General features: G+C 34.5%; 7 protein-coding genes across 10 annotated transcripts; 4 read left to right on the forward strand and 3 right to left on the reverse strand.

The window, feature by feature from the left end:
- The first annotated feature begins 5,552 nt into the window (after positions 1 to 5,552).
- Positions 5,553 to 9,057, forward strand: LOC129307112 (serine/arginine-rich splicing factor RS2Z33-like). Of its 2 annotated transcripts, none has more exons than XM_054947982.1 (7): positions 5,553 to 5,709; positions 6,260 to 6,371; positions 6,946 to 6,985; positions 7,157 to 7,252; positions 7,853 to 8,040; positions 8,179 to 8,277; positions 8,418 to 9,057. In XM_054947982.1, exons 2-7 carry the CDS (start codon positions 6,265 to 6,267, stop codon positions 8,782 to 8,784), a joined length of 897 nt encoding a protein of 298 aa, XP_054803957.1. In that variant the 5' UTR covers positions 5,553 to 5,709; positions 6,260 to 6,264; the 3' UTR covers positions 8,785 to 9,057. The 2 variants fall into 2 exon arrangements, with proteins under 2 accessions (XP_054803957.1, XP_054803967.1); XM_054947992.1 differs by having other exon boundaries at positions 5,695 to 5,709; positions 6,705 to 6,985.
- Positions 9,058 to 9,499: 442 nt separating this feature from the next.
- Positions 9,500 to 13,359, reverse strand: LOC129302061 (uncharacterized; the record flags this gene model as incomplete). Its single annotated transcript, XM_054940732.1, has 4 exons — positions 9,500 to 9,923; positions 10,434 to 10,632; positions 12,648 to 12,823; positions 13,200 to 13,359. Coding segments are annotated over 4 exons (756 nt in total), but the record flags the coding sequence as incomplete, so codon positions are not given.
- Positions 13,360 to 18,866: 5,507 nt separating this feature from the next.
- Positions 18,867 to 20,091, reverse strand: LOC129287281 (dirigent protein 17-like). Its single transcript, XM_054923499.1, has one exon. The coding sequence runs from the start codon at positions 19,655 to 19,657 to the stop codon at positions 19,163 to 19,165; it is 495 nt and encodes a 164-aa protein (XP_054779474.1). The 5' UTR covers positions 19,658 to 20,091; the 3' UTR covers positions 18,867 to 19,162.
- Positions 19,763 to 22,433, reverse strand: LOC129287275 (pentatricopeptide repeat-containing protein At2g37320). Its single transcript, XM_054923488.1, has 2 exons — positions 22,272 to 22,433; positions 19,763 to 22,159 (listed from the first exon to the last, which is right to left on the reverse strand). The coding sequence occupies exon 2, from the start codon at positions 21,681 to 21,683 to the stop codon at positions 20,118 to 20,120; it is 1,566 nt and encodes a 521-aa protein (XP_054779463.1). The 5' UTR covers positions 21,684 to 22,159; positions 22,272 to 22,433; the 3' UTR covers positions 19,763 to 20,117.
- Positions 22,434 to 26,664: 4,231 nt separating this feature from the next.
- On the forward strand, positions 26,665 to 28,082 carry LOC129290197 (E3 ubiquitin-protein ligase SGR9, amyloplastic-like). The gene has a single exon (XM_054926911.1). It carries the CDS (start codon positions 26,774 to 26,776, stop codon positions 27,590 to 27,592), a length of 819 nt encoding a protein of 272 aa, XP_054782886.1. The 5' UTR covers positions 26,665 to 26,773; the 3' UTR covers positions 27,593 to 28,082.
- A 4,542-nt stretch (positions 28,083 to 32,624) lies between these two features.
- Positions 32,625 to 34,291, forward strand: LOC129309084 (uncharacterized). Of its 2 annotated transcripts, none has more exons than XM_054950451.1 (4): positions 32,625 to 32,879; positions 32,969 to 33,089; positions 33,160 to 33,518; positions 33,620 to 34,291. In XM_054950451.1, the coding sequence occupies exons 1-4, from the start codon at positions 32,836 to 32,838 to the stop codon at positions 33,795 to 33,797; spliced, it is 702 nt and encodes a 233-aa protein (XP_054806426.1). In that variant the 5' UTR covers positions 32,625 to 32,835; the 3' UTR covers positions 33,798 to 34,291. The 2 variants fall into 2 exon arrangements, with proteins under 2 accessions (XP_054806426.1, XP_054806433.1); XM_054950458.1 differs by having other exon boundaries at positions 33,172 to 33,518.
- A 6,043-nt stretch (positions 34,292 to 40,334) lies between these two features.
- Positions 40,335 to 42,748, forward strand: LOC129309075 (probable protein phosphatase 2C 48). 2 transcript variants are annotated; one of them, XM_054950437.1, is made up of 6 exons: positions 40,335 to 40,739; positions 40,835 to 40,906; positions 40,978 to 41,268; positions 41,425 to 41,792; positions 41,929 to 42,165; positions 42,262 to 42,748. In XM_054950437.1, the coding sequence occupies exons 3-6, from the start codon at positions 40,980 to 40,982 to the stop codon at positions 42,490 to 42,492; spliced, it is 1,125 nt and encodes a 374-aa protein (XP_054806412.1). In that variant the 5' UTR covers positions 40,335 to 40,739; positions 40,835 to 40,906; positions 40,978 to 40,979; the 3' UTR covers positions 42,493 to 42,748. The 2 variants fall into 2 exon arrangements, with proteins under 2 accessions (XP_054806412.1, XP_054806403.1); XM_054950428.1 differs by having other exon boundaries at positions 40,335 to 40,667; positions 40,835 to 41,268.
- Positions 42,749 to 55,643: the final 12,895 nt, after the last annotated feature.

Genomic DNA, 55,643 nt, shown 5'->3' on the forward strand with positions numbered 1-55,643 from the left:
AGTCCCCACATGTCCGTTTAACAATCATCAAACCATTAATTATTTTTACTTATTTTCCAATTGACCGAACGTAGTTTGTGTTCAGCCACGCTTGACTGTAAGATTGAAATTTGATGTAACCAACAAATGAGAGACCCTTCTGATATATTTTAATAATTTCGTTTGATCATCCCCTCTATCTGCAGTTTTCTCCTTGGTTTAAACTTTCATTTCATTGCTTCACGCCTTTAGAACCAAAACATGCTGTATCCAATTAGCGATTTTGGTGACACCCACAAGAAATGTGTCACCTTATACCAAGCTGCCTCAAAATACTCACTGTTACTAAATCATACGGAGGAACAACGTTAATGAAAATTCATGTAAAAATCGCCGTAATATGAATACTTCTGTAATTTTGTCTTTGTTTAATTAAAACTGGTGAACTCATCTCGCGGGATGAAAGAAACTCATGGCTTTGTCGGATATTAATATTGTGGATATATAAGAACTAGATGATGAAAACATTTAGGAGGAAGGATCATGTCTTGAAGATCTTTAAGAGTTTATTGCATATTTCCAATTGAGCTATAAATATCATCATTAATACAAATTCTTAAAGATATGTTGAAACTCAACTGCAAGTTGTGACATCTTCATTAGTTTTTAAATCTTGGTCCTTACGCACAAATTTTCATAAATACTAGCTACTATCTATACTATTGATACCCTTAATGTTTTCTTAAAAAAATCATGTGTCATTACACTTTGTAAACTGTACAGGCCTACAGGGCAATAAAATGCAGTTTTCCAATTAAAGTGTACAAATGGGCAGGTTTGTAAACAGGTGTCTAACTTTTAATTGAAATATGATTTTAAAAAGAAACTAGTGCCATTAGCTAAAATTTTGAAAGAGATTTCTATGAACATTTAGTTCACTTCAATTGAATGTCGGATGAAGTTTTGGAACACATCAGAAATCCACCCCAAATGCTATCATATTGATAGCATTTGTGCTATCATTTTGAGCAATGCGTCATGGCGTATAGTACAGGCACAAAGAAGAGGAGTCATAACACATGTGCACATGCCGTGATACACTCTCTTGATTTTTGAAAATTGATGTTTTTCAACTGGTTTTCAAGAGTTTTAACCCTAAGATGGTATCCCATGCTTCTATACTTATTCGTGCTTCGATTTGAACTTGTTAGAATCATATTAAAGTGTTTCAAAGTTCTAAAACTTGGGATCTCATATATTGAAATAAGTTATATGTTGATTTTTGAATGTTCCATATCATTTTCAAATATGTGTCAACCAGGGTTAAGTAATCCTTTTGGGTTAATCTTGTAATTACCATAGAGATCATGGTTAAGTGTGATTTAGTAAGGGTGAACTTACAATTTGACTTTGTGATCTCAAGCGATTGTATCAATTTTTTGGTCAAGGCAAGTATGAGAAGTAAGGTTTAGGTATAATCTTTGCTGAACACACCATGAAAGGATATGATGTGGGTTGGGTGTTGGATCTTAGAGCTAAGGTTATGGCAGAGGGCACACCACGTGGGGTCGTAGATATAAATCTATACTACTTATTAACCCATATTGACACACAAATCCATGGTCATTAAGAATGGCCAGGGATAAAAGAGTCAAACTAAATTTAAATAAATACTTTTTGAAAATAGGATCCCAATGAAAATCAATTTTCAAAAACATTAAGTTCAAAACAATGCATTATATAAGAGTTATTGGCAAACGAAAGAAAAATATAACTTACTAGTGAGGATTACACTCCTTTCACAGAATCTAAATACTTACGTTACAATTGAAATCTCAACTCAACAATTCAATCAATAAGTTATTGGAAGTCAAATGGCATATTTTTAGACCATAGTTTAATCATGAATATCATCGTTAAAATCATACAAAGGTGTCAATCACAATTTTGCTAGCCCAATCACAAGTCCATAAGAAACAGATTAATAAAAATGGCTAGACATCCCATATTCAATAATATATCAACACAATAATATTACTAGTCCAAATATAGACTCTCATGAGTTTGGTTCACAAAAAGGTTAAGCAAATAACAAACCATAATCACAAATTCAATTATAATAATAGATGCATAATATGTCCCTAAGTTGGCAATAAATATATATTCTATTACATAAAGATAAAGGAGGCTATAAAAGGTGCAATCTAACTCTAGGTCTCCAGGTCCTTTCCTTTACCACTACCCTAAGCGTTATTTATAAATATTAATCGTAGGGTGAGACAAATATATCAAATATCAAGGAATCCTAACTTCTAACATATATAGGCATAGCATTAAGGGCATGTAAAACCAACAAAATACAATATTAAATCATAATAAAATATCTAAATATGCATGATCAATTAATTTTTCTTTATATCCTTCTTATTTCTTTTGACTGAGTCCATTAACAATAATTTATAATAGGACCAATCTGTGTGACTGAATTAGCTCAAGTTTTCTATTTTTAGAGGGGTAACTCTATCAAAGGTTATCACTTCCTAACTTGAACCATGGACTCTCCCTACTAATCGAATTCCAATAGGTGTCATAATCATTGTCAATAACACATACCTACTCTTATAGTGAGTATCACCAGCTAAGCTAAAGCCATACCAAACTCTCATCAAATAGACACCACAACTATCTAACATTAAGAGCTACCTAAGTGTTATCTATGCCACATGAACTGATAATATTATAATATAATCTCCTAATTAAGTAAACTCCCACCCATTTCATTTCTCAATTATGCCATCAATATGCTTAATTTACGTGCATAATGTTACATTATCTATTGCCAACAAATTCATGCCTCGATCATCATACTCTAGTTCATAAACATATATGCATATTTCTCATAAAATCTCACATCATGCTTGTAAAGATCAAGATATAAAGTTTACACAATTAACTAAAACTTTCCATAATTAAATTCACACTCACTTTACATATTGTCTAAAATATTCAAAGAGCATTCTCTCTTTTTCTCTCACACACATACACATCACAATTTCTAAATACCATAAAAGTACTTAAACAAGCATATGAGAGAATTTATGTTTATGGTTACCTCTATCGCCTAAGTCTCTCAAAAGAGACATCTATAGATTCAATTCAATTACAAGCTTTCAAATGCTTTAAGAGCTTAAAAGAGTTTAGTCTACAATTAGATTAATAAAAACATAAATACAATAATAATTTCACCATTTTTATAAAGGTTAATATACAATTTGAACCCTGAACTATAGGTTCAGGAGTTATTTGAACCTTAAACTTTTAAAAGGTTCTTTTTGAACCTTAAATAATTAAAGCTAGAATAATTTCACCCCACCATTAAATTTAAACAAATGTCCATCAGTTTTTTTAAAAAATAGGGCATAATGTGTAATTTTTCTCAAATAGAGTAGGGGAGAGAGGGACAATGAAATTTGATAAAAATTGTACATTATGTCTTAATTTTTAAAAGACTAGCAGATGTTTGTTTAAATTTAATGGTGGGGTGAAACTACCTTAACCTTAATTGTTTAGAATTTAGAATGTACCTTTTAAAAGTTTAAAGTTCAAATTATCTTTGAACCTATAGTTCAAAAATTAAATTGCATTTTAACCCTTTTTCTAACTATCCATTTTTACTCAAAAATTTCATTTTTTTTAGATAACCTTGCTATCCAATAATTCCATTAGCTTTATTAGATGCTAATAAGTTTAACAAAACCGATTAATCGCTAACATAACCCTCACCTTACTCGTTTCCAACTTAAGGTTTACTCAAATTAACAAAAAATTTGGATAAAATACCTAAATAAATCATATACATTGTTCTAACAATTCTATTTCATCCATTTATACCAGCCAAAACTTCTCCCATAGTTAAAAATACAAGAAATTTGAAATTATAGGAAATCCCAAATCTCACACTATCAAAAATTTGAAAATAAAGAGAAGAAATGTGCTAAAAAAATATTTAAGAAATTTATATATTCTTAAAAAAATTCAAATCACACTAAAAATATCACATAATGGAACCTAATTACAAAACTTACTACCTCTCAACGATACTGTGTGTGACACGTGTTCTCCCGTCTCTTCGTTGTTGTGAAACGAAATGGAACAAGGAAGTAAAAGAACCCATCTCTTCTTTGTCCCGTTTGAAAAAAAATGTTTGATTTCCCTCAAATTAGGGTATAATTTTGCTCCTAAACTATTATCAAAAGGACAATGTTACTCATAAACTACTCATCACAGCAATGTTATCCTTAAACTAATTAAATCAGACTAATATTGCCCCTATTGTTTAAAACTCATAAACATTCGTTAATTGTAATTAGTGAGACCAACTTTTTATAATTTCTCTCTAATTAACAGATGTTTATGTTTCTTAAATGGCAGGAACAACATTACTCTAATCTAATTATTTTAGGGGCAACATTGTTATTATAAATAATTTAAGAGTAAAATTATACCTTAACCCTTCCTTCTTTTTACTTTTCATTCCTCTCTCATTTTATACACACATATCTAACTCATTTAATTATTTGCTTTTTCTTATATGTATATATATATATATATTCCTAAACTCTCCAAAATTTAAAAGATTGAGTTGAGTTTAGGTGTTTTATTGAAATAAATTTTTATAATATTAAGATAATTATGATATGTTAAGTTAGAAATATATCTTTAATAATTTAATTTAATTTCATCTAACCTTATTCATTTATAAAGATGACTTAAAATTAAAGTTTTCATAATTTAACCCCACAATAATCCCAATAAATTATTGGTTTATTTTAATTTCTTAGTTTACATTTTAGGAATGTTACAGTAGCTAAAGGAGCTGAACTTATGAACACGAAATTCATGGCCATTAGGAGCCCTATTTCGCTCGATGACGTCGATAAAACACTTGAACTCTTCCCACCATTTTGGAGCTCAATTTTGGACCCATTGTCGGTGGGTTATTGATCATGTTGAGCAGTTTGAAGGTTGTGGTGGAGTTGATTGGCAGCTAAATGACGACGACAGAGGAGGAATCGTGGCCGTTGAGGATGTTGTGCTAGAAAAATTGGAAATGGCTAAGCTTTTGTTTTGTGATCAAGGAGCTTCCGATCAATTGAATGAATGAAGTCACGCAAAGAAGAGGGTAAAGGAGAGTAGAAAGAAGATGGAGATGAAGGATCAATGTTTTTTTCGCGAGAAAAAAAGATAAAAATGCTTGTCGAAAGAGGAAGATGGAGCAGAGCAGCAGGAGGATATTTGCATATGCTTTTTTCTTAATTTTCTTTAAAAATAGCATGTGGTTGTCACGTAACAATTAAAGTCAAATGCACGATCAATTTTGATGACAGGATAAAATTACTTTTTCTAAAAAAAAATTTTAGAATAAAAATCTTACAAATAAAAGTTTAGAATATTAAATGTTTTTGAAAAAAAAAATGACAACTGTTTTGCCTTTATTTTTTTAAACATCTCATCCGAAAAAATCTGTATATGCAAATTAAAAAAGACGCGGAATATGCGGGGATGCTTAGATCAAGCCTAGTCGTATCGTGGCCGTCAAAGGTTTTCGGGGCTCCGAAAACAGACAAGATATCGCGAAGGACAGAATCATTGCATCGGCGTTCGATAGGGTTACGATACGGACAGAGAGCAGACTACAGAGCAATCCCTTCTGTCAACGACAACCTCTAGGTGCGTCCTCTTTCAACCTCTTCCATTTTCCCTTGGATCTGCCATCTAATTAGCAATTTCATGACTTCGTCTACTTCATCACTTTTCGATTGATTTTCGGATTTTGCAATCTAGGTCTTATTTTATAGCTCCATTTCAATTTAAAATCGCACAAGCTTTTCTCGATGCTAACTTTGGGTTTAAAATTGGTTTAGGGGGTGTTTCTGGATTTAGGTGGAAAGCTGGTTGTTTTCGTTTATTCTCTCTTGAAATTGAATGCAGGATGACGATCATGGCAATACTACCTAGGAGTTTAGGCGTTAACTGAATTGCTTCTTTTCATACTAGACCTTTTTTTTTTTAAATCAATTGTATGATAGAGGGCTGGATTAATCTTTTGTGTACATATCCCATCATTTGTTCTTTACTTTCGTACTGACAGTGGAATAGAGTATGTGTTTCCTTTCCTCCTCCCGCTTTTATTCAATCGTTTTCAGCCAAAGAAACGGGTCAATTTTATGGTGTCTTTCTTACTGTTGTTCTCGGGTCTCTAACATGGTTCTTTTCTCAGCAAAAATGCCTCGTTATGACGATAAATACGGTAATACCCGTTTGTATGTGGGACGTTTGTCCTCAAGGACGCGTTCACGTGACCTGGACAGGCTCTTTGGCAGATATGGGAGGTAATGTCATTGTTTAATTTAATCGTAATCAATCATTTAATTATTCATTGCTATCTCTGTTTTTGCTCTCCACAAAAATGCATTTTGTCATCAGTTTTCATTGAAAGTAGCATGGATTCAAAGTTCCTCTTCGGCGTTCTGTTCTGGATCAGCAAGGGACCTATATTAGTGTTTCACTTGTCTGGGGTGTTATGTCATTAGGATAAGTGGATAACATTCAGGTTTTTGGCTAAGCATATTTTGCGCTTGGATTTATATTGGTTACTCGTCATATTATGCGTGGGAATGATATTCCCTAGGTGTCATGTTTTAACTTGAATGATCTTGTTGAAGGTTTCTGGGGTTTTGCCTAAACCTGGAAGGTCTGTGGTAGGAGGGTGGCCTTGGTGGAATTCGTGGAAATTCCTTCCGAGTGTTGACTTTGGCGATTCTTTCTCTAATGTTATTGCGTGTTTTTATGGAAATGGCAACAATCACAAACTGGTGTTTAGTTCGTCTTTGAGGGGTGAAGTACATTACACTTGCAGTACTTGTCTACTGATGGCCTTACTGTTTCTGGAAACCATTTCCGCAGAATTCGAGGTGTGGATATGAAGCATGATTACGCCTTTGTTGTAAGTTGTTGCTCTTGCCTTTTCCTCACTCATTTATTTGTTTTCAAGTTGATTTCTTCTTGTGCCTTGACTCAAGGTTGTCTCCCAGTGTCTGCTTGAGGGGGTTCAATTATAAGCAATGGCGAGAATGTCTATTGGTTTTCTGCTTTGTTTCTCACAATTTTTGGACAGGAATTTAGTGATCCCCGAGATGCAGATGATGCAAGATATAACTTAGATGGCCGTGAGGTGGAGGGGAGTCGCATCATTGTCGAATTTGCAAAAGGGGTATGGGTTAATTCTGCAATTCTTATAATGTAAAATCTCTTTTTTATACTTATATGTAGGGTGTTTTATTTTTATTAAAGCAATTATAGTCATTTATCTGCAAAAAAATAATTCTTTCCTCAAATATGTGCCTTTGGCTTTGCTTTCTTAGTGGATAACATTGTTGCATAGTGATTGGCATTTGAGAATGTAAGTAATTGTCATTTTATTATTCCCTTTAGTAGTCCTATTTAAACATTCACTGTTCATATTGTGTCAGTTATTACATCTCTTTCTTTTACACCGTGTTCACTTTTTGGAGCTGTTATCTTTAGATGGCACTCCAAATTGAAATAATTTCTTGTGCACTTATTGAATACATGCTGTGATATTGGATCTGTAGCGTCCTCTTTTGTTGCCAGTGACTTGCGTGTAAAACCCATGCACTTAATGTAATATCAAAACATTTTTATTCATATTATCTATTATAAATGCCCGTTCCCTAATTTTTTTTAAACTTGTTTGACTTTCATCTTACTCTATGCCTTGTTTGCTTGAATACCTTTGGCATCCATAAATATTTATTGCTTAAATACCTTTGCCGGCTTTGTAACTATTTAGGGTCCTCGTGGTTCTCGAGAATACTTGGGTAGAGGTCCTCCTCCGGGATCTGGGCGCTGCTTTAACTGTGGTATTGATGGCCACTGGGCTCGGGATTGCAAAGCTGGAGACTGGAAGAATAAGTGTTACCGCTGTGGGGAAAGAGGTCATATAGAACGAAACTGCAAGAACAGTCCCAAGAAAATGAGGTAGAAACGTGTTGTGGGAATTCTGAGCAATTGTTGCTTTCTTTTATGTTCATGTTTTCAACATTATTCCTACTGTTCTACTGATGTTCCTGTGGTTTCTATTATTGAAAGAAATATCAATTTGACTTGTTTGTGCAGTGGTCATGGTCGAAGTTATTCTCGTTCGCCTGTCAGGTCACGTTCTCCTCGTCGTGGCAGAAGCCGGGATCGTAGTTACAGCCGAGACCGCAGCTACAGGTAGAACTCTCTAATACTGAAGTTTAATCAATACGGTGGCATTGCTGAGACTCTGAATCGATAGGCTTATGTTACAGTATAGATTTGTTTTGAAAAACATTGGCTTATCCCACATGTTTGGTTGCTTCTGACCATGCCAGCCAATCAAGATCCCCTGTCCGCAGAGAACGCAGCCCTGTTCGTGAAGATAGATCAGAGTCTCCCCGCTACAGAAGTCCAGAACCCAAGAATAGTCCTCCATCTGCCAAGACAAGGAACGATAGCCCTACTTTAGATGAAGGCAATCAACAGGAGAGAGAGGACATGTCTCCTGGGAATGGTGGGCTGACCACCCGGCAAGATGGATCTGACTATAGTGATGGTCCTAGAAGAAGGAGCAGAAGTAGAAGCCCTGTTAGCCCAAAAACTAATGGTGGTGGCCGCAGTGCTAGCCCTAGGGATGATAGGAGCCCCATTGACGATGACGACGACACCCGCCATTCTCCAAGGGGCAGCGAGTCACCTTGAAGCGCCATTCTGGGAATGATTTATGTGCTTCCTTTTTGAAATTATCCGTCTATGTGCTTGGAGGAGACAATTGGTTTCGAGGCATTTTGGCAATAATGTGTCTCTGCCATTTGCGACATTTTTTTTCTTTGGTTTTTGTCCCTTTTGTTTTCGTTTTTTTTTTAAACGTGCCAACCATTATTGATACTAGATTTATCTGTTGTAAAATGATTCTAAGAATGAAATATTAGAACTGATCAAATTATATATATGTTTGAAAATTACTTGTTCGAACATCTGTTGACGAAGATATTTTTGGCAAATTGATTTTAGAGCTACAGAATTATACTTGGGTTGTGGCTTTATTATTAGTCGACTAGTCGATGGAATCTTTGTGGCTCTTGTTCATTTATTTTGTTTTCTCAAGTCTCAAGGCATCGCTCATCACCTAACGTCCACTTACGGAGGAAAGTCATTGTAATGTCTTGAAAGTCTGCATTCGCAGTATTTGATACACATCACTGCATATTTCTTCTCTAATTTTGACTGTTCTGATCCTGGTACCTTCCAAACAATCAGCATCTTGGAATGAGAGTAATACCGTTGTTTTACTACCTTTTAAAAGCCAAATTACCTTTTCTTTCCTTTCCACGGGACCTTCCTAGATAAGAAGGGAAGATGAAAGTCCTCATATCGGCAGCATATCCTTTCTTTAGGTGAATAACCATAATCAAAATTTGTATCAAAAAACCATATCATTTCTTGTTTGTTTCTGCTACAAAATAGCCCCATATATACATAAATAGCACACATTTCTTATTTTCTTTTCATTTTGAACTACCTACGGTGAGGTTTGTTTAACCTAGAAAACTCGTCTCGCCAGCTTCCGTTGACAAAATTTGAGATGAATCTCCTGCGCAAAAGTTACAAATACATATATCATATATTGTCAATGCCCAGCTCATCTTCAATGTCGTCCCCGTCCTCAAATAACTTCAGAAACCGAGCCTGATCCTGCTCCCTCTTCTTCTTTTGCCAGTATTTATAAGCACCAACAACTCCAAGAATCATTATAGTTGAGCCCAAAACACTTAGCAAGACAACAACTGCTATGTGCATCCTTTTTTTACCATGGGGCTTTCCCGATGCAGAGCCAGAACCTAGAAATTGAAATACATATAAATATTATTACCATTGGGACGAAAACGAAATTATAGAGATAACCAACGCGAACAGAAGTTCATAGCCATACATGCATACTTGAAATAAAGGTGCTCTACATAGAGGAAAAAGGAAAAAAGGAAAATTGCTGCCTTGCTTGCTTTTTGAAAGACTCGAAAATTTTCAAAATAATTCAGGAGGTTATGGTTCATTGAGCAACGCAAGAAAACTAGATAAAAGCTTAGGCAGATGCCTCATAAATCCATAGGTTGACAAATGGCCACATATAAGAATTGATTATCAAAAATAGTTTGGGACATGAGGTATCATAATTTTCATCAAAGAAAAAATGGTACTTCTGATGGCTCAAAACAAATTTTGCAATGACACGTCATGAGTTAAAAATGCTTCTGCTGGAGGCTTTAATCTAATCAGAGGGACCTGGTTCTAAAGGTCAATAGTATGGATGCAGTAAGAGGAACTTTTAAAGGGTGAAAGAAGTTACTCACCATTAGCATATGTTAAGCACTTTGGACATAGAAATGTAGCTTTAAATTCTTTTTCTTCATGTCGAGTGTATTTACCATGAGGGGAAGTAAAATCAGAAGGACAAAATTCCCATTCGTCAAATTTATCATCTGCGCCAATGAGGTCTTTCTCATAGAATCCACATCGCTTGCACTTTTTATTCAAAAAGTGAGTCAAAGGCTGGAAACAAGCTGCAAAATCTCAGAAATTGCTTCAACCAGTGGAACATGTAATAACAGATGCTAATTATTTTGAATAAAGGATTCTAGCATGCAGATCAAGTAACATAATCACTAAGGCCTCATTTGGTTTATTGGAAAGATTTTTGAAGAAATGGGAACATGGCTGGAAAACGAAATAAAAATGAATTCTAAAGGAATGTTTGGTATGTAAGAAAAATTAAACGGAATGCTGATATAACACCCTCCTATATTTGCTTGCTTCCTTCTACTGCAACCTCCTCCACACACTAGAAGGTCTTTTACTTTGGTGCTGTCCTTCCCTTTGTGTTCAATCTACTTTTTCTACTCCTCACAGATCTGGCTTTGAGGGCCAAGAGAGAGAGAGAATATTGGTGAAGGAGAAGGAGAATCATGTGTAAGAGAAAGAAAAGAAGCCACAGTTGGTCGTTCACCAAAATCCAACGAGCTTGTTGTGGTCTATTTTGGAAGTCCTTCTGTTGCTGTCTTACTGGCAAAGAGGGGAAGGTTTTTTGGGGTTAGGTTTTTTCTTTTAGAAAAAATTTATTTTAAATAGTGGTGTTACATCTTTTCAGATGGGAGTGAAAGGATTTGTGGTTTGAAGAGGAGTTGGGTATTAAAATTTATTTCATGTGACAGGGTAATTTAGTCACAAAAGTTCGCTTCCCAAGAACAAAAGAGAGTTCCCATCGGACCCCCTAAGGAAGCCAAATCCCAACATTTAAAGGAATTTTGACTTTTCCACGACACATTTTTGATGCATAACAAGCCAAGGAAATAATATTGAATGGGGCCTAACGGTACGTTTAAGAGTTGGCAGGAGGAATTGGAGAGCAAGAAAGGGAAGGGCAAGAAAGGGAAGGGATGGTTAAATGATAATTTATGTTGCACTCGTTTCATATAATCTCTCTCTTACAAATTCCCTCAAATGGGGGGAACTTTTAAGTTATAACTAAAGAATCATTAATTGCCCCCCATTCCTAATTAATAATTCTCAGACAAGCAAAAGGTTTTAATGTTACGAATTATTTCAGAACATACCATAAGAGTGTACGTGTGAGTGGATTGCAGCTATTCACATGTTAGCTTGTGATTATACACAAATATAAAATAGTCAGCTGTCAGCTAGTCATTTCGGTACTGAAATGAACTTATGGATGTAAGCCAAAACATGAAATGAATTGGCTTGCCATCTCAGCATCGCACTATATACATATTCCAATTTCAGAATTCACAGCCAGAAGTGCACATAGAAGATAACCTTTAATGGAGAACCGTACAAACATATCAGCTCTAATGAGGACACAGTTTTTTGAAAAGTTAAATTGCACACTGTAAACAAACGAACACAAGTTCAATGAATCAGATCAAGGTGTGAGCTCGAAATTATCACACCCAAGAGGGGGGGAAAGTCTTTCTTTTCGAGCCTTCAAAACATCATGTCCTTATTAATACCACTACCACAACATTTTGAATGAAAAACGGAAATAGTTGCTTCTGTTATGATAAAGAAAACAACATGGATGCAGATTTATATCAGTTATCAGATTATCCAAGGAAAAGGTGACAAATGTATGATGTCTTACAATTTGATAGGTAAGATATTAGAAACTGATAAGATATGAACGAAATTATCATTACAAAAACCATACTTTGTCAAGGAGAATAAGAGAGGGCAGACAATATGAGACACTGTGATTAGGTTACTGATTTTACAGAGGAGAATCCTATTATATTATGTTCGGCAGTCAGTTTTCATTTATTATGAAAAATGTTCCAAATTCTGTAATGAGAAATAGACAACGCAAAATCTAATGTAGCTAAACAATGATAGAACTTGCGATAAAAAAGGCATTGATTCCAATTCCAAATCTATCACATGGATTGTAGACTCAATAAGCAAAGCTGTATAAATATTGCATAGATAGACGACAAACCACAAGAGCAGCTAAGCGAAAACCAAGATGAAGAGATAAGATATATATAAAAAGGAACCTGCCAGGATTCCTCGCCCTTAAAAGTATATAAGACGTGAGCTTCCTTGACATCGGGCAGTATCGTCTTGTTCTCCCCCTTGCATGTGAAATAAACAGTAGGGGTCGCTTTCAGCCATTCATGTGTTTCATAGATCTCAATTGATTTCAGCGTGACAACTGCAGAAAATATCAATCCTGTGCAATAAATGGCAGAAGCCACCACAGTGAATGATCCACCAAAACAACTGATCCACTTTCAATCAAACAACAGTAACAATAGCCAAAAAAGACCACAGAATTTTACAGATCTCCACCAAATGGAATTCTGCGTGCACATTTTTTCACTCATACATACAAGATTCAGGAATCAATCATTAAAAAAAAAAAACAAAGAAAAAGAAAAGTCGTCTACATCTGCGGAAATCTTACCTGGAAAATAGCTGAACAATATGCAACATGGTAGAAGAAAAATAGGAGCCCTAGAATTCAGCAGGTGCCAAAAAGACATGGCCAAAAGGAAGAAAGAAGAAAGAAAGAATCTGCTAACTAATAATTAAAAAAATTAGCATACGAAATCTGGAATGAAGAGGGCGAGCTAGCTGAACTGGATCAGGAATATGGCGGGAGGCAGCACCAGGCTGCTCGCTCCGTTTTGAAATATAATACAATAGAGGCAAATCAGGTGTGGGGGATTCCCATCTTCCGGTGGCGTTTGGGAGTCGAGGCGAATATTATCGGCCGAAGGTTATGTCATGTTTATGAGATGAGAGCGAGGCTCTAGAGTATAATTTTCACAAAAGATGTCGCCACGTCATATTCGCCCCTGCCCGTGCCGTCCTCGATGCCTCGTGCTGTCGTCCCAGAAGGTGCGCTTTTGTGTTCGCATAATAGAATTATTGAATGCTAAACAAATTTAATAATTTTAATGGAATTAGAAATTTAAAATTTTGTAGAATTTGTAATTGTAATTTATTAAATAGATAAGGAATAATGTTTTATGATTACATACAGGTGCTTTTTTATTGGAGACATTACTATTCAAAACATCGATGTAGCATTAAATATGTATGTTTTTCTTTGCAGAAGTTTAAATCCTAATCCGTCGAGGTGTAAATTCAAACAACGGTCGCAAAAATATTCATACGTCTTATATTGATATTTCATGATCTATGACTCAAATGTCTAAGAAACTTTTATTTGAGTGGACATGTATCTTTAGGCAAGGAAAGATAGAAGGCAACGAGAATGGAAGTGATGAGACGGAGTAAAGGTTGGAAGTTGGCTGTGTCTTTTTATTTTTGTTCTTGTTTAGTTTTTCCAGCGTATCAAAAAAATAATAATAATAAAGGTGGAAGTTGCAGTTGGTAATCCGTAACCTTCGGAGAGTTCGGGCCTCCGTCAACTTGCTCATTTTTTTCAACAATGTTTCTCCCATCCATACCCACCGTCCCTCTCCGATGGAACCAACCTCAACGTCCAAACCCAAATGCACTTCATCCTCTCTCTATCAGTCTATCTTTATCCTTCATCATCATTCTCCTTTTCCATTCCCTCCCCCTCATCTCCGCTCTCAAACCCGACGGACACCGTTCAAAGGAGGTCCAACCGGCAAAGCTGTTCAGATGGGGTCGTGGACCGGACGCGCCGCCGTCTGATCACAATCACCCGTATCTAGGTGGCGCAGGAGTTCATGACGGTGCACGATGGATTCGCAAGCAATAAGAAGAGCCTCTGCACAAGATGGGACGAGATGTCGAGATGATGACGGAGCGATACGGCGGCCGCAGGATGATCCACTCGGATGTTCTAGAGGGCAATGCGGAGACATTATTTCATTTGTAGAGTCAACCGGTCTTTTTCGGTCAGTCTGTATAGCTACAGAATCTTAGTTGTTAGGCTGGTGAGTGGTGACAAACGTGGATAGTAAGGACTTGAAGAACTCGTTCAAATGATGCTCAAGAATTGTGATTTTAATTCAGTATCTGCATTCTGCAGAGTTATCATCGAACTAGCTTTTAGGTCCACGTTTTATCTCCGTGGCAGTCTGCACTCTTGTTGTTCTTAGTTAAAATTAAAATTGAGAACAGTTTAGAGGTGAGTTTTTCTATCTGGTCCCATCTATATGATATATAGAAGTAGGGGTGTAAAGCTAAATGCTGGTGCATTCTGTGATTTTACAGCAACACGGCATTGGTGTCATGCATCTTGGTTTGTGACATTAATTTATTGTGACATTAATTTAATAATTAGTTAATTCTCTCCCTATTTAAAAATATAAAATATTTTTAATCGAATCTCATATCCTAATAAATTAGTTATTTATTTTTAAACTAACCTTATCTTTTTATATTTATCCCTATTAAATACTTTATAATAAATATAAATTCATTATTAATAAGAACACTTTAAAAAAAAACAATAATTACATCCTAAAAAACTAAAAATACCTTATTTTTTTAGCATCCAACTCCTTAAACAATGTCTTATATTTATTTATGGAGGGGGTATATCTTACATTTTGATTTGATTCTTTTTTTTAAAAAAATCAAAATATATACGATTGATTGAAGTTTTAAAAACAAATTCGATCCTATTAATTATTTATGCAATTGACTATAGGCATATTTGAAACGATCAAGATATGTTTCTTATTAATTACAATTGCATGTTAATTTAGTTGGTGGTAATTTAAAAAATGGTCCTTATGTCGCCCGGATGTATTATTAGTCTCTAACCTATATCTATAATTTATAATCTATTGTAATTATGGTCAGATGGATGCTCTAGATCAACACTACCCATCTGACTTTTTATCTTTTTCTATGTTAATTTTTTTAATATGATATAGTTAAAAAAAAGTAAATAATAATGTGGATCTGCAATAAAAGAGGTATATGTTGGAACTACAAAAAATAAATTGCCAATATGAACTTTATAATTAAAAAAGAACAAAACATTTTGACCTCCCCTTTATTTTATCTTAATTAATAATATATCTATTTTATTTTCGAAACCTGTACAAACTTGTTTGAACCAAAATTAGCACGCCCAGCCCAAATGGTATAATTCATAGAGGCCTAGATCGAAAAGGGATTATACTCAACTCATTAGCATACCAACCTTGTATGTATAAGTGGAACGGTGTGTTTTAAGAGAAAGATTAACAAAGTCATGCCTATTTTGCCTACTCCCTAAGATTCTCGGTACACTCACACTCAACGCTCCACAAGATGAAGTGTCTCTCAGGAATTCCAAGGCATGAACAGTTACTTGCTCCTGAAGGTACTAAAATTGAATTTAAAATGAGCGCATCGTTGCCACTATAAATAGGAAACAAGCGCACTTAATGTTGTACTCTTGACCCTGCATTACTTAATCTCGCCCGGCATGACTTACTTTCCTTGTGTAAACTTAGCTCCCTATGCTAGTTTCGCAGTTGTTTTTCCCTCTTTGTCTTCACGGAGTGCCCAGTTGTATTCGTTTTCTAGTAATGCTATTGAGCTTCATGCTTAATTACAATGCACCCTTCATTGTTCTCGTACATCACTTAACTTTCCAAAGAATTGTAACTCACTCTATTGAGGATTCGCTCCTCTAGTATGCTTAACACACACCCTAAAGGTCACAACACTCCAACCCCTTCATTGAAAGTTAGGCCAACATAATATTTTGGCATACCCGAGAGGACCTATGCATGTATACTAATGACACCACCACGAATTGAATATTTTGAATAAGAAAATAACTTCTCTAAACCTGATGACTTGAAAGATTGTCATAAGTATTAGGCTCCTTAAAAGCTATCAATCTGGGAACCATAAAACAACAACAACAACAACAAGCCTTTATCCCACTAGGTGGGGTCGGCTACATGGATTGCAAGACGCCATTGTGTTCTATCATTTATTAAGCTTTTAGAAATATTATTAATTAAGAGAAATCTGGGAACCATAATACATAAAAATCTACTCATAGATCACCACCCACAGAGAGTCAGAGATCCACGCTCCAATAAAGTCATGGATTGATGCATCATTAAAATCAAAGTATTGGGGCTCCCCAAGAGTCAATAATTTGGGAACCAAAACACCTAGAGATCCACTCATAGATCACCCCTTATGTAGATCTAGTGATCCACGCTCCAATAGTCGTGGATCGATGCACCCTTAGAATTAAAGTACTAGGCTCCCCAAGAGCCAATAATCTAAAGATACGCTCATAGATTACCACCTATGAAGAGCTAAAGATCCGCACTTTAAAGATCTACCCTATAAAAGAGTCATGGATCCAGCCAAAATGGAACCACATTCTTATAGACCAGTATGAAACCACACTCTTGAATGAAAAAATAATAAAAATTATTCCAAATCTTAGGATTTGGAATGTGATACTATAGGCATAGTACACCAGTCAACTCCATTACAATCTATGAACAAGTATGGTGAATAGAGCTCTGAGGTGCAACCTAGCTTTCTAGCCACGCATTAGAACCCTAAATAGATATTAGGAACTTTGCAACATATCAGAGAGCATTAAGCAATGATCCAATATGCTCAAGGACAATTCATCATAGCTATAGTTGAGTATTGTAAATGTTTTGAGCAAGATATGCTATATAGAGCTGAGATTGACAAGTTTGAGACCCAGCTTTGCCACAAACACTTCAAGAAAAAAATGCTTGCAAATAAATCAGAGAGCTCAACTAAAAGAAGAATCTCTCAAGAGTTACAATGAATCCCTTAAGAGCATATCAAAAGAGCTCAAGGGGTAGTCGTCTTGTGACTTCAAGGATGAACTTTATGAAGATGATGAGTTAGAGGTTGACTCCTGGCCTTTGAAACCAAGAATATCCAAAAAGCTTGAGAGGCACTCTTCTTATGACTCAAACGATAAGCTTGGCAAGGATGATGAACCAGAGGCCGACTCTTGACCTTTAGAACCTAGCTTATTTGAAAAGCTTGAGGACCGTCTTTCTGATGACTCCAAGTTTGAGTTCTGTAAGGATGATAAGTTAGAGATTGACTTATAGCCTTCAAAACCAACTATAAATGAAGAGCCCAAGGGGCAACTCTTTGAGAGTACCCAACTATCTTGGACTAATGAACCAAAGGCGAACTTCACGCCTTAGGAATTAAATTGAGAGCAAGATTCACACCTAAAGCCTTTCATTGAAAAGGAGCTAGCTCCTTAAGCTGGCTCCCCAAGTTCCATGTCACATACGTTAGGAATAACTAAAAGATGGAACAATTCAAGTATTTATACAAATTTGGCCTATGATGAACTTGGCCACATTTGTTTCGGGGGTAATTATTTGGATTAAAATATGATTTTTTTTTTGTCCAAGCCTGATCATTTAGGCTAAAATCCAATTTGTGACTCAAGCCTAACTATTTGGGCTAAAAGTCCACCAAAGTCTTCTAGAAAGGAGGAAGTTATGAAAAGAGTTAGTCAAGCAATGCACCAATTAAAAGTAGAAGTAAAGGAAGTTTTAGAAAAAATTGCAGCTAGTAGTCTTAATTTAAAGGTGGAGTCAAAGAAAAACTACCACTTTGAGCTTATAAAAAGGAAGCCACCACACACACACACACTATCTAATCAACTCTACAAACTACACACATCTCTACAAACAATTTTTCTGAACACTTCAACAACTCAGTTCCAAAATTTACTTGCCTAATGTAAAAATTTGACCATGTATCATCCTTTACTTTGTCTAGTGCGACTCTTTTTATCCTTCAAAAAATTTAATATAGTGTTCTAAGCGTGCCAAACATTAGTAGAGAGCAGTGAGTTCTCCAGCAACCAATAAAATGTCATCTCTTAGCAAAACAATAGTAACAATGCACCAATGCCTTTTCTTTTAGTTTTTCATCTATTATTTCCTCTAATTTCTCTTTTATCATCATCAATATCATATATGCTCTCACCATACAAGTCTCACGTGTTTCTCCAATTTTATTCCTTTATTTTCTTTATTTTTAAACACTTGTTTGGAAAATTTGTGGTAAAAGACCTTAGGAATTCACTTGATTAAAATCTTTTCCCTCCATTTTATTTTATCTAATTTGAGAGTTAATATTCCCTTGCATTACTTGGGATATAAAATCAAGTTTGTAAACATACATTTTTCAACCCATAACACGTTTATTCTCATAAACGCCTCCAATCACGAGAACATTCCGAGAAAAAATTGCGAAACTAATGGGAGAAGAAAGAGATGAAAGAAATAACAGACATATGAAAATGTAGAAAAGCATTACATAACGAATCTGGAAACATCATGGTTTTGTAGCAACGAACAACTATGCACAGCTAAAAAGTAATATTTCTTCTTGATGCAGCTGAACACGCTGCAACTCAGCAACTAACTAGAATACAACACACCTAGAGAAAACGTCAAAATCTGGGACAAATCCCCCGATCACATTCTTTCCTACAGAACACCGTCGGAAGCTTTTCATTTTTAGAAGCTAACTTGCTCTTGTAATAAGCCATAGTTTAACGGTCCCTCTCAACAAACTACGATCCTCCCCGTTATAGTAGTGTGGTCATCTTTCCTTTACTGGGAGTGCGTTTGACCTCAGGGTTTTGTGAATTAGACACAATCTTTCCGGACTTATGAATAGGTTTCTTGTATTTTCGATAGACAATCCTCTGTGCCAACGATTTGAGTGGAATTGTAACGTCCAAAGGCAGGAGAATCTCTTCCAACTCCTGCCAATCAAGATCTTCAGAGTCACCATCCTCATAAAGAACCCTGAACCATCCAGTTTGTTTGTCAAATTGCAGCACTACACCCGAATAATACCGCCCCATAAACAGCTTTAGAACTTCTCTTCCTTCCAACCATTCACCTAAACCTGAATGCACTGGTGCTTCAACAGTGCTCGAAGTCTTATGCAAAGCAGGAGTGCTTTCACTAGGGATAATGTCAGGCACCCCATTAATTATAATAGCAGGCTCTCCTGGTAACTCAAAAACTGCTGTTGCTGAGGCATCTGATTTTTGCTGGCTTCCTCCACCCTCCATTTCAGAGGTTCTTTCTGATAAATCTACAGAGAGTAAAAAACTTAGTAATATGAAAAAGCAATATATGCTTGCAGCTTTAGAAAGATTGAAACTCAGATCATGAACTGAGGAAATAAATTACAATTCCGGACAAAATTAAACGAACAACCAAAACAGATCACAAGGTCGTATGAAACTTGGTAATTGGTATTGCCATGAAATGCGAATGCCTTTCTCTCTGTAGTCCTGAGAGCTATGCTTGCTCACAAGTAATTCGCACCAAGAGATATGAAAAGGAGAGATCAAGATATCTTGCCATTCCAGGTTTGTAATATTATCTCATCTGGAGAAAGTTTAGATTCTGATAGCCCCATCAAGTCATTCATCTTTTCTTCACTGCTTCCCTGCAAGCATAGGGGATGCTTGAAATACTAGAAAGCCTTGCGATGTATCTAGGCTAATGCAGAAGGACCAACTAGTTCTATGAAAACATAACATCTTCCTCCTCGGGCATCTGTGGAAGGCCTGAACTTCTCATGTGATCTATTAGACTACCGATTACTGTAACGATCTCAGCCATTCTACTGTTTGACTTATCTTCTACTCCAAATCTCTGGACTTCATTTTTAATTTCAATCCAACTATAACCAGGATTTGTTTTCAACCCCTTCTCTTTCATCATTTTTCGCACTCGTGCTGCTTGATCCCACCAGCCTGCACTGGCATACAAATTGGCCAGTTGAAGAAGTGTTGCAGGGCAGCCCGGTTCAAGCAATAACCTGCTCTCTGCTGCCTGGATGCCAATCCATACACTTCCATGAAGCCTAGAGGATGAAAGTAGCGAACCCCACATTACAGCATTAGGGTAAACAGGCATGTTTTGGATGAAATCTTGTGCCTCAAGAAGCAAGCCAGCCCGGCCAAGAAGATCAATAATACATGAATAATGATCTAATTCTGGGTTTAGGCCATGTTCAGCCATTAAGTTAAAGTATAGCCAACCTTCTTTAACAAGTCCTGCATGCCGACATGAAGATAACACACCAAGGAAAGTTATGGCATCTGGACTAACACCTTGCAATTGCATCTTTTCAAAAAGATCAATAGCCTCTTTTGCGTGCCCATGCTGTGCATATCCTGCTATCATGGAATTCCACGTGATAACATCCCTATCTTTCATGTGTTCAAATATGTACAAGGCATCTTGGATCACTCCACATTTGCAATACATACTGACAAGAGCATTGTCAATGTGGAGATGAGCATAAAAGCCCATTTGAATTATTTGACAATGAGCACTTCTCCCCTGTCCAAGTGCACCACTGCCCGTACAAGCACTCAAAATGCTTGTATATGTGAACTCGTTAGGCTTCAATGCTGATTTTCTCATACCATGGAAGAGCTCCAAACACTTGTCAATGTGAGACTCTTGTGCAAACGCAGCTATAATTGCTGTCCATAACACCACATTTCTGATACGCATTTCTTCAAAGGCCCGATAAGCATCTTCTAACAAGGCACATTTACTGTATAAACTTACCAAAGAACTTCCAACATATAAATTAGCAATATAGCCAGTAATTATTGCTAGGCAATGATATTGAAGACCCCCAAAAAGGTCACGCTTGGACCCACATGTGCTCACAGCATGAGACAAAAGGTGTGCATCGACTCCTGTTGCTTGTTCCCGCTGATCAAGATGAATAGAAATCAGATTCTCAATCCGCAGGTCTGAGGATGGGACAATTTTGCTGACTGCATCCCTGATTTCAGTCATATCCTGCACACCAGCAGGATTAACCTTAACAAGTGCTTTTGCATTGCTTTCCAGCGTGCTCTCAATAAGCCGAAGATGGCTTTGCAGATTCTTTGTACCTCCTGTCTTGATGTTTAAAAGGCTCAGAACTCCTAGTGCATTAGCTAACTCGTTTTTCTCTCCTCTAAATGCAAATTTGTGGGAAGAGAAAGACCTCAGGAAAGAAAGAGGTTGCAAAACATGACAAGAATTCTTCTTGAGACATTTTTGAACAAGAAGAAAAAGAATCATCCCACAATCCCCGATTGAAGCCAATGAAGTAAGTCAACATAGAACTAGTGCTGAAAAATCATGCACCCCACTAATTACAATACCAGGGTAACTCAAACATCTCTGTTGCTAGAGTATCTGCTGCCAGATGATTTCTTATCCTTTCCATTTCAATGAGTTGCCATATTCTAGAATACAGACACGGTATACCCCCTAAAAAACCAATGATATTGATAGGCAAAAGATCCCTATAGTGACACAGTGTTCTTTTTTTTGGGTAGCGAGTAAAAATGGGTCCCTAAACATATCTAAGTGTTGTGCCTGACTTGTAAAAACATAATAGAGATATAAAATATTTATAGGTCTGATGAACATAATTTGTCGGGACGTATCATTCTCTCCTTTTGGGGGAGGACTCGCCAATTACGAACTGATGTTCCTTAATCCTTTTCCTTGTCCACCCTGCTAAGCGTGGCACCTCCAATTACTTCTTTTCCCTTTTCATATAGAGAGATTGAGTGGGTACAGAATCTCTCATCAAAAGATCCATAATTTCACAGAGCACACTTGAACAATGAAAGTTGGAGTTAAGCTTTCAATGAACCTTACCAGGGAGAGAAAGACGGTGGCAGGACGTCAGCGACCGGCGAACTGATGGGCAGCGGCGGAGATGAGGTGCAAGGTGTGGGATTTTTCCTGGATTTAAGAATTGAGGGGCAGGATAGGGAGGAGTGGAAAGTTCTTCTTCCCCTCTCAGATTTGTTTTGCTAATCTTTTTTTATTAGCTGTTTTAATGATCTTATTAAACGGGATCGGGTTGATTAACTGTTTTCGGCCCCACTTTGATTACCATTTACTTGGTGAGTTTTGGGTTCGGCGCTCATGTCTCAACAAAAATTTCGACCATCCAGATTATATAAAAATAAAATTTATAATTTTTTTATAAATACATTCATCATCAATTTAAATAATATTGATTTAATATGAAACTCTAAATAATTAAAGTTATAATTTTCATAAACTGACTATCTAGATGTATTTTGAATAGTGCAGATTTAATATTAATTTTTCTATAATTTTTATTTTAATAAATATAAAATTAAAAAAATAAAAACTTTAAATCTAAACCTTATAAATAAAAATTTAATATTAAATCTGATTTGTTTAGAATATATTTAAATAATTAATTTATAAAAATTGTAATATTCAATTGAACTACTCAAATTAAATCAATATTATTTAAATTAATGATAAATATATTTGTTAAAAAATATGGTACTCAGCAAGCTGAAGACGGATCCATGAGTTTTTCTGCCCCACTTTCATTCGAATTAAATGTATATTTTGAAAATTTATCAAATTTGATTTAAAGATCCAAATCTGCAATAATTTCTTCTTTACCCTCTTTTGTAAAATAGAAAAGCCAACTTCTTTAGTAAAAAGAAGAAATGTCAAAAATTGAAATGTTTTTGAATCCGGAAAACTTGCTATTGATAATCCACGAGTCGTAACACGACAATTAAATAAATACATAAAAAGCAAAAAATAATTTTTTGCCAGCAAAAAATTTCAATATCAAACTGCTTTTTTTAAAAAAAGGTGCTCCATATATTTTCTTGGAGGAAATGTGCTCCATATTATTGAATATTCGAATTATATCTCAATTTTTGCTGAACTTAAAATGAAAGAAAAAAAATAGAGAGAAAAGAAAACACTAATAAATCATATTGGAATATATTAAAAAAATTTACATTAATTAACTAAATAATAAATTGAATGCATATAACTTTAAGCTTGGCCTTAAATTGGTTTAAGTTATTGTAATAGAAGCACGAACTTAATATGTGTGCGGCACCGAATTTTATAAAGTTTAATTATAGACAAGTATAAGGATTTGGATTTGGTGATTGTATTTAATTTAAACACTGAGTGCCTTTATTATCTGAGCTGTTAAAATTTATATTAATATTTTAAATTTATATTTCACTTGATATTAATAAATGAGTGAGTGCATCTGAATTATTAATGTAAATTTCGACGACTCAAATGATATAGATACTCAGTGCTTGTATTAAATACAGTCATTGAATCCAAATAATAAATACAATGGTATGCTTTTGCTTGATTTGCAGTACATCTTTTATTATTTTTTCTTGAACTTCTAACAAGGTTTGGAGCTTAAAAAGATCTTGTAATATGCGTATGTGTTGAAATTAATGAACTATTAATGCAGACACTTGGATAATAGATTTTCTGTTAACGTACAATTTAAGTTGTTCCGATCTTGGTTTGATCCACCTTAATGCTGAGTTTTTGTTTTTGTTTTTTTTTTTTCGGTACAAAAGAAGGGCAGAGCCATTAAATGGGATTGCCATCCCAAGCACTCATTGTCAACAATTTCCTTCAGTAAAAAGGGAGAGACGCATAAAGTCTTGAATCATATTCAAGGCTTCCTTAGCCAAATGACCTGCCACCATATTCAGTAGCCTCGGCACACATTGAAACACAAGTGACCGCTGAAAATTCCTCATGCGTAAGATTTCCAGCCGACCGAACTGCAGAAAGCATGCGTTGTTGCGTCAGTCAATGTTTTACAGTCACTTTCCAAAATAACCCGTTGGAAGCCCATGTTCCCTGCCAATGATAATCCCTGCAATACTGCCCATTCTTCACCTTCAAGAGGGGTACAAATTCCAATCCACATTAAATTTCAGTCGAAAACCTCTGCAGGATGTTTCCAATTATGTGGGGAGATGCACATTATATTCTGATTACGTGGTCGGGGTTCATTCAACGTTACAAAATTCTTCCATATCTTCAGAATTACAGAGAGGCTCCATTAAGGGGAAACTCTCAAAATAGTTTTTGGGCCTACGGAGTTTGAGGCTCGAGACTCACGTCTTCTCACGCTGCTTCCTGCTTCAGACCGACATATCATTAGGTCCGTGTTGCTGCTTTCCTTAAAATAAAAAACAAATCTATTAATAATAATAATAATAATAAAAACTACATGCTAGTTAAGATCTGTGACAACTTCCTCTTATTTTCCGCAGCCTTCCTATAATAATATGAAGGTTGATAAAAATACAATAACTCAGCCACTAATGAATCCAAGGGGCCATTCCCCCCCCCCCAAAAAAAAAAAAAACTCCTAGCCTAAACCATCCTTGATAAATAGAAAATTTTTATTTATAAAACATCTTGAAATCAATTCCCCTCCCCCCAATTTTAGATAAAATTTCAGTTTTGGCCCCCCACATGATCATATCTTTATTCGTCTTGCTGCCAGCCCAGTCTTTTGCATTTCTAACCCAGGAAAAAAAAAAGGAACAATAATTTGAGTTGCGTGCATGCATGACGTCTAGGGGAATATACCCCTCTCTGTACAAAAGCATCCTGATAGCAAATTACGCTAACTTAGGATGCTGGCGCTTCACGGCAAATAAAAGAGATAGGAGGGCGATGACTGATGAGAGCATAGGAGGGGTTTGCAATGCTTTCTTTTCTGTCGAAGACGGCTCCACCACGTACATGGTCTCTCTCTGATGTCACCGAATTGATAAGATTTGGGTTTCTTTTCGCCTTTTTTTTTTTTATGAGATCTTTTATCTTTACCACATTCTTGTCTGTAAAGTAGTTTCCTTGCTGCTAAAGCATCCAATAAACGCCGCTTCAATATATTTTCCTCCATGCCCTTTATAAGCTCCTAATCATGGCTTCACCCCATCGCGCCTTGTATTAATTCATCATCTTATTATCATCAGAACCATAATTTTCCTGTGCAAAGCTTCCACTAAATATAGGAAAGACAAGAAACACAGGTCACCAAACTCAATAAGCCTGTGCGTGTAATGAACTAATGACATTCAGCTCGACTTCCTCGTTCCCTTCACTATCAAAATCACGTGATTCGAATAAAATATTTAATTAGTTCTAAATAAGATAATGGGTTAATTGGCAAGCATCCCGGTGACTTTATTTTTACAAGATTAAATTTCATATACCACAGAAAATGAAGTAGATGTATGGAAAGAATCCATTTTGGGAAAAGTTGTACAGTTTCTGTTTTGGAATCTTAGGCAGGATAAAAGTATGAGTTTGATACTTGATTGATCTGCTGGATTGATATTACCCTCTCGTTGTTTTCGCAACTTGGGACGTTTGGAGACTTAACCTGTTCCCACGGTGCTTTTAAAAAAACAAGCAGAGAGGCCCAAACAACATCCACGACTATGTTCTAGGAGTATCACATTTTGCTTGTAGCTTTCCTTCCTGACTTTTTAGCACAGGGGGTGTGACACCTATTTTTCCACTCGCATAACTGGACATGATGTTACTATTTCAGCCATCCCCGGTGCCAAACTTCACTCAGAAGATTTATTATCTATCAAAATAAAAAATATAGAAAATAATTTTTAATAAATATTTAATTTAGTAAGTAATAATTTATGAGACGCGGAACAAGACATTTGCATGGTGGACAAATGCCACGGCGTTGTAACCTATCCCAACCACCACAAGGGTCAGTGTGTCACGCCACTGTCAAGCGTTCACTTCCTGCAACATGTATTCTGCCCTCGCGAGGAAAGAAAATTACTGTTTAACTCCCGTTGCCACTCATTGTTAATTGGCAATTAATTGTGATTTTCAGGAAATGAAAAATCCACGATGTCAACGCTCTATTCTATCGGTACCAGACCCTAAACACTGCTAAACCTTGAACCGATCCTCAATCCCACGAATCATGTCTTCTTCGTTTCATATCACAGAGAGGAAGCTAAAGAATAAAGATTGACAAATTTAGCTGAATTGTAAACTCTTCGAAAAGGCCAGCACCCGCGATTGTGATATCCAAAAAGTAGAAACATGTTTGGCTTCCACCCACCGACTAAAAAGGATTCTCAAACACTTTCCTTCTCTCTCTCTCTCTCTCTCTCTCTCTCTCAAAATAAAAAAGAAAATAAAATAAAAAGGATGTAAACTGTAAAGGACACAATGGTCAATACCACCCAGCATCAGGCATTTCATTATAATTCCAAAGACGGCGCACAATAGTCATAAGCAAACCGTCCAAAAAGCCAAAGTAGAAGCACATGATCCCATAAGCCATAATGGAAGAAACCGCAACCATATTGGCTGCACTCTCCGCCCTCCCTCCTCCTCACCTCTCCGATCTCATCCACTCCATCGCCTCCGTCGTCCACCACCACCACCTCCGCCTCGCCTCCGTCCTCTCTTCCCAATCCCTCTTCTCCCTCGCCCTCCATTACCTCCACTCTCTCTCCCTTCCCCAAAAGTCCCTCCTTATTGCCCGCCACCTCCTCTCTTTTCTCCACATCCTCACGCGCCACCTCCAACCGCCGCCTCCTCCATTATCTGCCCTCACGAGACAGCGTGACCTCGACGCCGTTCTGCTGCTCCTCTTATTCTGCGATGCCCACCAGCACCACCCGCAAGCTCTCGAAACGCCAGTCTGCAATTGGCGCAGAAATCTGAGCAGGCTTTTCTCCGATAAATTGTTGGGGATGTCTTCTACTTTTATCGGGGAATGCAGTGCCGCTATTCTGATTCCCTGTATTGAGATGGTAATCCGGTGCCGGAGGCTGGTGGGTTCGATGGACTGCGGCGGAGGAAAGGGTGGCGGGGAAGTGGCGGCGTCGAGGGCGGCCGTGGTGGCGCTGCCGCGAGTGGAGGTGAGAGCGGGTGGAAGGGAGTGCGTGATATGCAAAGAGGAGATGAGAGTGGGGAGGGATGTGTGCGAACTGCCATGTCAGCACGTGTTTCATTGGAACTGCATATTACCGTGGTTGAGTAAAAAGAATACGTGTCCCTGCTGCAGGTTCCGGCTACCGTCCGATGATGTGCTTAGAGAGATCCAACGGCTGTGGGAGGTCTTGGTCAAAACGTGTGGGGCAGAGTTGGGGGATTGAATCTGGAGACACCATAGGGGCGGGGCCCACGGAATGGGTGAATAGCGAAGGCTCGTGTTTGGTCCTTGCTCGTTTGCTTGTTGGATACGACTATTAATTTTGGAGGTTTGCGTGCATGGTGTATACTGTACTGTATAGATAGATGCTCGTGTGGTTAAGGGGAGAAACGCAATTTAAATACGTCCAAATCAACGAGATAGGCTCAATTGTGTTTTAAATTATTGGGTCCCCACTTCCCCGTAACGGATAGTGTACGTGGAAATAAATTGTAGGGCAATTTACATCCTAGCCTTCTACAAAGTGTTAGGAGTAGCACGTTTTAGAGCTTGCTCATGTTGAGACCTTCGGTTTTTTTTTTTTTTTTTGTCCGCCATGATTATGTGAGGAGTTAATTTTGTATTTATTGCTGATTTTCTGTGTGGCTCATGATTCATGGGGTACCATTCAAGTCAACAAATGAATCCAGGTCTCGAATTAAAATGCCTTGAAACACACAGCTCTTGATGGAAAGAGGGAGACAAATTCCTTGCCATTAATGAGGAGTTTGATATCGTCCTATACAAATTTTACAAAACATGTACCCGCCAGAATGCTTCACTTCTGGTGCTTTATATAAGCAGGTTTAGAAGGTTTTGATTATTCTGAACGTATAAATTATTTCACAATTTATGTGATATTAATTATTTTATTCCAAATTCATCTCCTCAATTTCAATAAAAGAATAGAGAATATGCTTATCAAATTTATAGTATTTATTGGAAATAAAGATCGAACTCATTGCAATTTCTAAACAATTTTAATGATATGGCTAATTTTTCTGTTCCTTGCATCCAAACAATTAGCCACTACTCCTTGTTTCAAGGAGGAAGGCTCGTGCCATTGAACCAAATGGTTCTGGGCGAAAAAGTAGAAGCCACCGCAGAGTAGAATAGCTCGAGGGAAAATCTTCACGTGATAATTCACTGCCGCCCCTAAAACTCATCCTTCCATGGCTCCATCTATAATTCTATATACCCTGGTAAGAGATTCAATCATAGCCCACCTCTTCCAGGCCCAATCGCCACATATTCTGGCCCATTAGTCTCACACTTACAGTTCCATTCCACGTTATCATTAAGGCCATCCATTACACATAGTTTTTTCCTTTTTGGATCACCTGATCGATGTGGGCTCTGTCTTAGAGCCAGCCCAGATGCTTGGTCCAACCCTTTTTCACCTCCCATTAGAGCCGGTAATTTGGACCGAGCCTGAAGGGCCATCCTGAACTCGCCCGAAAAATTTAGGACTAAGCCCAAAAAAATATTATTTTTTTATTGTTCGGACCCAAGAAAATTCGGGCCAAGCCCAATCGGGTTCGGGCTTAGCCCGAATACCCAAATAAAAAAATAAATTTTAAAAAATATATAAAAATATGATAAATATTATTTAATTTTTCAATTTTTATATCATTTTATATCAAAATACTATATATATAAGTGTTTAATGTATGTATTTTTTAAAAAAAAATTAAAAATAGTTATATTTCATATTTTTATTTTTTTAATCAATAAAATATCTCAAAATAATATTTAAAATATATTTTAATATTAATTTTAATATTTTAAGACCCAATTTTTGTTAAAAAAAATTTTGAGTCCTATAAATCATTTGCATATAAAAAATAATTTTATATTTTTTATAAATTAAGATAATTAATTTTAAAGTAAAAATAAAATTAAAAATAATTTTAAAATAAAATTTAGGCATGTATGAATTTTTGACTCTACTACTAGATAAACATAATAAATAAATAATATTTTTAAATAATTACTTGGTTATTGTCAATACTAGATTTGGTTAAAAATTAAGAGTAAACTAGAGTACAAATCTCTTTTATGTAAGAGTTAAACAATATAAAAAGTTAAAGAAAAATGATTTCAAAAAAATAATATTTACTCATATTTAAATAAATTTTTTATATAATAAAATGATGGAAATTTTTTTATATTTATAAAAATGAAAAGTATAATTTACCTAAAAGTTATTAAAAATTTTAAACTAATCGAGATAATAATTTTAAGTTAGTAATCTAACTGTGATTGAATTGAGATTAGCTTAATCATAATTAAAATAATATAATTTAATTAAAATATATAAAATATTTATATATAACTATGATAAGAGCAATATTTAAACAACTAAAACATTAATTTTTAAGTAAAGGAAACATTCATGAATAAATTATATATAATACAACAAAATAATAACAGAGCTACTTAAATATAAAGTTCATAAGTTATTTTTTATTTTATTTTTTTAAAATTAAGATAATATTTTACGCTTAATAGAATTATTTAAAAATTAAAATTGATTCAAAAATAAAGAAAAAATATTTTTAAAAAGTTTCGGGTATTCGGGCCAGCCCGAATAAGCCCAAAGCCCGAAGGTATTAGGGCCGGGCTTGGCTATATGGGTTTTTAGAAAGGGTAGGATGCTTTAAGCCCAATCCGAATAAACTCGGCCCGAATTGAGCTTGACCCGAATAAACCCGACTCGCCCGAATTACCAGCTCTACCTCCCATATCCTGAAATTATTATTTTAATTTAAGCACTAATTAGTGATTACTCTTTTGTTGCCAATGTAATTGCTACCAATGTAAACTAGCACGTGCTTTCGTGAACTAAATCAATCACTCTCTTGGAAAATGAAAATCTCACGTAAAATCCAAGTCTTCACTCTTGGCTGATGATCATGGGGAACAGATAACAACTACTAGTACATGAGCGGTTCCCTTCTCTGGCGGCAAGAGTTACAGACTCATTTCCATATCTTTCGCTACCATTATTTTTCATTTGAGAAGAATAAGTAAAGAACTAGTCTCTTCTGAGTTTCGAAAAGTTCTCATTCAATCATGCTTAAAATAAAAATAATTACAAGTGAATTGAGGCTTTTGTATTTAAAATGTCATGTAGAAATAAATCAAGTGTTTCAATTGCTTTTGAATTAATAATTCTAACTCATTAAATTGAAAAACAAAAGTTGGTTGGCACTTTGCAAAGCCTAATGTCATTTATCCAGTAGCTCTGGGAAACAAAACTGCAATTTTGTGTTGAATTAATTGTTTTTAAGTTGAAATGGAAAATTGGAAGTGGTTTTGGCTTTGAATATCTCAAGTATTTACTCAACTTGGTTTTGCCCTCGTGATGGTTTCTCGCCGCAAGATCACGGTGTCTCCATTGTTAGAGACTTAACTATTTAAAATGCTACTTGCTTGTCTGCTAATTCATGAAACAAATTTCTTATTCATTCTCTTTACAATGATCAGATTGCTTCTATCATTCTTAACTATCCATTGTCTTGCTTTGAGCAAAGAGACTCATTAAATTGGTCAGGCTCTACCTCTGAGCCTATATTGCAAAGTGCAAAGGATAGTTTTCACCTACTCATTAACCAATCCAATTTTCATTGTCTTTTGATACTTAAATCTCTCTGATCTTTTTTATAAAAATTAAGGTTGCCTATGAAATACATCATTCTTACTTGGAAGCTTTAGTTTCGTCAAGCGCTACTCACAGGAGATGTTTTGCAGAAACATCATTTACCCAATACAATCCGGTGTCCTTTTGGTTGTGATGAAGCTGAATCTTTGGATCCTAATTTTTGTTCAGTGCCTCTTTTCTCATTCACTTTGGCTTGCATGCCTTTCACAAGTATTGTGGAATGACTACCCACCATCCTTAGTAAGCTCCATCAGGAAGGCTGATAATATTTGTTCTATTATCATTCTGGTAAATTTGCTTTGATGGTCAAGAAATAATGTCAACCATGGTGGAAACCCTGAAGTTCAATATCAATTGATTCAACAATTCAATGGTCATCGTTTTCTCTTGAAAAAACACACGTCAATGAAATTTGGCTCTTTCCTTTAACTCACACCATAGATCATGCATGCTTAACTGTTCAGTGGAATGCCACAATGGGTGGTCTATCTGGATAAAGAAGGTCAAGAAAAGGAATCTTATGCATTGTCCGGTCATAATTCAGTTAAGGGCACAAACTTTGCATACCATCATTATCAGAAAACATACTCAAGACACTATGCTCCTCTACCTCCTTTGTTTAAGAGCTTTGATTTGGCGGATTAAGAATTCATGCGGCAACCATCACACAGGCTTCAATTCCTTGCAACTGGATTGTGTCAACAAGTTCCTCGTCACTCAGGATTTGCTTCATTGGAGCTCTACTCATTTGTTTCTAGGGATATTTTTTCTCTACTATAGCCTCTCACACATTTTAATGCTAAGCTTGCAGATGCAGGTTTTTTCTTTTCAATTTTTTAGTTTTTTTTCCTTGAACTCTGTGTCTTGCACAATAATCTTTTTTATTGTAGTATAATTTGCTCCTTGCTTTGCTTCAAAAAAGGGAAACAAAACAGCATTGGCTTGGGGCTGTGTGGAGTGAATCTGAAAAAATTTCACGTGACATTTTCACAAACTGCTAAAGTAAACTGATCCAAATCGAATCCATTCAGCACCCATTTGGGATGGTTCCGGGGACAAGGACCCAAGACAAGTGAAGAGGAAGCCAAATTGTTGCGCGTCACGTGCCTACATATTCATACAAGCAGACATGTTAATCTGTTCCTGCACTCTCAACTTTGAAGTCTTTCCGCACTCTGCTTCGTTTATCTAATGACTGCTAGTCTGCCACATTCCATCCTGGAATTTACAAAGGCCGGTGATCAACTGGTTGAATTGGCTATTTTCATGTGAAGCTGTTCACTGAGGCCTGCCTGTGTATTAATGGACCCAGTACGTAACACAGCAGTAATTGTCTGTTACCTCCTTACTTTACTAATGCCATTTATTGTCACACATTCCAAACAAGCTGAGGACCTGAGACTAAATTAAGTTGAATTGATACTTGATAGTAGTATTGTGTGTATTCTCTTCATTTGAATACCAAAATCTTGTCTTGTTCACTGTACTACAAACAAAACTCTTCGGCAGTGAATCCCACGCTCATTCTTGATTTTCGAATACCATGGTGGCATTTTTGTTTCTTTAAACGTGTGTAAGCATCATCACGGATTCTCCTTGTAACCGAACCGAACCAGTCCAGGACGGCATTTATTTATTTATTTCTTCTTTCCTCGAGAACAACTTCACTGTAATTTAGGGTTTGAATTTGATGATTTAAACGTGTGGTGGTTCGGTTGTGTGTACTGACAAGTTGATGCAACGAAACGACGGAGAATAGGCAAATGGTAGGTGCTGTTCCAGGCAACGATGTCTGTAATAAATGGAGGTGAGTTTTTGAATTTTCCTTCGTTTTCCTTGTCCTCTATCTATGTACCTTAGGACTTATCCTGTACATTTCAAAATGTGTCATCTCAGTGACGAGAAAATGGAAGGAAAAGAGGGTTTCAGCGCTATCGAGTGCCTCAGAGCAAGATTGCTCGCAGAGAGACACGCCTCAAAACTGGCCAATGACGAAGCAGAATCTCTAGGCCTCAAGGTATTCTGTTCATATTCCCTCTTTCTCACTTTCTCTCTATTCTGTGGTTCGTCCTCATTCTCCAGAAAAGTGTGGTGCGCAGTTGATTGAGCTGGAAAACAAACTCAGACAAGAGATTAAATTCAAAGAGAGAGCCGAGAGAAGGCTCCGATTTTTGGAGAAGAAGCTCAAGTCTTTCAACATTTCATCCACATCAGGGGAATCTGAGCAATCTTATTCATCAGGGAAGTGTGAGAGTTCATTGACAACAAATAGTTCAGCTTCCACGGATGCAGAAGAGAACGAAACAGAGCCTCATTCAGCAAATTCACCTATCTCTGGGATTCAAACCCATAATGGTCCTCCTGTTTCAAAAGATTTTGACTGCCCTCAAGATCTGCGCGAGAATCCAAGTCCAAATTCCGAAGATTTCAACAACAACGAAAGCAGGTGCTTGATTTCAACATGCAGAACCATTACATCTGATTATTTGAAGCTAATATAGTTAACAAGCATTTGTTTAAATTGAAGTAGCTGACTCTCTGTGTCAGGCTTTCGTTTTCAAGCTCGAAATCGTCAGCAAGAGATTCCGTTAGTCAGGGCACTAATATTTACAGCTCACGCACGACAAGCCCAAGCAGCTCCAGCTCCCATGAAGAACCTGGTCATCATGATCCAAATCTGAGCTCTGATAATGTGAAGAACGATGAAATGAGGGATGGAATTTGAGGAAGCAGTTCTTTATCTCATGATTTCACTTGTCACGTGGCTGAGAATTTCGGGTTTCTGGGGCAAGCACAAAAACCATCTATGATGATGATAGAAGAGTGTAATAGAAGCTGGGTGGCTGCATGCCAAGAGAAGCTTCTGGGCTTGACGGGAAGAAGACCAGTAAGAAACACAGTAACAGTGCTGAATAATTTGTATGTTTTAGTATAGAAAATTAGAAATTAGAACGTGGGAGATAGATTAAGGAAGGCGAGCCAGACGAGATCACAAGAAGCAGAGTGGGAAAGTTAGTGCGAATGATCACAGAAAGCATGTGAGTGTGACGATTTAACTTTGTGGGTGTAAATGTAAATGAATTCTGGGTTGGTGAATGTGGCCACTTGATCCTTGTGCTTTCTTGGTTTAAGAGTAGGACGGGTAGGTTGAGATCGAAGAGCATAATAAGTTGACCTAATTAATGGCCTCACTAGATGGGTGTGACGATGGATAAGGATTCCATAAATTTTGATTCAATAGCTGCAATATATCCATCATAGTATATATGCATGCAATAAGAATAAATAGGACCATTCTACAAAAAATAAACAAACAAATAGGACCATTTCAAGAGGTGATTTATTTTTAATCAATTAATATTTTGTTATGATTATTTGATTAGATATAATTCAAGTTGAATCTCACGTTCTCTTCAAATAAAACAATTCCATATCGAAGAAGACACGCCAAGTTTTTTTGCCAATAATTATGCTTTTTGTTTGATTCCTCGAAATTCACTGGTTCAACAAGAAGGCAACAGAAATGGAACGCTTGCTGGTAATGCAAAAAGAAAAGAAAAACAGCGTACGCTGGCCTCAATTTGGACTTTCGTAGCTTGTGAAATGGGAAGCATGTCCAAACTCCGAACAAGACTACAGAGGATTCCCCTAATGTTTCTTCATAAATTTATTATTTAAAACGTTATTCATAAGAAAAGTTTGAAAGTAATATAAAACTAATGTACATGAATTCTTGCAAATTATTTGGTTTTTCTTATTAAATATAAAACTATATAAAAAAAACAAGATATTATGAAACGAGTGAAGGATTAGAGTCGTTGGGGTAGTTTTGGGTGAGAGTGAAAGCGGCATATCGAGAGTCCAGGACGAGACACTTGTGGCTGTGGGATGGACTAGGCTGTAGAGAGAAGCTAAGAGAATGAACCAGAAGCTTCTTTAATGTGCTTGTGATCTCACATTTATGGAATGTGTCTCTTTGAATGACCTAAAGGACTCGGCAAAATTCATCCAACACGAGAATATGCCTTCTTCGCTTCTTCCATAGATGATGGGTTACTTATGTACTTGTATTTAAATGACAAGGCATACAACAGGCATCTTATCGAGTATCTCAAACATGTATCCACTTAAAATGATTATAGAGATCTCATCCGTAAATAATTAAGGTGCAGCTTCTTGCAAGGTCTCATCCAGGACAATAAGGCAATTGAATCAAAGGCTTGACTAAATACATTAATTATCATCCAAATATGGTAGCTTAATTTATGAGTATTTTAGAAGGGTTCAACATTTGCTGGGCAATGAAGTCTAACAAAGTTAATGTTTACTCTAACTTTACAAAGGTGCTTACACTAATACGCATAGAGTTCTCCACCAATCATCCACAAATTATAACCATCAACAATATCAGAAAATTACTATGAGAGATTGAACGGTCACTTTTGGTCACACCTTTAGGAAAGCTAATAAATGCACAGATTAGATGACTCACCTAACTTCTATCGATAATTTAAATATTTAAATTTTTAATGATCTACCTTTTGATTGTATGAATTTTTTGTAAACTGATAAGATTTAAGTTGTCTATCTACATAGATTAATCCCGTGGCCTTTTTATTAAAAAAAATGAATTATAGAGATGAACAAAAAAAAAATCAAAGCACATCAAAATAGTAACCATGAGTTTTTGAAAAATCATGAGGTTGTTATGCTTTGGTTGTGAGACTTTTTATGATATCATTTTTGAGAAATTGTTTGGCAAAAGAAAATTTAATTAAGTATTAATTAATTAATTTCAATCTCGTGAATTTAGGAGAAATTGTTTTATACATATAATAACGTGGTGGGAAAAAAAATAAAACTTAATTAATGAATTTAAGAGATTTTATTTGACCAAGCAACACATTCTTGTCCCCAAAACCAAAAAAGCAAAATAAAAAAGGCCATCACTGTGTCAGAACCATTTTCATTTTTTTTTAAAAAAAATGGAAAGTTGGCTCTCGAACAAATCGTCTAATGAGCTGGCGTGGAGTCAGGAGCCTCCTTCCTCAGTGAGTCAGCATGGCAAGCGGGACGATTATTTTTAGGGTTAAGATATTAAAATACTTAATCGATCAAAAACATTTAACAGCCTAAAAAAAAAAAAATAGTAAAAATATTGATAACGTTATTGGATTCAGATCCTCTCAACAGCGTCTCCCTCAACGTCCCAAATCTTAACCGTTCAATAAATATTTAATATCTCATACTTTACCACATCATTTTTTATAAAAATAATTTTATTTTTTATTTTCAAAATTTATTCTGAAAAATTATCCTTAAAATTTTTATAAAGGGATTTATAGTATAACTTATTTAAACTCTAACTTGACTTATTTAATAAAAATCTATTTTTAAAAAAATTATAAAGTAAGTTAGACTCTAAGCGAGTACTTACAGTCTGACTTATTGTAGCTCAGACGTAATATATTTAATAAAAATTTATTTTAAAAATTTATAGAGTAAGTTAGACTATAAGTAAATATTTATAATCTGGCTTATTGAAACTATGACTTGATCTATTTAATGAAAATTTATTTAAAAAATCTAGAGAGAAATTTTTTAGAATAAGTTTTGAAAATAGAAATGAAATAAAGAATAAAATTATTTGTATATGAAATGATGTGGCAAAATATGAGATATTAGATATTTATTGAAGGGTTGAGATTTGGGACATTGAGGGATGCTGAGGGAGACGCTGCTAAGAGGATCTGGATCCTAACGTTATTAGAATTGATATAAAAATGACTAAACCATTAACTCTACCTTAACACCATAAGTTTTCAGTGTTAAATACTAATAATATTTGCCATGTGTCACTATTTGTTGATGTAAACTAAAAAAAGAGTAAAAATACCCATAAAATCATCAGTTAGGAGCATCTAGTAGTTTAAAATGATAAAAAGAGTAAAAATACCTATAATATTAATAAAATTGGTGTAAAAGTGACCAATTCATCAAACTCCATAAATGTTGATCATTTAATTGATATCCAAGTAGAAGTTGACTATTTTTTGTTGATGTAGATAAAAAATATTTTTAGGTCAATTTTTATAGAGGTTGTTCAATGATGTATCCCGCCAAATCTTATTTTTTTCACTTATCCGACCCCTCCCTCCCTTCCTTCTTACTCATTTTTCTTGTTTACAAAACTTGAGATTCAACAAAGTAAGATAGGTTGTGTACAATCAAAAATCAAGACTAAGCACATTTCTTATGTCACCTACTTTAAAAATATTTTCACAACCTTAAGCAATTTTATTCATGATATTTTGAAATTCTCAAATGGTTATCGTCACTGTTGCAATGAAACAAGTGATTTAACTTAATGTTCAGTTAATATGACATTTTTCCATATGGTATTAATATGATAACTGATCAACCTCTATAGAATTTCACTTAAAAATATTTTTTATCCACATCAGTGAAATAATAGTCAACTTCTGATTAAATGTTAGCTAAATGATCAACATTTAAGTAATTTAATGTATTTGTCACTTTTACTTCAACTTTGGTAACATTATAGGTATTTTTTTCTTTTTTGTCACTTTAAGCTATTAAATGCTTATGGTTGATGATTTCAAGAGTATTTTGGCTTTTTTTTTTATTTCACATCAACAAAGACTAACATATGGCAAATATAATCAGCATTTGATATTAAAAATTATCGGTGTTAAGACAAAGCTAATAGTTTGATCACTTTTATATCAACTTTGATAATGTTATAAATATTTTTGTTATTTTTTTTCACTTTAAGTTATGAGATACTTTTAGTCAATCACTTGATGGCTATTTTTGTATCTTAACCCTTTTTTTAAAATAATATTCTTTTTTTATGATATTCTATGATGAAATAAAAAAACTTGTTTTTGAATAAAGTATCATTTCATAAATTATAATTTTTAAAACACTCAATAAACATGATACATACTAAAAAAAAAATAAAGTATCCTTTGATAAAATCGTAATAATCATAAGACATAAATTTATATAATACATGATATTCATATTAGTAGATCAATATAAAATATAAAATTTGTAGAAAATTATATTATTCATAAATTTTAAATAGTTTAAATTTTCTTCACTATACGCAACATTTTTTTTAATTATCTTTTAGGCATTTTATTTTCCATCTCAAATTATAAAATAACTTGAAACAACTATACTTTACAAATTTATTTTTTAAAAATAAAAATATAAAATTTTAAAAACATCTTTTATTTAATATAATCTACACATTTAATTGTTTCATTACAACCATTTTAATTTTTTAGGTAAAGGGATAAAAATATTCACAAAATGATAAGCCAGGGACACTCAATATTTTGAAGTGAAGAAAAAGGCAAAAATACTTACAACATTACAAGGATGAGTGCAAAAGTAACTAAATCGTTAATTTTAACTTAACGCCATTAATTTTAAATAGTTCAGATTTTCTTCAGCTATATGAAACATTTTTTTAATTATCTTTTTAGGCATTTTATTTTCCATCTCAAATTATAAAATAACTTGAAACAACGACACTTTACAAATTTATTTTTTAAAAAATAAAAATATAAAATTTTAAAAATATCTTTTATTTAATATAATCTACGCATTTAATTGTTTCATTACAATCATTTTAATTTTTTGGGTAAAGGGGCAAAAATATTCACAAAATGATTAGGCAAGGATACTTAATATTCTGAAGCGAAGAAAAAGGCAAAAATACTCACAACATTACATGGGTGAGTGCAAAAGTAATCAAACTGTTAATTTTCACTTAACGCCATTAATTTTAATTGTTAAATGCTGACTATACATGCCACGTGTCAGCCTTTATTGGCATGGACTAATAAATAAATAAAAATACCTACGAAGTCATCAACTAAGAGCAAAAATACCTATAACGTTACTAGAGTTGGTGCAAAAGTGACCAATCTATCAAATCCTTTAAATGTTGATCGTTTCATTAACACCTAAGCAGAAGTTTACTATTTTTTTGTTGGTGTAGGTAAAAAATATTTTCAGATGAATTTTTACAAATGTTAATCGATTATCATATAAGTATCCATAATATTACTTTAGTAGGTATAATAGTAACTAATTCGTTAATATCCATATCACATGGTTTCTTTCCATTGCCACATATCTCGCCTCCTCCCTCCCTCCCTCCCTCTCCACTCGTTTTTTTTTATTTACAAAATCTGAGATTCAACATAGTGAGATAGGTTGCACACAATTGAAAATTGAAATTGAGCACATCTCTTACGTCACCCTACCTTAAAAATATTGTTACAACTTTAAGCAATATCACTTATGATAGGTTCAAAATTTTCAAATAGTTTTCATCACTACTGTAAAGAAACAAGCAATTTAATTTGATATTTAATTAAAATGACATTTTCTCACATGATATTCATACAATGACCAATTAACCTCTAGAGAATTTCATCTGAGAATATTTTTTATCCATATTAGCAAAAAAAATAGTCAACTTCTATTTAAATGTCAACTAAACAGTCAACATTCAAGGGATTTAATAGATTGGTCACTTTTGCACGAACTTTGATAACATTATGGATTTTTTTGCTCTTGGCTAACAATTTGGTGGATATTTTTTCCCCTTTATTAGTTCACGTTAGCAAAGACTGACACGTGGCATGCATAGTTAGCATCTAACAGTCAAAGTTAATGGTGTTAAGTCAAAGTTAACAGTTTGGTTACTTTTGTACCCACTCATATAACGTTACGTGTTTTTTTATTCTTTTTATCACTTCAGGATACTGGGTACCTCTAAGTGATTACTTTGTGGGTATTTTTGTCCCTTTACGTTAAGTTTTTCTTTAGTTAAAGAGTAATATTAAAAAAGTATGATTAATGAATAATTTTTTAATTAATTTGTCTTTTATTTTGAGATAATGAAAATCCTCCAAGATTATTTTATAATTTGGGATGAGAGTATTATATAACTTTATTTTTTTTCCTTAAAAATCCACACCCATATTAAATTCTTCTTGAGATAAAAATAGATGAATCTGGAAAATAAAGTCATAAAAAATATCCACTACCGTTGCCCAGATCAAATGCAAGAGTTAGAAAAACTGTCGGTCCTAACCTAAACGAAGCAATCCCGAACCTGAGAAGTTTTGAATTCTCACGAAAACTAAAACAAGGAAAAAATGATGTTATTAAGATATGAAATCGGAAAATACAAATGCTAGTATTAGGCAACCAAAGTGACCTAAAACTCAGCATCCCTGTTTAAAAAGGTCATGGAACCGAAATCTTGGCCATGGAAGCAAAAATGAAGATCACAAGGGACAAATGAAAGGCAAAAGAACCACGATGTCAGAGAGCTTGCAGCTCAAATCTCTCTTCATTTCCTAATCTCAGATCTTGTCTGACTCTGCTCTTAGCTTTGAAGATAATGTGCCATAAAGCTCCAAATGCTTCTCCATCCACTGTTCCCTTGGATCACTGAGATCTTCGACCAACTCTGTCGCATTCGATCTCTCTGTTCCTGAAACATGAAACACCACTAAGGTCCCAACACCCATTCAACTCAGATAAGGTACGGAGCATCAGAAGCACTCCTCCATATTTCTCTGAACTTTGCATGAAAACTTATGGTCTTCCTCACAAGGTATATTTCTCATTTACTTTAGCCCATACCCATATGGTCTTTTATCTGAACTCTGTTCACTTCTTGTCCTGTCTGCTTCTGGTGGTTATATATAGCTTCAGGAACTGTGATCTCGGGACAAGGACCTTAAGCTGAAAGCCTGAAACTGACGATCAGATTGGGTTCAGGTTCGATAAATCAATCAATTACTGCATCATTTGGATGATAATTCTGAAACATAAGCTTTTATTTGCCTAAGAAATGGTTAGATCCTGCTGGAAACCATCTGTCGAAGGTGAAGATGGAGACTTGAATGGGAGACTCGATGGATTGCTGTGGTATAAGGATTTGGGCAATCATGTTTATGGGGAATTCTCAATGGCAGTAATTCAGGCCAATAGTTCATTGGAGGATCGAAGCCAACTCGAATCTGGACCCTTCACTTCCAACCATTTGGGTCCTCAAGGAACTTTCATAGGTGTCTATGATGGTCACGGAGGATCAGAAGCCTCGCAGTTCGTCGCTGACAATCTCTTCTTCCATCTCAAGAGTATGCTCTCTCATCTTTATTATAACCTTACTGTTATCCCTAAGATCATTCTCACACGCAAATTTGCACAAACCCAGGAAACAAGTTTCGTTTTTTGTTTTTTTCGGTCATCTCATTCTAGAAGTCCTCAACAAACCATTATTGTGTGTAATTCAGGGTTTGCGAGTGAAAGGCAAGGCATGTCAGAAGATGTTATCAAAAGAGCATTTTGTGCAACAGAGGGGGATTTCATGTCTGTGGTGAAGAAGCAGTGGCAAAGTAGGCCAGAGGTTGCATCCACAGGAACATGTTGCTTGGTGGGGATGATTTGCAACGACATGCTGTATGTTGCAAATGCTGGGGATTCCCGGGTGGTATTAGGAAGAGAAGAGAAAGCAACGAAAGATATGGAAGCTGTCCAGTTATCTGCAGAACACAATGTCAACATACAAACTGTGAGAGATGAACTTCGGTCCAAGCACCCTTATGATTCACAAATTGTGGTCGCCAAACACAATGTCTGGAGAGTCAAAGGCCTCATACAGGTATTATTTTGGGATCTGCTTTACTCTTTAGATTATAGGCTCAAATTCCTTACAAGCAACCAAGAAAATTAGTTAATCTTGGTAATTCAAGTGTCAAGCTCCTGGGTAAGTTAATAAAGTTGTCTTCTTTTTGCAGGTTTCAAAATCCATTGGCGACGCATATTTGAAGAAGACAGAATTTAACAGAGAGCCTCTACCAATGAAGTATAGATTGCCCGAACCCTTGTTCAAGCCAATTCTCAGCTGTGAGCCATCAATATCAACCCATAGACTTGAACCACAGGATCAATTTCTCATTTTTGCTTCTGATGGATTATGGGAGCACCTCAGCAACCAAGAAGCCGTCAACATCGTCAGCAATAACCCACGCAATGTAAGGTCCCACTATTTCCCATTTGAGAATTTCGCAGCCATAATTGTATTTTGGAGTTCCCATATGACAAGTGGTTGTGTTTTTGTCGTTACACAGGGAATTGCTAGAAAGCTTGTGAAAGCCGCACTTCGAGAAGCTGCGAGGAAGAGAGAAATGAGATTCTCGGACCTCCAGAAGATAGAACAAGGAGTCAGGAGACACTTCCATGATGACATAACAGTAATAGTTGTATTTCTAAGTCCCAAGCTGACTCATAATAATGGCTTTCTCTCGGACCCTCCCCTTTCAATCAGAGGAGGTGGCTCTGCCGACTTGGAGTGCAAGTGATGATATTGAACTTGCTTTGATATCTCTCTAAGAATTCTAAAATGTCAAGAGTCCCGCAACAGCAGCAAAGCGGTTTCTAATTGAAACTTTCAAGATTCTCTGTAACAACGAAAGAGCTGATAATACAAGAGTAACAAGAATTTAGATGAGACAGCTTAAAGATGAGTTCATAAGTTCTGTTAAGTGTTAAATATTGGTTAAGATTAACATATTTTACCAATTTCCACGTACAATCCCACGGCTTCTATATTATAACTGTTACCGTTTATTCCTCTTTCTTTTTTTCTGGCGAAACAGACAATTTTTCCATGAACATTTTTTAAGAAAAATACTTAAGTAGATCAACTATATCACATTATTTATAATTTATTTAATTAAAATATTTTAAATAATTTAAAAAAATTTTATGTGATATTTTTTAATTAATTTTGTTCTCATAACTGAATGCAAATTTGATTTTTTTATCATTTCTCTGTCTACTATCATTAAAATAAAAATTAATTTATATTTAATATTATTTAACTATAATACTTTTATTAGACAGACTATGACGTGGTGTACCTGATATATTTAAAAAATTGTCCGTTTTCTAATTGCTTTTTTACCATTTGCAGAGATATGACAAGTAACACCGTCTTTTCTGATTAGCTCAATGATGCCTGTCGTCTTATTCCTCAAGTATATTATGACAATGCATAATTGATCTTTAAGCTATTTCTTGAGTCGTAAATCGAAACTATATACAATAGCATAACATGAAAAAAGAAAGAAAGAAAGAAAGCAAGGGCGTGTCTAGTTATGATTTTTGGAAAACCAAAAGTCTTTTTGAGAAACTTTCGAAAGCCAAAAAACTGTTTGGGTTTTTTTTTATTTCAAAAAATCCATTTACAATATTTTGAAAATCTGTTTGCCAAAAACTGATTTTTAGGCTATTACTTTTGGCTCGTAAACAACTTTTAGTTACTTTCCAATAGTAAAAACTAATCTGGATCACTTTCTAACAAATTTCAATTTACTTAATTAACATATTTTTAAAAATTATCTCAACATTGATTCTGTAACTTTTATTACATTGAGTTTCATTTTTTTAAAATTTATTTTTATTGTTAAAAAATTGAATTTTGTTTATTAAAAATTTATTCGTCAAAAGTCAATTTTTAAATTTGTTTAAAAATGGACTTTTGGCAAATAAATTTTTAATGAGATGAAAACTAAACAATATTAAAAGGTAATGTCTCGTAAATAAAGACAAAAGTATCAATAATATTTTGAATTTGGATTCCATGAATCTTAAATATTACAGGACTTTTGGACCCGAGTCTTGTAATTCGTAAAAGAGCTTGGACACAAAGTAGCTGCTATCAAGAACCAAGAAGCTCCCCCCCCCCCCCAAAAAAAAAACCCCCTTTTTTTTCCTGAAATCACTCTTAAAACCAAATGTTAGCTTCTTTCTATTTTTCAAAAACGCTGAGTCTTCATTCCATCATGCGTGCACACTTTTATTTTTGAATTAAAACATTAAAATGATATCATCTGGCAAGTATTTTGGAATATAAAAATGAAATTTGTGTGATTGTTTATTTATCAACTCCATCAAATGAGCCTATTTCAACTCGAGATTTAAATATTGTTTTTGAATGATGAATATGAGATTAAGGAGGATTTAATTTTGTATTCTGCATTTTGGAGTTTAAAATATTTATATTTAATCCTTTAAAGCTTAGATTTGCATTATTTAAGTTGGACTTCAACATATGTATTTGATTTTTTGGTCTTTGGATTTGTATTATGTAAGTTAGACCAAGCATGTGATAAAGTTAAAATTAAAAAAAAAGTTCATCAAGTTTTTCAGCTTGAACCAAAGCCCAATCAATTAGAATTGAGTTTTATGAAATGGTGAAAATTAGAAAAACATGACTTTCAAATCCAAGGCTAAGGGCATGATCCATTACAGTAAAGCTATCCAATGCTCCTGACTTCACTTGTATCGGATTAAATTAAGTTGAAATATTCTAACCAAAAAAAAAAATTGGGTTGAAATATTTGATGCATAGTTTGGAGAACCCACCTAGGGCTGCTCGATTTTGTTATTTGATGATACCCACGTCTGTTGAGTGGTTCCGCATTCCAGCTTTCTTTGTTTCCAACAAGAAGAAAAGGAATAAAGATTCCAAAAAATCCCTCTCTCAAATGGTTTCATCCAATGTTCTAATAATCTAAAAGGGAGCAGATGAAGCAAAAAAAAAAAGATCCTTGGCTGTAGATTCCAGATTTCTGACCTACCAAATATGAAGATAGGCTCTAAGAAGAAAATTGCTAATTCCACATGGTTGTCACCAATTAAACCGAAACTAAGGCCACATAAAAGTAAACTTCTTTAGACTACTTTCATGTTGACCACGTCATGGCAGAATTTGGTCTACAAATGGAAGATGGCTGCACCGGGGGATTACTATGTCAATAAGTAGATGCAGGATGAAGGATGCTCAAGGCATCTCGAACTATTATAATTACACCTGCAAAAAGGTTTTCAAAAGAATAAAAGAAAAGGCCTATGGGAATGCTACCATTAATTTATGAGGAAGAAGGTCAAACAGCACAAACGAACTTACAATATAATTTCCTACTAATAAGGAAGCAAGCAGCCATTCAAGTCTGTCTGGCAGCTTCGCAAGAACCAAGAAGACTGATCACTACAAGAAGCAACACAAGCATACACTTCTTTCTGTCCCTCTAAAACGAGGCTCATATTCACGCTCAAATCTTATACTATATTGCTCTTGCCTTCCTTTTCTCTTCCTCCAATGGGTCAATTTTGGAAATTGGTGCAAACTTAGCAAGCTGAGCTTCCTTCCTTGCCCCATCATCAGCAGCAGTAGATGGATGAGTAATTCCAAATCTGGGAGGCATGTCATATATTGGTATTATATAATCATCATCATCATTTGTTTTTTTGTAGATACAGATCCCCAACCAAAACATTGTGAAGAGTGGGTCAAGTATATGGGGAAATGGTTGCCAATTCAGCTCCTCCATTAATTAATGAAACTGCAAGTACTTCTCTTCAGGTCCTCTGATTTTGATGCTGATGATGCCTGTAATGTGGACCTAGTGCCGAGCATGCAGTAATGAGGGGTGTAGAAAATGCGAAATCAAATCAAATCTAACTTCCATCAACTAATTAATTTACTTTTGCTTTAGACCTAACACAATTTAGTTGAACGTTTCCAATGGGGTGCCTACCTTGAATTGCAGAGATACTTGAACGCATGGAAGTTTTATGTGTTCGCAAAAAATCATCATTATATAACAGAGAGATAACAGTAAGAGAAAAAAAAATGGATCGATAGGGTGTATATGTTCACATTCTTGTTTAAAAATATATTACTTTTAATACTTTAATGAGTAGTTTAGAGTATAATGTTTAATTTATTATCATGTGATTATAGTTATTAATTTTTTTAAAGTTATTTATATAAAATATATAAAATAAACAAACTTAATTCTCACAAATACGTAAATTGTCAATGAAGGCTGGCTCTTGAAGGGCTAGAGCTTAAATGGATCGATTTTAATAAGTTCGATTATATTTTGAAGCTCTATTTCACAAGGCCCGACCTTGACCCTTAGAACTAAAGGGCCGAGGTTATTTTTATTTTTCAATTTACAACTTAAAAAAACATATTTATAATCCCAAAATCTATTATTACAATAAAATTAAGTTTAGAAAAATAAATTTAAATCAATCCACACCACAACAAAAATGTTAAACTTAAACATTTAAGTCTAATATCAAATAGTAACACCAAAATTAACACAAATAAAAATTAAACTTTGCTATTTTATAAAAAAAATTAAATTTTATTAGTATTATCAGCTAAATTATGATGAATGAAGGAGTGAGGGAGGGATGAAACTAGATTTTTTATTCCTTTTATTAGATATTTAGTTTTTTATTTTTTTTAAATTGAAATTAAAAAAAATAAAAAACTTCATAAAAGTGGCTCAACCTTAATCATTTCAGGGCTTAAAAAAGATATTTAAATTTCCTCTTAATTGACAACTTTATCAATGTGGTCGGCAATGGGAGCCAAATTTTTCAACATTGCACAACAATCAAGAAAATTAGAGAATGCACAATAGATTTATCATCAACTGTGCAGATTCCCTAGAGTAGGCTTTTTTTGGCGTTGTTTTATCTTTTCCTAGTTTTTTATTTTATCTAACTTTCAGTTTTGTTGGCCTTTCTATTGCCAAAAAAAAAATCAACTGTGCAGATTCCGCATGCACAACACCATGAGACCAGTTTCGATACTAATTACAATGATAAATATCATAGTGCTCATCACTGTGATAACATCTGGACCATCTAAATTAAAATCTGGATGGTTTAGATTTAAAGGATTATTATATATTTTTATTTTTATATTTATTAAAATAAAATATATAAAAATTACAAAATAATTTTAATAAACTTTTTATTTTTAATATGGCCTAGATTTTATTTAGAGAGTTCAATTTAATATTAAAATTTTTATAATTGATATATATTGACTATCCAGATGTACTCTGCACAGACTATATTACAGTTAATCTGACTTGTGCAGAGTACATCTGGATAGTCAATATATATCAATTATAAAAATTTTAATATTAAATTGGATCCTCTAAATTAAATCTAAACCATATTAAAAATAAAAAATTTATTAAAATTATTTTATAATTTTATTAATAAAAATAAAAATATATAATAATTTTTTAAATCTGGTTGGTCTAGATGTCATCATAGTGATGAGCACCGAAATTGATCTCTGATACCATTGTTTAGATTTTTTTTTAGGAAAAAGAGGCAACGGTACTTATAAAATTATCGCTTATGAGTATTCAATTTTTAAAGTGAAAAAAGTTGTGCGAGTGTCTATTATAACACTCCAATTTTACTAATTAACAACTTAACCAAATATTATATTAATAAAAAGATTTAAACTAATAAATAAATAATTATTATGGTATAAAATTTAAAGTCAATTTTTAAATTTATTTTATAAAGATGATCACGACAGAAAAAAGTTAATCTATACTTTAAAAAACTATCATAATTATAAAAAAATTTATCTACTACATAAATATTTAAAATTTAGCTTTGATAAAAATAATTAAACTAATTAAAAAAAGCTATGAAAGTTATAAAAGTTTGTACTTACTATTTAAAATAATAAATAACACCCTATCATGGTAGAAAAGAGTCTACCATGGTAGATAGAAAATAACCTAAAATAAATAAATATTTCATTTAATAAAAGTTTAGGCTTACTAAAGCCTAAAAACATGCATGTTACATCTTACCATAAATACTTAAATATTTATTTTAATAAATGTCTCAACAGTTAAAATTTTATATTTAAAATATTTACTCCAATTAGATCCACTAAGCAACTTTTATGGCTGTAGGTCTCAACTAACAATACCCTTTTCAATCATCAATAAATAATAAACAATTTCAAAACTCAAACCAAATAACAAATAAATCTTATATTGGCAAATAATTATTCTACAAACTAAAATGGGACTTAAAGCTTATTCAAGGTAAGCCCCAAGCTTCCAAATGCTTTCTCTTTGCTCCGTTAAGCTTACCTAAAATGTTGAAGAGAGGGGTGAGCACAAACGTCTCTGTAATCCAAAATTTAACCATACATGCACAAACTACAATCACACAATCATACAACAATTATACAAGTGTTCATGAGAATCATTTAGTAATGGCAAAAGAATTTCATAAGTATAACTCAAAACATGCTAATATGCAATACCAATAATCTTCCTTATTGCTCCATTCATTCGTATTCCGCTGACTGAAACCATAGGCTTACAAACGATTTGGCCCACATGCTGGACTAGCCAAGCTTCTTCGATACTCGAGATATAACCGGCTAAAGATGTAGAGCTTGAGCCCAAACTATGACCCCCTCCCTAAAGAATCCAACAGGAAGTGTCACTATCTCACATTCTCTCTTTACAAATCTAGCCAAGTAAATATTAATGAATAGTGCCTTGAAAGAGGCCAACCACTGTGCACGCAGTGGAAGCAAACCACATGGTTATTAACTCATATATATATATATATATATATATTAGCATCATCATCTGTTTATCAATCATTTCTCAATGCATATTGCACATACACAATATTTATATCACATACAAATATGTTTGAAAAGAAATAAAAATATTTCATTCATTAAACTCAGTTTGCAAGCATGCTTGAAAGAAATTAATTACTCTTCAATAACATAAAATTTTCATAAAATAAATATTATTAATCTATATTCACAAGTATGCTTAAAAAGAAACACTATCAATAATATATAGATAACTTACAAGCAAGTTTGACAAGATTAAAGTAACATAAATTTCTCACAATTAAATTTGCAATTATTCACATTCGTCATCGAACACAAAGCTTGCACACATGAAAAAATCCCAAATTACCTGTATTCCTTGAGCTATCCATCTAGGCTCCCCCTTTCTTTTTTATATTGTTATTATCATTACCATTATATTTTTCCACCTGAAATTAAATATTTATTATTTGTTTTATTTTGATAAATTCTCCATTTTAAATTATTTTATTTATTTTCTGAACTCCTGGTCATCAATAAATGCTTAGTAATTTGCTATGCTCTTAATTTCATTTCCATGCCTTAAAAATTTTCTATAGATTAAAATTTAAGATGTTAAATCTATAATATTATTTATGTTGATGCTAAAATTACCAAACCGTTAAGTGTCACATATGTCCATTAATTTTTGCTATTAATGTTGAGTCTCCTTACCAGATGTCAAGATTGACTAATTTGACCGTTCCCATTTCCATCATAATTCAACCAAAATCTTTAAGCTTCTTCTTACATAAATATTCATAAACTGGGAGCTTTTTTTTTTTTTTTCAAATCTTTGAGCTTCCTTCAAGACTCAACCAAAATATGTTAGAGCCAAAATCCTTTGAACTCCATTTAGTCTACATCGATCGGCCTCCCGCCATTGCCATTCACTGTAGGTGTAGCCTTATAAACCGTGCTTGCACAATATTCCTTTTGATAAAGTTGAATATCTCAGAGCTAAAATCATTGCTCATCCTCACTATCCTTACCTTTTGGCTCCAACGAAAGTGGTGACCCATCTGACTGCAGTGAGGCAAGAGTTTGAGCCACGACAGCAATCCTCGATTAGATCTAAGGAAACTTGCAAGGACCTAGAACTCGACTGATTTATGGTGAGGGTTTCTTTACCTTTTAAGGATTTCATTAGCTTGTTTGGTAATTATTAGATGAAAAGAGCTTGTTAGACGAGGTCGTGTTGGTGTTGTGATGACAGGAAGCTTACCATGATATGCTCGTGAAGTATAGGGAGAAATTAACAAGGCTGTTTCAAGGGGAAATGGATTTCATATGCAACATTAAAGCTCAGTTCAGTGTGCTTTTAATGGACCTCTATGCATCTTCCACGGTATAATGCAGCCAATGATGGATTTATATATGCTTATTGTCTTTCTAATTGAGTGAGAGGAAGAGGAAGAAGAAGATGCAAAGAGTGAGAGGAGGAGGAGGAGGAAGAAGTTAGAGAGATTGTTTATATGCTCTGCAATGAGAGGTGGCAAGTCCGAGTAGTCAATATTGACCATACTCTACATTTAATATTAGAAATTAATGAATGTCAAAGCAAACTAACAACTTGTTTATTCTTGCATCAACTTAAATAACATTACGTACACTCGCGCACTTTTCCTCACTTTAATATAATGAATACTCGTAACTAACAACTCTGTAAATATTTTTACCTATTTACTTATTTTAAGACAAGGGAACTCTATCAGAGAATGCATTTATAGCCAAGTTGATGCAAATAAAAAAAATAAAGACATCACCAACCATGTACAAAATAGACTCTTGTCTAGTTTTATTGTTATCCTAGAAGTGCGCTTCCTAAGTTAGGAAGCACTATAGGCAAACTATTAAACATGCAATTTATTTTTTTAGAACATATTTCTAGTAGTTTGGTAAAATGATAATAAAAGTAATTAAGGATCACAATTATTGTGTGTGTTTGGATAACATCTCAACTTAAACATGCAATTTTTTTTAGTTTGGTAAAATGATAATAAAAGTAATTAAGAATCACAATTATCATGTGTGTTTGGATAACATCTCAATCTAGGTTGGGGTGGCCCAAATTTAAGTTGAGATGTTAAAAACTCATCAGCTCATGTTTAGATAAAAAAATCAACTAACATTTTAGGGAGAATGAGCATTTTCCTAAAAGCTATGTGAGGCAACTTTCTTACTAGCATTAATGTTTTTTAAATTCTTTCTATCTTCTCTCTCTTCATTTACTAATGGCCGAATTCTCCTCCCCCAACCTTCATGAGTGTGCTCGCCACTATTTGATCCCTTGCCATAAATTTGACTAGAGATTGTGATCACCATTATTGTCGCTGTTCGATCTTTCGTTGACTGTGTTGAGGAAATTTTTATCTCGTTCCTCACTTGCTCTTGACATTCCTCTTGCCTTTATGTTGAGGAAGTTGCATGTCGTTGTTGTATGTGGAGTAAGATAACTAATTTAATGGTGTAGTAGTTGCAGCCTAGTGAACCGCTATGAGTGAAACGGTACAAAGCTGCTTTCTTGTTGTCCTAACCATAGGGGGTGAACTAGTGCTCATGGTGTTTTTGGCACAAATGGAGACGACGTAAAGCATGGAGATGTTGAGTTGCATGGAGAAGACAACTAAAGAAGAGAAGGAAGGTCTTGTCAACGTCAAAGGTGGTGTTGGTGAAAATGTAGCATTGGCAAGTTTAGGATCGAAGTGCTGGGTTTGTTCTGACACTACTACAGAAAGATGTATAATTGACGCCCTATAATTGACGTTTATTTAAAAAAATGAAAAATAAAAAAGGCAGAGAATACTTGACGGTTTCTACGAAACAAGCGTCAAATATTTAAGTAAATACTTGACGGTTATTTAAAGATAACCATCAAGTATATATATTTGACGTTTTTTATAAATAACCGTCATATAAAGCAAAAATTTACACGTCGGTTTTCAATAAACAAACGTCAAATTAATAGTAGAAAAAAAATTAAATTTTTTCACATACTTGACGCTTGCTTTGAAATAACCGTCAAGTTTGTCTGCCATATACTTGACGGTTTTTTTAAAACAAGCGTCAAATATGTAATACTTGACGGTTATAATGAAATAACCGTCAAGTATTGTCATTTAAATTTCCTCAAGATTTCTTTTTCGCTCTCCATTTCTGCAAATCCTTCATCTTCAGAAACAAACCCAGAGTCACCGAAACCCATTTTTCGTCACTCTAACTGCCAAAAAACACATTTTCGGTCTCGATTCTTGAGGGGTTTTTGATTCTCGGCCTCCATAAGTCTCGTGGGCACTCGTCCGTTGGGATTCTCGATCTCTATCACTCTGCATCAGACTCTCATGTCTATTTTTCTGCACAGTCGGTGTTCCCTCTTCTTGTTGAGGTAGGTTCTTGCTTTCCCAATTATTAATCTTCATTTTGAATGTATGGGTTGTTGATTTTGATTTTCATACATAATAAATAATTTTTGTGTTATTTATTTTGATCTGCATTGTTGTTCTTCTCAATGAGTGTTTGAAGTTTTTAGTTTTTAGGTACTTAATTATTGAATTAAGGGATCATCTAATTTTTTTGTTGATATGAGGAGATTCATTAAGGATATGAAAATAGTATACCACCTAATTACCTTATTTTTAATATTTTTGATATTTTAAATTGATAGTTATATAGTGTTTGATGTGGTTTAATATGATTTTAATTAAAATTGAGTTTCTTATTAATGTTGTTATTATTGTTGTTGGATCATATATAGTCTCATTATGGATAACTTAATTTTTTTAAAGGCATAAAGACCTGGTAATACTCATTTTAAGCTGTTACATATAATATCAATTTTTTTAAAATTATTCTTGAATATAACTTTATGTGTTTGTTGTTGTGGATGTTGTTGTTGTTGTCATTTAGATTAATAGGAAGAGGGGATAAGGCCCGAGAAACTCTCTTTTTTAAGTTGTTATGCTGTCGAAATTATTTCAATGGCTAGCATTAAAATATAATTATTAGTTTTAAACAAGATTAAAGAGGGAATGTGCAAACATGTGGTTAGTGACTTATTGACTAATTAATCTTTGTATCTAATTCTCCCACTATCTAGGAGTAGTCAAAATCACTAATCATATTTCCCTCTTAATCTTTCTAGGAATTATGGATAAGGAATGGATGTCTGTCAATCGTCTATCCAAGGAATATTGGGATGGGGTGGTAAATTTTATTAAGCTTGCAGTTAAGCATGCGGAGGATCCTACTAGGATTGTTTGCCCATGTTTAAAGTGTGGTCTTGTGAAGCGGGTTAGTCTAGATACTTGTGAAGAACACCTCATGATTAATGGGATGGATCAAAGTTACAAGTGTTGGACAATGCATGGAGAGACAAGAGATGATATTGGTTGCAGCCAGAAGCATAGTGAAAGCTGTGCATCATCTCCTAATGATTTTGACACATGCACACTTGAGGAAGATTGTCTTGAACAAATGGCCAAAGCAGTTGAAGAGGACCTCGAGGATTATCCGAAAATGTTTGAGAAGTTGAAAAGTGATGCGGAGACACCATTGTATGCTGGTTGTAGTGCATCAAAGTTGTCAGCAGTGTTAAAATTGTACAACATGAAGGCAAAACATGGATGGAGTGATGCAAGCTTTACTGAGTTGCTTGGGTATTTGAAAGTAGAATTACTTCCTAAGGAAAATGAGCTTCCTTGTCGAATATATGACGCAAAACAAGTATTGCGATCAATTGGCATGAGTTATGAAAAGATACACTTGTGCCCTAATGATTGCCTTTTATTTCAGAATGAATATGCATCGTTAACTGAGTGTCCGAAGTGTAATGCCTCATACTACAAGCAAAACGGATCAAGTCCCATAAAGGCACTATGGTATTTTCCAATCGTGCCTAGATTTAGACGCATGTATAGCAGTGCAGAAATTGCGAAAAACTTAACATGGCATGCGGATGAAAGGATAAAAGATGGCATGCTTCGTCATCCTGCTGATTCTCCACAATGGAGAAAGATTGATTATGAGTACCCTGAATTTGGGGAAGAGAGTAGGAATTTAGGCCTTGCATTGTCTACCGACAGGATGAATCCTCATGGGATTCAAAGTAGTAGCCACAGCACTTGGCCAGTCATTTTGGTGATTTATAACCTTTCTCTATGGCTTTGCATGAAGCGTAAGTATATGATGTTGTCCATGCTAATTGTGGGACCCAAGCAACTTGGAAATGACATAGACATATATTTGGCTCCTCTAATTGATGACTTGAAGATCATGTGGGAGTCAGGTATAGAGGTATATGATGGGTATAGAGAAGAAAGATTTAATTTAAGAGCTATGCTCTTCGGTACAATCAATGACTTTTCTGCTTATGGCAATCTGTCAGGGTATAGCATTAAAAGGCAACTTGGATGCCCTATTTGTGAAGAGGGAACACATTCTATAAGGCTTCAACATGGGATGAAGAATATTTACTTCGGCCACCGTAGGTATTTACACTAAGAACATTATTATCGGCGATTGAGAAAAGCGTTCAATGGAAATCCAGAAGAAGGTAAGACACCTTTGCCGTTAACTGGTGATGAGTTGTTTGAGAAGATTAAGGATTTGGATATTGAATTTGGCAAACTATTTGCAAGGTACCTTGGGACAACCGGATGCTAATAAGGGGTGGTCTATTCTTATGTTACATGAAAAAATAAATGAAAATGTAGCAATTGAAGATGACCCATTCGAAGGGACATCAAATCAAAGTAAAACACTGTTGATGAAGCTCTATACATGAGAAATGATCTCAATAAAGGCATTTGGATTTCAAAGAGGGGTAAATTATTTCAGCATAAGAAGAAAATATTTCAAGGAGGGGGAAGTAAAAAACCCAAGTCAAGGAAACGGAAAAGAGCAACTTGAACATGTAACCTTTGAATTAATTATGCCATTTTTGTTTCATGTTTGAATTAATATAATCGATTATATTTGAATTAATCATGGTTGATTAATTTTTTGAATTAATCATGGTTGATTAATTTTGGAATTTTATTGTGTTACAGGTAAATGGCTTCAGATTCTGAGTCCACTGAAATCCCTCCATCATCTACTGATGCTCTGTTGTCACAAAAAAAATTGGAACAGGAATATTACAATATCCAGCGAGGCCTAACAATAATGAAAGAAGTCACAAAAACAAGAGCAGCAGGGAAAAAAATATCAGTGCAGTGGAACAAGAAAGGCCAAGCCATCAAATCTGCAAAGTTTATAAGTTATATTGGGGTTGTGGCAAAGACAACTATACCTATCACGCAGAAATCTTGGCGCAAAGTTGATCAAGCCACGAAGGACATTGTTTGGGAGACTGTATCTGTAAGTTGCATTTGACTAAGTTATATTCTATTATAATATTATAAATTGATGCACCTAACATATTTATTTTATTTTACAGTCAAGATTTGAAATAGACGAGAGCAAGAAGGATTTTGTCCTTCAAAAGGCTGGGAGGGCATTACGGTCTTTCAGACATTTTATTACACAAAAATATTTGAAAGACCCTGATGCTGAATTTGTAGCCCAAGTTCCTCCCCTATTACAGCCTTTAGTAAAGCAAGAAGATTGGGATGCTTTTGTTATCTCTCGACGCAAGAAGGAATTTAAGGTATTTATATTTCTAAAATTTAAATTTTAGTGCCTTTTATTGAATATATCTATGTGTACTACAGGATATTTTTGTTATTGATTAAAGAAACTGAGCGCCCAAAATAAGAAGAGATTGGCCAAGAATGAATACCCTTACAGAGCAGGGAGGTCAGGGTATGCAGGTGTGGAGCAGAAAGAAGTTGAGGTCGAGGGATCGGATGTTACTATATCCCGCCAAAGACTCTGGGCATTGGCACGAACAAATAAAGATGGAGTGATTGACAACCCTCGTGTGAAAGAGGTTGCTGAAAAAATTATAAGTGTTATTCTTATCTATCAATTAATAAATGATTATTAAAAGGCATA

This window comes from Prosopis cineraria, unplaced genomic scaffold (assembly GCF_029017545.1).
Source record: "Prosopis cineraria cultivar Desert tree isolate PC_DT_omini unplaced genomic scaffold, ASM2901754v1 PC1, whole genome shotgun sequence".
Classification (NCBI taxonomy): Eukaryota; Viridiplantae; Streptophyta; class Magnoliopsida; order Fabales; family Fabaceae; genus Prosopis; species Prosopis cineraria.

Excerpts from the sequence above, each read along its gene's own strand:
- LOC129307112 (XM_054947982.1), top strand. The coding sequence starts at position 6,265 with ATGCCTCGTTATGACGATAAATACGGTAATACCCGTTTGTATGTGGGA. Across the intron at positions 6,986-7,156 it reads AGCATGATTACGCCTTTGTT|GAATTTAGTGATCCCCGAGA; the intron begins GTAAGTTGTTGC and ends ATTTTTGGACAG. Across the intron at positions 8,041-8,178 it reads AACAGTCCCAAGAAAATGAG|TGGTCATGGTCGAAGTTATT; the intron begins GTAGAAACGTGT and ends TTGTTTGTGCAG.
- LOC129287281 (XM_054923499.1), bottom strand. The coding sequence starts at position 19,657 with ATGGAGGGTGGAGGAAGCCAGCAAAAATCAGATGCCTCAGCAACAGCA.
- LOC129287275 (XM_054923488.1), bottom strand. The coding sequence starts at position 21,683 with ATGATTCTTTTTCTTCTTGTTCAAAAATGTCTCAAGAAGAATTCTTGT.
- LOC129290197 (XM_054926911.1), top strand. The coding sequence starts at position 26,774 with ATGGAAGAAACCGCAACCATATTGGCTGCACTCTCCGCCCTCCCTCCT.
- LOC129309084 (XM_054950451.1), top strand. The coding sequence starts at position 32,836 with ATGGTAGGTGCTGTTCCAGGCAACGATGTCTGTAATAAATGGAG. Across the intron at positions 32,880-32,968 it reads GATGTCTGTAATAAATGGAG|TGACGAGAAAATGGAAGGAA; the intron begins GTGAGTTTTTGA and ends GTGTCATCTCAG. Across the intron at positions 33,090-33,159 it reads CAGAATCTCTAGGCCTCAAG|TGTGGTGCGCAGTTGATTGA; the intron begins GTATTCTGTTCA and ends TCTCCAGAAAAG.
- LOC129309075 (XM_054950437.1), top strand. The coding sequence starts at position 40,980 with ATGGTTAGATCCTGCTGGAAACCATCTGTCGAAGGTGAAGATGGAGAC. Across the intron at positions 41,793-41,928 it reads GAGTCAAAGGCCTCATACAG|GTTTCAAAATCCATTGGCGA; the intron begins GTATTATTTTGG and ends TTCTTTTTGCAG. Across the intron at positions 42,166-42,261 it reads TCAGCAATAACCCACGCAAT|GGAATTGCTAGAAAGCTTGT; the intron begins GTAAGGTCCCAC and ends GTCGTTACACAG.